The following is a 72,089-nucleotide window of genomic DNA, read 5'->3' as shown; positions in this document are numbered from 1 at the left end:
TCAGTGAAACCAATTACTCCCCCTCCCCATCCCCCCAGCCTTACCTCCTTCCCCTCCCCACAGCACCTGTATACATGTTTGTACATATTTATTACTCTATTTATTTTACTTGTACATATTTCCCATTCTATTTATTTTATTTTGTTAATATGTTTTGTTTTGTTGTCTGTCTCCCCTTCCTAGACTGTGAGCCCACTGTTGGGTAGGGACCATCTCTATATGTTGCCAACTTGTACTTCCCAAGCACTTAGTACAGTGCTCTGCACACAGTAAGTGCTCAATAAATATGATTGAATGAATGAATGAATTACTGAGAAACAGCATGGCTCAGTGGAAAGCACGGGCTTTAGAGTCAGAGGTCATGGGTTCAAATCCCAGCTCCACCAATTGCCAGCTGTGTGACTTTGGGCAAGTCATTTAACTTCTCTGTGCCTCAGTTACCTCATCTGTAAAATGGGGATTAAGACTGTGAGCCCCTGTGGGACAACCTGATCACCTTGTAACCTCCCCGGCACTTAGAACAGTGCTTTGCACATAGTAAGCACTTAATAAAAGCCATTATTATTATTATTAATTACTATGGAGAGTAAAAGTTTTTTGTTGTTGATCAAACATACACACACACACACAAAGTTCATTTTTTTTTTAATGTTACTAATGGCAAGATCTTATCTATGTGGACAGGTGTAATTGAAAAGAAACAATGAGTGATTCACACCATGCTTTGTCCTTTCCACTCAAAGATAGATCCTTGTTTTGCTAGTGGGTGTATCCTGTAAAGGATTGTCTCTGTTTCTTACCATCTTGATCTCTGCAAGGCCTTTGCTCAAGTAGAACAAAGGGAAGCAAGATCGCATAGTGGAAAGACCTGGGTTCTAATCTCAGGATCCACCACTCGTCTGCTTTTCATTCATTCAATCGTATTTATTGAGTGCTTACTGTGTACAGAGCACTGTACTAAGCGCTTGGGAAGTACAAGTTGGCAACATATAGAGACGGTCCCTACCCAACAGCGGGCTCACAGTGCACTGTTCTAAGCCCTGGGACAAACACAAATTGAGCGGGTTGGATACAGTCCCTGTCTCACTTGGGGCTCACGGTCTTAAGCAGGAAGAAATAAGATCTAATCCCCAGTTTATGGTCGAGACGGGCCCAGAGAAGTTAAGTGACTTGCCCAAGGTCACACAACAGACAAGTGGCAGAGCCAGGACCCTGGGCAAGTCAGTTAACTTCTCTGTGCTTCAGTTGCCTCCTCTGCAAAATGAGGACTCAATACCTTAATCAGCCCTACTTAGATTGTGAGGTCCAAGTGGGATCTCGTTATTATCTCCAGCTTAGTATGGTGCTTGGTACATAGTAAGTGCTTAAAAATGTAATAATTATTAATAAATATTAAAGAGAGAAAGCTCTTTAACGACTGCTGCACACCAAGGATGTCTGCTACAGTTATTTCTCAACAGCTCACTTCCATTTCCAATAGTTGAGACTGTGCTTCAGTAGGATTTTATGTAGTTTATTCTGCTCTCCTGGTTTAAATGTAGTCCTTTTAGTTCACCATACAGCACTCGCTTGAGAACCTGCTGTCATCCAATCTTTTCATAGGTCCCATTCAGGGATCATGTCTATAAACTGTTCAATTGTACACTCCCGGGTGCTTAGTATAGTGCTCTGCACACACTAAGTGCTCAATAAACAACAATCAATCAATTGTTTTTATTGATGGCTTACTCCATGCAGAGCAATGTACTAAGTGCTTGGATGAGTACAATATAACAGAGTTGGTAGCCACTTTCCCTGCCAACACTGAGCTACCCAGAAGCAGTGTGGCTCAGTGGAAAGAGCCCAGGCTTAGGAGACAGAGGTCATGGGTTCTAATCTCAGCTCTGCCACATCTGCTGTGTGACCTTGTGCAAGTCACTTAACTTCTCTGAGCCTCAGTTACCTCATCTGTAAAATGGGGATGAAGACTGTGAGCCCCACATGGGACAACCTGATCACCTTGCATCCCCCCAGCATTTAGAACAGTGTTTTGCACATTGTAAGCATGTAAGAAATGCCATTATTATCATTATTATTATTAATGGATTACTCTGCTGCCGTGGGAAATTTTTCAATGCTAGTTAACTGAAGGTTTTTGGGACCTCATTACTGGCAATCTTGTCTTGTGACTTGAGGCAAGTATAGGCTTTCAAGTTCATAGGTGGTGCCAGTGAAACTGTTCAATACTTTGTACAAGCGCTTAGTACAGTGCTCTGCACACAGTAAGCGCTCAATAATAATAACTATTATTATTGTATTGTAATAACAATGATAATAATGGTATTTGTTAAGCACTTACTATGTGCCAAGCACTGTAAATAGTAATAATAATGTTGGTATTTGTTAAGCACTTGCTATGTGTCAAGCACTGTTCTAAGAGCTGGGGTAGATACAAGGTAATCAGGTTGTCCCACGTGGGGCTCACGGTCTTCATCCCCATTTTACAGATGAGGGAACTGAGGCACAGAGAAGTTAAGTGATTTACCCAAAGTCACACAGCAGACAAGTGGCGGAGCCGGGATTAGAACCCATGACTTCTGACTCCCTACCCCTGGCTCTTTCCACCGAGCCATGCTGCTTCTCTACTAATTGACTGGCCGACTGATTAAGGGAGGCTGGCACCAGAGCCCCTTGTAACAGGAGGAATTAAAGAAGCAGCGTGGCTCAGTGGAAAGAGCATGGGTTTTGGAGTCAGAGGTCATGGGTTCAAATCCCAGCTCCTCCAATTGTCAGCTGTGTGACTTTGGGCAAGTCACTTAACTTCTCTGTGCCTCAGTTACCTCATCTGTCAAATGGGGATGAAGACTGTGAGCCCCCTGTGGGACAACCTGATCACCTTGTAACCTCCCCAGCGCTTAGAACAGTGCTTTGCACATAGTAAGCGCTTAATAAATGCCATTATTATTATTATTATTATTATTAATTGACCTCCCGTGGCTAACAGAACTGTGCCTGGCTGTGGGCCGGGCCCTCTCGTCCCTTCCCCACCCTGGTCACATGGGGCTTAGCAGGCAGAGCCCGTTGGTGGGGCTGGGCTTGAGTCGGCGATGAAGGGGCGAGGGAAGAAGGAAGGGAAGAGGGGTGGGGAGGGTTTACCTTCTGCCACCCTGCCAGACCCCCACTGGAGAATAAGCTTTTGACATCCCTCACCCCCAGCCCAAGCTCTCCCCTCCTTCATCCCCTGGGGAGGAGGCTCAGACCTCCCCCCCATGACCTTCCCCCCATAACCTTCCCATCCAGGAGCCCGGGTCAAAACCAGGAGCGGACCCTCAGCCCCACCCTCTGCCCCAGCCACCCACCTGCCCCTGCCCAACTTGACCGTCTATGGTGAGGCCCCCAATCAATCAATCAATCAATCAATCGTATTTATTGAGCGCTTACTATGTGCAGAGCACTGTACTAAGCGCTTGGGAAGTACAAATTGGCATCACATAGAGACAGTCCCTACCCAACAGTGGGCTCACAGTCTAAAAGGGGGAGACAGAGAACAGAACCAAACATACCAACAAAATAAAATAAGTAGGATAGAAATGTACAAGTAAAATAAATAAATAAATAAATAAATAGAGTAATAAATATGTACAACCATATATACATATATACAGGTGCTGTGGGGAAGGGAAGGAGGTAAGACGGGGGGATGGAGAGGGGGACGAGGGGAGAGGAAAGAAGGGGCTCAGTCTGGGAAGGCCTCCTGGAGGAGGTGAGCTCTCAGCAGGGCCTTGAAGGGAGTAAGAGAGCTAGCTTGGCGGATGGGAAGCCCATCCCTGCCCAGGCCTCCTCTGCCCTCCCCACAGGCCTGCCCTGGCCCAGCTCTCCCGGATCCTCAGACCAGGGCGGCTCCTACCCTCGGAGAGCAACACGTCCCCAAATGAGGTCTGCCCTCTTCCTGCCCCCCACAGTCCCAAGACCCTCTCCCACCACCCTCAAAATGGTCACAGCTTCCACTGGTCAGCCGTGCATCATCCACCCACGCTGCAGCCCCCCTCCCCAACTCCGCTTCCTCTCTGCAGCCTCTTAGGCCTTCCCTCCTTCCCAGATCATCCCCAACTACTTTCCCGCTCCAGCACACAGCTCAATAAATACGATTGAACAAATGAATGTTCTGAAACTGAATGTGCATTCTGTGGTAAATCCAGGTTACATACTCAGCCCCACTGCACTAATGTAAATGTCCATATACTTCATTTCCCTTATCTGTAATAATAATGATAATAGCATTTATTAAGCACTTACTATGTGTTCTAAGCGCTGGAGAGGTTACAAGGTGATCAGGTTGTCCCACGGGAGGCTCACAGTCTTCATCCCCATTTTACAGATGAGGGAACTGAGGCACAGAGAAGTTAAGTGACTTGCCCAAAGTCACACAGCTGACAATTGGCAGAGCCAGGATTTGAACCCATGAACTCTGACTCCAAAGCCCTTGCTCTTTTCACTGAGCCACGCTGCTTCTCTAATTTATTTTATTTTATCTCTGTAATTTGTTTTAATGCTGTCTCCCCTCATAGACTGTAAGCTCTTTGTGATCAAGGATGCAAACCCACCAACCTTATTTTATTATACTTCCCCAAATGCTTAGAACATCACTCTGCATAAAGAAAGCATTCAATAACCAGGATTTTTGATTGTTTGATGTCCATATAAGGCATTGAACACCACAATAATCCTTTAGAATTGCATCTAATAATAATAATAATGATGCCATTTATTAAGCACTTACTATGTGCAAAGCACTGTTCTAAGCGCTGGAGAGGTTACAAGGTGATCAGGTTGTCCCACGGGAGGCTCACAGTCTTCATCCCCATTTTACAGATGAGGGAACTGAGGTCCAGAGAAGTTAAGTGACTTGCCCAAAGTCACACAGCTGACAATTGGTGGAGCTGGGATTTGAACTCATAACCTCTGACTCCAAAACCCGTGCTCTTTTCCAATGAGCCACGCTGAGAGGTTTAGTAGAGTGCTCTGTTTAGCACAGAGGAAGCATTTAATAAATACTATTGACTGATTGATGGAGTGTGATGCCCTGTTGTTGCAACACTCTGTTATACATCTGCTGTAAATGATCCTGGCCTTCTTTATTTAGTTTTATATCTCTTTTTTATTAACCTGGCCATCATAGTGTACAGCTTAGGCAGTATAATTCAGTGACATCTCTGTTTTCTAATAATAATAATCATTGTATTTGTTGAGTGCTTATTATGTACCAAGCATGTTCTAAGCATTGGGGTGGTTACAAGGTAATCAGGTTGGACACAGTCCCTGTCCCACTTGGGGCTCACACTCTTAACCCCCATTTTACCGATGAGGAAACTGAGGACTAGAGAAGTGAAGTGAGTTGCCCAAGGTCACATAGCAGACATGTGGTGGAGTCAGGATTAGAACCCACATCCTCTGACTCCCAAGCCCGTGCTCTTGTCACCAGGCATGCTGCTTCCCACCCAGGTTCTTTTGACTCCCAAACCTGTGCTCCACCCAGTAAGCCAAACTGGTTTTCTGTGTTGCCATTGAAAGCCTCTGTTTGTGCTTAAGGCTTCTTGGTTGTGTATTGGCCCACAACTTCCATTTCCTTCAGTTGTATTGTCCTTCCACTGCGTGGTGTTAAATCTACAGTGTGATTCAGAATCATTGTCATGATTTCTTGAGCGTGTCCCCCTAGAGCAGAGTTGTCCGTAGTTTCTGAACCATGGCCTTGGAAATGCTCATGACCTCTTAAACTGAAAGAATTTCCCGGGGAAATAGAGCGTATCTTCTTTCCAGCTACATGATGTTAGTGAGGTCTAGTGTAGAGGAAAGTGAAATGTCAAAAGCAAATACCTCCAATGAGAGTCATTCTCTGGTGAATAGATCCCATTGAAACCAGAAACTCCTCCCAATTCAGAGTTCCTGGGGATTGGTAGCGGTTTCAAAGGATTCATTCTCAGCAACGTTTGGACAAGTTTATTCCTAAAGCTTTGGATTTAGCTAGTACCTCAAGTGTGTTCAAATTTCACCTCATGTGGACAAAGGTACAACCAATAATAACAGTAAAATAATAATGATGGTATTTGTTAAGTGCTTACTATGTGCCGAGCACTGTTCTAAGCACTGGGGTAGATACAAGGTAATCAGGTTGTCCCACGTGGGGCTCACAGTCTTAATCCCCATTTTACAGATGAGCTAACTGAGGCACAGAGAAGTGAAGTGACTGGCCCACAGTCACACACCTGACAAGTGACGGAGCCAGGAATAGAAACCACAACCTCTGACTCCCAAACCTGTTTTCTTTCCACTAAGCCATGCTGCTTCTCAGCTTGAACCTACCCCAGTGCTTAGAACAGTGTTTGACACATTTTGAAATACCATGCAAAAAAGAAGTACAAATACTAGCTGTTCCCTTGTTTATATTTTTGATATTTCAATACTTTTCAGCAATGCTATTTTCATAGTCATTATTATTATTATTGTTATTATTTTCTGAGTGGCCAGGAGTTTCCACTTCCAATCCTTGTTGATGCCCCTTTTCCTTACTGGATCTCCGCTCCCTTTTAATTCCTTGGAGCCTCAGCTCTTCTCAACTTCAAAGCTTTACAGAAAATCAAGGAAGCATTCACCAATTAGGCCTCACCTTCCTAAGTTATGTCCACCCAACAGCTGTCAATAGAACATAGGTGCATACAATTACCATTACCACTTATGCCTAGTCTCGATTTATATTCACTCTCATTTATTGATCGATGTGTTGATAATTCCCCACTACTATCATCAGCTGCCCTGGTGTTTCATCTCCTTCATCTATCAAATAATAATTGTGGTATGTATAAAGCAGTTACTATGTGCTAAGCATTGTACTAAACGTTGGGGTAGATAAGAGGAGCAGTGTTGCTCAGTGGAAAGAGCCTGGGCTTGGGAGTCAGAGGTCATGGGTTCTAATCCCGGCTCCGCCACGTGTCTGTTGTGTGACCTTGGGCAAGTCACTTAACTTCTCCTAGCCTCAGTTCCCTTATCTGTAAAATGGGGATGAAGACTGTGAGCCCCACAGGGGACAACCTGATCACGTTGTATCCCCCCAGTGCTCAGAAGAGTGCTTGGCGCATAGTAAGTGCTTAACAAATGCCATCATTATTATTATTATTACACAAGATCCTCAGGCCCAACACAATCCCTGTCGCACTGGGGGCTCATAGTCTAAAGGGGAGAGAGGTGAGGTACTTAATCCCCATTTTGTATGAAGTTAAATGATTGCCCAAAGTCACACAGTGGCAAATGGCAAAGGCAGGATTAGAACGCAGGTCCCCCGACTTCCAGGCCTGTACTTTTTCTACTTTGGTCATGCTGCGTCATTCAATCATATTTATTTATTGAGCGCTTACTGTGTGCAGAGCACTGTACTAAGTGCTTCACCAATCTCTTATCCAGTTTGCACTCTCCCAAGCACTTGTTTCAGTACTCTGCCCGAAGCAGTTACTTCATATTAATGATGGTAGCTGTTAAGCGCTTACTGTGTGCAGAGCACTGTTCTAAGCAATGGGGTAGATACAAGGTTAACAAGTTGTCCCACGTGGGGCTCAGAGTCTTAATCCCCATTTTACAGATGAGGGAACTGAGGCCCAGAGAAGTTAAGTGACTTGCCCAAAGTCACACTGCTGACAAGTGGCGGAGCGGGGATTCGAACCCATGACCTCTGACTCCCAAGCCCGTGCTCTTGCCACTAGGCCATGCTGCAGGATTGGTGGTGACAATGAAGTTCATCCTGCCAGTCCCTAAGCTTGTTCATGAAATGAATGAGAAGCAGCATGACCTAGTGGAAAGAGCACCAGGTGGGGATTCACAGGACCTGGGTTCTAATCCCGGCTCTGCCAATTGCTTGTTGTGGGACCTTGGGCAAGTCACTTAACTTCTCTGTGCTTCAGTTACTCCATCTGTAATATGGAGTCCCACAGTCTCACTCAAATTTTACAGATGAGGTAACTGAGGCACACTCCTGCTCAGCCCATCCACCTTACCTGACCCAGATCAGTTCCTCCTGCTCATTTGGTTCTTCCCAGTTTGGGTGCCATAGTTGCTGAGGTGCCAGGTCAGCTGGGATCAGAAACTCCTTACCATAGGCTTCAAAGGAATAAATCATCTCGCTCCTTTCTACCTAACCTCCCTGATTTCCTACACAATTCAGCCCACAAACTTCCTTTCTCCAATGCCAGTCTGCTCCCTGTACCTCAGTCTCTTCTATTTGCCTAACAACTCCTCACCCCCAACATGCCTCTGGCCTGGAACTCCCTTCCCCTTCATATCTAACAGATGATCACTCTCCCCACTTTTAAATCAATTAATCAATCAATCGTATTTATTGAGCACTTACTGTGTGCAAAGCACTGTACTAAGCGCTTGGGAAGTACAAGTTGGCAACATATAGAGACAGTCCCTACCCAACAGTGGGCTCACAGTCTAGAAGGTCTTATTGACCTTCAATAAAGTCTTATTGAAGGCACATCTCCTCCAAAAGGCCTTCCCCGACTATGCTGTAATTCCCTTTTCTCTCATTCCCTCTTGCTCTGCCCTTGCACTTTGATTTGTGCACCCTTTATTCACCTCTTCCATAGACCTAGAGCACTTATGTACATTCTGTAATTTATTTATATTTATTAATGTCTGTTTATCCCTCTAGGCAGTTAGCTCACTGTGGGGAGGGAACGGGTCTACCTACTCTGTTATATTGTACCCTCCCAAGTGCTTAGTACAGTGCTCTGCACACAGTAAGCACTTAATGAATATAATAATGATCGCATTTATTAAGCGCTTACTGTGTGCAGAGCACCGTTCTAAGCACTGGGGAGGTTACAAGGTGATCAGGTTGTCCCACGGGGGGCTCACAGTCCTAATCCCCATTTTACAGATGAGGTAACTGAGGCAAAGAGAAGTGAAGTGATTTGCCCAAAGTCACACAGCTGACAATTGGAGGAGCTAGGATTTGAACTCATGACTCTGACTCCAAAGCCCATGCTCTTTTCCACTAAGCCACACTGCCTCTCTAAATATGACCTATTGATTGATTATCATGACATAGTTGTAGGGGAGGTCTCTTTCGTAGGCTCCTCCTGCTAGAATGTTAGCTCCTAAAAGGTAACAGCAGTGTTTACCTACTCTACTGTACTCTTCCAAGTGGTTATAATTATCGGTCAGTGGTCAGGGTTAAGCTCTTACTAGCTCTGTACTAATCACTGGGGAAGATAGACAATAATCAGGTCATATAAGATAATCAGTAAGTGCTAATTAATGTCAATAATGGATTGAATGATCGATTGAGGGGGCACCTCTTCCCCTCTACTAATTTCTCCCTCTTTCTCCCCTCCTCCTTTTCCTTTCTCCCTTCTCTTTTTGTCTCCCTCCTTCCTCCCCCTTCCCCCTTCATACTTTATCCCTGTCCTCCTCTTCCTCTCTTCCCCTCAAGGAATACACAATTTTTCTAAGCCTCAATCAAGACTTATGTTTGAGAGCTTGTAACTTACAGCAGGCCCCTTCAGATGGATTCTCAGACACAAACCACAGATCTGGTTCTGAGGTTAACAACTTCTTCTCAGATGACAGAAGGCCAACCGTATTGTAGCTTCTGAGCCAAATAAACCAAAGGGAGAAGCTTCCTTTCCACACATTCTTACCACTCACGGCTTTTCAGAGGCAGAAAAGCAGCAGTTTGGGGTTTTGGGATTACTATTCATCAGTGATTTCTCCCCCAAAATGGCAATCAACTTGAGCTTGTTTGGGGTCACTTGAATCAGAACCAAAATGGCTATCCCAACTTGTACTTCCCAAGCGCTTAGTACAGTGCTCTGCACACAGTAAGTGCTCAACAAATACGATTGAATGAATGAGTGAGTGAATCTCCATTCCAGGAGGCTGATGCTTATTGTGGTACTCTAAGAATGCACAGGGAGCTAAAGGGGTCAGTTCCAATTATTCAGCATTTATATACCAGGGATGATGCTTCATTCAAATTAGTTATTCCTTCCAAAAGTCTAGGAAAGAAAGTGTAGCCAACCCTCTGGTCTTACACTGGACAATCAAGCTTCCAATCAGTATGCCCCTTGTCCAGTACTGATTCAATCCCAGGGCATCCATCTTTATGTCCAGGATTTTCATTTTAAATGCCCAGATTCCCTCCACCCTGGCTTCTGCCACCAGGTTTCATAGCTCAGACAGAGGGCCCTTTTTCATATCAACTTCAGCAGAGATGAAAATTGCTTGCGAAACAAGTGGGAAGGTCAGGGCTGCCTGGAAAGGTGCTGTGGAGTTTGGGCGAGCTCACCACACTTCCATAAAATGGCGCATATGATACCTTCACATCACACTTAAGGCCTACCGGACTGCCTTTGGTGTCATGTGTGTCTAAATGTTCAGTATTCCCAAAGGCCATCAGTGACCAACTAAGGAAAAATACAGAAATGGCTAACAGCTCCATTTTACAACTGAGGCAACACGGTCATCCAGTATGTAAACGGTATTGAAATTTGTGCCAAGTGAAATTCGGTGGAACACCCTCCAAGATTTTGGGCAGTTGTTGTCAATCAGGAAGAACCCAATCAATTACTCAGTGGCTAATCAGGAGTAACTGCCATCTGAGAATGAAATCTTACTCCAGATAGTGCTCTCAAGCTTTCCCCAAACAATCATTCATATTTATTGAGTGTTTCCTGTGTGTAGAGCACTGTACTAAGCCCTTGGGAGAGTACAATCCAACAGTATTATAGACATATTCCCTGCCCACAATGAGCTTCCCTGATGCATTGTAACAAAAAAAAAAATAGTAAAGAATCAATCTAACAATCTGGATAATGAGACATATTCCCTGGGGCTATTAAGAATCTTGTATAACCTGAAAAAATCTTTCCAACTCAAGTTAGTTTGCATGGGGAAGCCATTCTCCCTCAAAATTTCTCAAATATGTCATTCAAACAATGGTATTTTAGAGACTGACATTTGTTTGATTTTTTCAGACAGCACATGATCTTTAAATCATTCACTGGACCATTACATTTTTTATAGGTCTTTCTACATTTGAGCACTTTATGGTACACAATTAATGATCCCGTCACAGTTTCCTAAACCTTAGAGAAGGCTCATCCTGGATATTTTAAAGGTTTCAAATGAAAGGAAGTCAAAAGAAGTCAAAATGAAGAGGAAACTTGTACTTTCTTCAGTCTTCAATGACAATGAAGGTATAGGCCCAATCTTTAATCCTCATGTTTTCCCAGCTTCCCAAAGGGTAAACAGGGCAGCCTTCTCAACTCCTTTATTGTCAATATTGCCCTCAGCCTCCCTCTCTCCTGCACCCCTTCCTTCCCCCTTTTCTGCTCCACGTTATGTTCCTGGTCACATGGTCACTGATGAATACAGCTACAGACAGTAGATTGTCAACAAAATTGAAGAAGTGTTGCTTTCTGGTACCACCCTCCTCCTCCCCACACCTCCCCTCTTTTCCCTGTGCTTTATGTGTGAAAGAGAAAATCCTGGCCTATCATGCCACTGACAATTTGCCAAGATTTCCTGGTGTAGCTTGGTGTCAGATGTTCACTCCCTGATTGGGTTCGAATTCCTCATCAGCCCAGGGTTCAGGCAAATATCTCATTTTAACCAGCACATGCTCTTATTAAAAATGATTCCTTTGAAAACACAAGCTTGTGGTCTGAAAAACTTTCAGATGGGCTATAAGTGTGAAAATAGATACAATCTGGTAGCCTGTCATGAAAGCAAAAGCAAAAAAAACTGCTCAGTCAAGAGCACAGCTGTTTGTGGAGGACATTACATGTTTTACACTCTTTCCCATAGGCCAATATGCTTTACTGCCCTGATTTATAATTTAATAATGACAGACTTCACTGGCACGGACTTCTCCAGTCCTTAGAAATGAGATAAAATCATAATCTAGACCAAGGATAAGAAAATAGAAGGAATTAGCATTTCACGGGATTAATTAGCTTATTTCCAATCAAATGGAAGCCATGATTGGACATAGACTCAGGGCTCTGTGGACCTTCAGTTGGGCAGTGGGACCCTGATGTTCCTAATGTATGTAAATTCTGGGACTCGGCCTTGATTTTGGTGGGCTGAGGAGAGAATGGTTGTTTGTTTTTGGTCCCTGGGCTGAAAGATGAAGAAAGGAAATGTGTGGGTTACGAATATCCCATGGACAAAAAGCAGTGTGGAATTCAGGCCCTACACTTTGCAAATTGTTACACAAATTGCTTCCCAGTCAGGAGGAAGACTCCTTTCTGACTCAGATGAGGCTAGGTTTCATGTCTCTGTGATGGTCCAAGGTAGGGTTCAATTCTGCCGCAGGACAGGCTTGTCTTTTTTTCTAACAGCTAATTGGGGTCCCTAAACACACAAGTTCAATATGACTTTTCCTGTCTCTGTCTCCAATGGCTTTTCTCTCTTTCTCTATTGTTTCCTCTGTCCCGAGAGGAGAATTTCCTTTCCGAAGTCTCCCTCCGTATCCCGAGTTTCCCAGTCTCTTTTCCACATGGATGCTTGGGCTGCCGAGGGTGGCTCCTTACAGATGTGTTCCTTCCCTTGACAAACAATTACGCCTGTTCCCCTCAGCAGGGGGCCATTAGGACACCATCACGGGTTCTGCTAAGTCATCTCACAATCACAGTTTTGTGCAATCACCTCTCATCTGAGACAATCTAGGCATATGCCACACAGGGAAACTCGCAGTCACAAACAGCAGCACCTCCGGGCATATTATTATTTGTTATCTTGGTCCAGGAGGGTGACAGATAATGGCTAATTCGCTAATGTCTACGGGCCTCATTGGATGCTCCGACTGGCAACGCAGGCGGAAAATTTGGGGAAGACAGAACAAGCGATTGTGTAGCTATTTAAAACCTGGCTTTTACATTTCCACAGCAATTACATACCGTTGCTAAAAACATGACTCCAATAGTGATTTTGGAAAGTTATTCTACTGTGCAGACCTTCGGAGTCAACAGTTTTTGAGCAGTAAATTACACAATATCAGTCATTTTCCGGGAAATGGTTTCTCTGTTCATTTTCACTTTAATCTTGTGATCTCGGGGTTATGGGAATGTGTACACAGGAATACATTACAGACATATGGGAAATAGATTAAATAAAGCAAATCCAGCAACCCCCTAAACATTCCAAGCACAACCTCTCGGATTTTCTTTTTCTCTCTGGATATGACATTCCTTGATGTCACAGGGAGCTTCCTGTGTGGAGGCCAATCAATTTGAGTACAGAATGTAGCAGAAACATATATAATAAGAGCCTTCAGCATCTATCCATGGGCACACTGCACGTATGTGGACTGATGATGAAAGCATGTGAAAATCTAGGAAGATAATGGAATGATGAGAGAATGCCAACTGAGAAGCAAGGAAAGGACAGAAAGCAGGTTGAGGGGAGAGAGAATGGGAAGCAGGCTGAGAGAAATGGAGGACAGAAATAATAAGGGTGGTCTTTGTTAAGCACTTATGTGCCAACCACTGCTGTAGATACAAGGTAATCAGGTTGCCCCACATGGGGCTCACAGTTTTAATTTTCATTTTACAGAGGAGGTAACTGAGGCACAGAGAAACTAAGCGACTTGCCAAGGCCAGACAGCAGACAAGTGGTGGAGCCGGGATTAGAATCCATGTCCTCTGATTCCCAAGCCCAGGCTCTTGCCACTAGGATCTGAAACTTAATGGAGAAAGGAGGTTCAGAGAGAGCCTTTCCCCTCTAACTCCCATCTCCAACTCCGAGAATACCCGATCCCCTCACTCCTCATATCATTGTCATCTAGAAGCAGTGTGAGTTAATAGAAAGAGCACGGGCTTGGGAGTCAGAGGATGTGGGTTCTAATCCTGGCTCCTCCACCTGTCTGCTGTGTGACCTTGGGCAAGCCACTTAACTTCTCTGTGCCTCAGTTACTTCATCTGTAAAATGGGGACTAAAACTGTGAGCCCCACGTGGGACAACCTGATTACCTTGTATCTACCCCAGTGCTTAGAGCAGTGCTTGGCACATAGTAAGCACTAGAAGCAGCATGGCTCAGTGGAAAGGGCACGGGCTTTGGAGTCAGAGGTCATGGGTTCAAATCCCAGCTCTGCCAATTGTCAGCTGTGTGATTTTAGGCAAGTCACTTAACTTCTCTGTGCCTCAGTTACCTCATCTGTAAAATGGGGATTAAGCCTGTGAGCCCCATGTGGGACAACCTGATCACCTTGTAACCTCCCCAGCGCTTAGAACAGTGCTTTGCACATAGTAAGTGCTTAATAAATGCCATCATCATCATCAACAAATGCCATCATTATTATTATCATTATTGTCTTCCTCTGAACTGCTATGGAAGCAGAAGGGAGAACTGAGGGACTACAACCTCGGTGAGTGCACAGGGAAAATCCCCTTTAATGGGTCCAGAGGAGAGGAGGGGTCCAAGTGAACCCCAGTTGTTTGGCCTAGCCCCTGTACCTAACCTAGGCCCCCCAGGATAGCATGGCCACTTCTTCTCCAGGATCCCTCAGTGGCTGCCCACTGCAGTGGTAACATTCATTCATTCATTCATTCAATAGTATTTATTGAGCGCTTACTGTGTGCAGAGCACTGTACTAAGCACTTGGGAAGTACAAGTTGGCAACATATAGAGACGGTCCCTACCCAACAATGGGCTCACAGTCTAGAAGGGGGAGACAGACAACAAAACAAAACATATTAACAAAATAAAATAAATAGAATAGCAAATATGTACAAGTAAAATAGAGTAATAAATAGTACAAACATATATACAGGTGCTGTGGGGAGGGGAAAGAGGTAAGGTTAGGGGGTGCGGAGGGGGAGGAGTGGGAGAGGAAGGAGTGGGCTCAGTCTGGGAAGGCCTTCTGGAGGAGGTGAGCTCCCATTAGGGCTTTGAAGGGAGGAAGAGAGCTAGCTTGGCAGATGTGCAGAGGGAGGGCATTCCAGGCCAGGGGGAGGACGTGGGCCGGGGGTCGACAGTGGGACAGGCGAGAATGAGGCACAATGAGGAGGTTAGTGGCAGAGGATCAGAGGACGCTGGCTGGGCTGTAAAAGGAAAGAAGGGGGGTGAGGTAGGAGGGGGCGAGGTGATGGAGAGCCTTGAAGCTGAGAGTGAGGAGTTTTTGCCTGATGCATAGGTTGATTGGTAGCCACTGGAGATTTTTGAGGAGGGAAGTAACATGCCCAGAGTGTTTCTGCACAAAGATGATCCAGGCAGCAGCGTGAAGTATAGATTGAAGTGGGGAGAGACAGGAGGATGAGAGATCAGAGAGGAGGCTGATGCAGTAATCCAGTCGGGATAGGATGAGAGATTGAACCAGCAGGGTAGCAGTTTGGATGGAGAGGAAAGGGTCGATCTTGGCTATATTGTGGAGGTGAGACTGGCAGGTTTTGGTGACGGATTGGATGTGAGGGGTGAATGAGAGAGCAGAATCGAGGATGACACCAAGGTTGCGGGCTTGTGAGACGGGAAGGATGGAAGTGCCATCAACAGTGATGGGAAAGTCAGGGAGAAGGCAGGGTTTGGGAGGGAAGATAAGGAGTTCAGTCTTGGATATATTGAGTTTTAGATGGCGGGCAGACATCCTGATGGAGATGTCTTGAAGGCAGGAGGAGACACGAGCCTGAAGGGAGGGAAAGAGAGCAGGGGCAGAGTTGTAGATTTGGGTGTCATCAGCGTAGAGATGATAGTTGAAGCCATGGGAGCGAATGAGTTCACCAAGGGAGTGAGTGTAGATATAGAACAGAAGGGGACCAAGAACTGACCCTTGAGGAACCCCTACAGTAATGGGATGTGAGGGGGAGGAGGAGCCCACAAAAGAGACCGAGAATGAATGGCCAGAGAGATGAGGAGAACCAGGAGAGGACAGAGTCTGTGAAGCCGAGGTTGGATAGTGTGTTGAGGAGAAGGGGGTGGTCCACAGTGTCGAAGGCAGCTGAGAGGTCGTGGAGGACTAGGATAGAGTAGGAGCCATTGGATTTGGCAAGCAGGAAGTCATTGGCAAGCAGGAGGTCAACATCCCTGACAAAGAGAAGGGACTGGAAGCTCTAGACTCTGGAAGTGGGCCATAGGCCTTCAAGTGCTCTCCATTCATTCAATTGTATTTATTGAGTGCTTACTGTGTGCAGAGCACTGTACTAAGTGCTTGGGAAGTACAAGTTGGCAACATATAGAGATGGTCCCTACCCAACAGTGGGCTCACAGTCTAGAAGAACGTCTCTCTGACTCAGTTACCTCATCTGTAAAATGGGGATTTAAAGTGTGAGCCCCTTGTGGGACAACCTGATTACCCTCTCTCTATCTACCCCAGTGCTTAGAACACTGTTTGGCACATAGGAAGTGCTGAACAAATACCATTATTATTATTATTTTTTATTTTTTTCTTTTTTCCACTAGGTCATGCTGTTAATCCAAGCTCTCAGTACGGTGCTCTGAACACATTAAGTGCTCAATAAATACCACCATCAGCCTCTCTAAAAAAAATAAATGATAGTATTTGTTAAGTGCTTACTATGTGCCAATCACTGTTCTAAGCCCTGGGGTCGATACAAGGTAATCAGGTTGTCCCACGTGGGGCTCACAGTCTTAATCCCCATTTTACAGATTAGGTGACTGAAGCACAGAGAAGTTAAGTGACTTGCCCAAAGTTACACAGCTCATAAGAGGCAGAGCCGGGATTAGAACCCATGTCCTCTGACTCCCAAGCTCGTGCTCTTTCCACTAAGCTACTTACCATTATGGCAGTATCAGGGAGAGAGTGAAACTATGGCCTCTCCGTGACCTAGAGCCACAGAGATCAGTTATCACTCCCCAGATCCACCCTCTTTGGAGTCTGTCCCGCCCCCTGACAGGACGAAGGACTCATTTGGTAGGGAGCTCAGTTGTGGTGTAACTGATATTGCCACTAAAGAACAAGAAGAGAAGTGTTCTTCCTTCTCTGTTCAGTGGCAGGATAAGAGGTCAGGCATGACTAAAAAACTCAAAGTCAACTCCTACCCAGGTTGCCATTCAGGGCCTGCCATCAGTTCTCCATGCTGCCACTCATTCAATTGCATTGTTTGAGAGCTTACTATGTGCAAAGCATGTATTAAACACGTTTAAGAGTATGATACAACAGGCACGTTCCTGCCCACAATCAGCTCACAGTCTAGAGGGGGAGACAGACATCAATATAAATGAATAAATAAATACATAAGTAAATAAATAATTTAATAAATAAATTACAGATATATACATATGTGCTGTGGGGGTGGGAGGTAGGATGATTGATGGAGCAAGTGAGAAACGGCGCAGAAGGGAATGGGAGAAGAGGAGAGGAGGGCTTAGTCAGGGAAGGCTTCTTGAAGGAGATGTGCCTTTAATAAGGTTTTGAAATAGGGGAGAGGAATTAGTTGCCTGACATGAGGAGGGAGGGCATTCCAGGCCAGAAATAGGGGTGAGAGGTCGGCAGCAATATAGGCAAGATCGAGGTAGAGTGAGAAGGTTAGCATAAGAGGAACAAACTGCGGGCTGGGTTGTAGTAGGACAGTAGCGACTAGCCACTGCCTCTTGACCCCTACTGTGCCCTTCTAGCAGCACCTGAAAGGCGGTGGCAGTGAATTGTCTTAATGGCAAGGGGTGTGCGCATGTGTGGGTGTGTGTGGTTGTGTGTAGGTTGTGGGTACCTGGGTCTGTATGCGCCTGAGGATGTGTCTCTAGGTACATATAATTAAAGACATTCTATACTCCTATTCTTAGTAATAATAAAAATTATGGTGTTTATTAAGTGCTTACTATGTGCCAAGCACTGTACTAAGCACTAGAGTGGATACAGGCAAATCAGGTTGGACTCAGTTCCTGTCCCACATGGGGCTCACAATTTCAATCCCCATTTTATAGATGAGGTAACTGAAGCCCCGAGAAGTGAACTGACTTGCCCAAGGTCACACAGCAGTTAAGTGGTGGAGCCAGGATTGGAACACATGACCTTCTCATTCCCAGGCCCGTGCTCTATCTGCTGTGTCATGCTGCTTCTCTATGCTCTCATGGTTTCTCTGAAGAGTGAAGTCTGCTTCGGTCCCATCCCAGACAAGGAGGGAGTTGTTAAAAGATGGTAAGAACACTTGGTCTCAACCCACCTTCTCTTATTATAGATAAGACTCTGCAAAGCATGCAAATCCTTCAATCCTTCAACATCACACAGCAGTGAAAAATGGAAAGTACCTGAGTCCGATGGTATACCCCTGAGATCTGTAAGCATAGAGAAGACAACCTATATGTCTTCAACATATGGACAACTGAGGAAATGCCAAAGAATCTCAAAGAAGCAAATATCATCATCACCATCTTCAAGAAGAAAGACGAAGACCAGATTGTGGCAATGATTAAGACACCTTACCGTCCTCCTGGCTATAGTATTCATTAATTAATTCATTCAATCATATTTATTAAGCACTTACTGTGTACAGAGCACTGTACTAAGCACTTGGGAAAGAATGATACAACAATAAACAGTGAAAATCCCTGTCTACAATGAGCTCACAGTCTAGAGGTGGGGAGACAGACATCAATACAAATAAATAAAGTTATTGAAATATGCAAAAGAGCTGTGTGGCTGGGAGGTGGGGGAAAAGCAAAGAGAGTAAGTTAGGATGACACAGAAGGGAGTGGGAGATGAGGGAAAGTGGGGCTTACTCTGGGAAGGTCTCTTGGAGGAGATGTGCCTTCAATAAGACATTGAAGGTGGAGGAGAGTAATTGTCTGTGGATTGGCTACTAAAGATTATCATTGATGAAATGCACCCAGAAACACAAAGCAGGGCTGGATGCGTAATAGATCTGGTCTTGTTGAATTTATTCTAAACAGGAAAACTGGAGGATACAAAAAGAGACCTAGATTGCTGGTGTTAAGATAGGCTTCCCCATGTCTGGGGAATTCTTCCAACTTAAAGGACTTTAAGAAACCCTAGAAATAGTCATCAAGTCTGACTGTATGCAGAAAACTTTCGTTTGGAGGCATACAGACCTGAAAGCATGCAAATAATGGTAAACTGCTTTACTAGATTAGCCTGAAGAGAACCAAGGTGATGTGTCAGCTGGCATCAGGGAAGCCTTGTGCACAGCCTAAAATTTATATTGGTAATACAGAGCTAAACACTGTCACAAAATTCTGCTCTCTAAGCAGCACACTAACCAAGGATGCAATGATAGATAAAAAAGAAAATCAAATCAAGAAGGCCAGCATATCTTTTGGGAGACTATCAAAGTGAGTGTGGACATACCATGATATTCATTCACTCAATCGTATGTGTAGTAGAGCACTGTACTAAGTGCTTGGGAAGTACAAGTCAGCAACATATAGAGACGGTCCCTACCCAACAATGGACTCACAGTTTTGAAGGGGGAAACAGACAACAAAACAAAACAGATAGACTCCAGAACAAACTAAAGGTCTACAGAACTGTTGTTTTGTGTCTGTCTCTATCAATGGTATTTATTGAACACTTACCATGCACAGAGCACTATACTAAGCACTTGGGAGAGTACAATACAACAGAATTAGCAGGCATGTTCCTTGCCTATAATGATTTTATGGTCAATGAGTCAATAGATCTCTTTCTTATCTGCCTGTTGTCTACATTCCCTTCTGTGGGTCCTTTTTCTCTGCTCATGTCTCTCCTTCTGCCAACACACATAACCCTACAACATTTCCAGAATTCACTCCTTCTTCTCCATCCGAACAACCACCACGCAGGAACTTTCTCCCTCTTCAACACTCCCCATTTTGAAACTCCTTATACAATCACATGATCTTTCAAGAGGTCTTCCAAGATGAACTTTCAATCTACCCAATTCATCACACCCCTAAAACTGCCTCTTCAGCACCTCCCCACTATCCAAGTATTTTAGTATTCACAACCTCTTGTGGAACCTTTGTATATAATTTCTGTGTTCTCTTACTTCCTCCTAGAAAAAATTCATTTTAGTATTGCCCCACTAGATTGTAAATTATTTTGAGGGCAGGAAACAGGTCTAAATAATGCTACCATACTCTCCCAAGATCTTAATATGGTGCTCTGCACCCAGCTCAGTAACTTTTGATTAATTACAACTCTCGCAGCTTCATTTCCTTTCCCTCCCAGCAAAGCCATGAATGGGGCGAGGTCAGATAGAGAAAGAGGACAGGTATCTGAGTGGGGAGAGGCTCGGGAGATAAAAACACTGGCATCCTGGGCACAAAATGGAGTTTCCAACACTTGAAACCAGAGCAGAAGACACAAGAGGATTAGCAGAAGCTAAGGGAAAGAAAAGAGAATGAGGAGGGAGCAGGAGTCACAGGAGAGGGGAATAGGGGGCCAGAGAGAAGAGATTGAGCATGAAAGATGGAGAGAAACAGGAGGCCAGAGGGAGTTGAGAGAGGCCACATAACCTGCCAAATCCGTGTGACCTAGTGGAGAGAACACAGGCCAGGGAGTTAGAGAACCTAGGTTTTGATTCCCGTTCTGCTACTTGCCTACAATGTGACCTTGGGCAAGTCATTTCATCTACCAATGCTTCAGCTTCCTTATTTATGGAACGGGGATTCAATATCTGTTCTCCCATCCACTTAAACTCCTGGTCATGGGTTCAAATCCTGACTCCACTACTTGTCAGCTGTGTGACTTTGGGCAAGTCACTTAACTCTCTGTGCCTCAGTTACCTCATCTGTAAAATGGGGATTAAGATTGTGAGCCCCACATGGGACAACCTGATCATCTTGTATCCTCCCCAGCGCTCAGAACAGTGCTTTGCACATAGTAAGTGCTTAACAAATAACAAAATTATTATTAAACTGTGAGCCCCTTGTGGGACAAGGACTCTGTCTGCCCTGGTGATCTTGTGTCTATCCCAGAGCTTAGTACAGTGCTTGGCACATAGTAAGCACTTAAAAAAATGCCACAATAATAATAATAATAATGATATATTTGTAAAGTGCTTACTATATGTCAAGCATAATGGATATTATTATTATCATTATGTATTCATTCATTCAACCCTATTTATTGAGTGCTTACTGTATGCAGAGCACTGTACTAAGCACTTAGATAGGATAATACAACAATAAATGGACACATTCCCTGTCCACAATGAGCTTACAGTTTGGGGACTGGTGGGGGGAGGGCTGGGGGGAAACAGACATTAATATAAATAAATAAATTACAGATATTTGCATAACTGCTGTGGGAATGGGAGGGGATAAAAACAAAGGGAGCAATTCGGAGTGACTCAGAAGGGAGTGGAGGAAGAGGCAAGGGAGTGGGGGAAGAGGCAAAGGGGCTTTAGTCAGGGAAGTCCTCTTGGAGGAGATGTGCCTTCAATAAGACTTTGAAGAGGAAGATTAGTTGCGTGTTGGATTTGAGGAGGGAGGGCATTCCAGGCCAGAGGCAGGAGGTGGGCGAGATGTTGGTGGCTATATAGATGAGATTGAGACACAGTGAGAAGATTAACATTAGAGGAGTAAAGTACACAGGCTGGTTGTAGTAGAAGAGTAGCAAAATGAGGTAGGAGGAGGCAAGGGGATTGAGTGCTTTGAAGCCAGTGGTGAGGAGTTTTTCTCTGATGTAGAGGTGGATGGGCAACCACTGGAATTTCGTGAGGAGTGGGGAAAGATGTCCTAAATGTTTCTGAAGAAAAATAATCTGGGCAGCAGAGTGCTACTAACTCCATCATGGACAGAGGAAGAGTAAAGAATGAGGTGGTCCCAAGATGGCAGGGGTTAGAGGAGCAGTGTGGCTCAGTGGAAAGAGCCCGGGCTTTGGAGTCAGAGATCATGTGTTCGAATCCCGGCTCCGCTACATGTTTGCTGTGTGACCTTGGGCAAGTCACTTAACTTCTCTGAGCCTCAGTTACCTCATCTGTAAAATGGGGATTAAGACTGTGAGCCCCACGTGGGACAACTTGATCACACTCTATCCCCCCCGAGCGCTTAGAACAGTGCTTTGCACATAGTAAGCGCTTAACAAATGCCGTTGTTATTATTATTATTATTATTATTATTAGAGAAGCCAGGAAGGAGTAAAAGGTCCTGAGATTGGCAGGTGAGATTGGGCCAAACCAGCTCCGAGGTGTCAGAATGTGGTATTTTCCCAAGTTAATGATAATATTGATAATGATGATGGTATTTGTTAAGAGCTTATTTTGAGCCAGACAGTGAACTAAGCCCTGGGGTGGATACAAGCAAATCAAGTTGGACACAGTACCTGTCCCATGTGGGCCTTGCAGACTCAATCCCCATTTTACAGATGATTTAACTGAGGCACAGAAAAGTTCAGTGACTTGCCCACGGTCACACAGCATACAAGTGGAAAAGCCACATTAGAACCCATGACCTTCTGCTCACAGGCCCTTTTTCTATCCACTATGCCATGCTGCTTCAAGTTCCAAGATGACTCCAAAATAGGTGGAGAAAGGAGGAGGATCATGAACAGGGAAAGGAAGGAACACAGGACAGAGAGCAACATGGCCTAGTAGAAAGAGGACAAGTGTTGCAATTAGGAGACTTGAGTTCCGATCCTTACTCTACCTCATGTGACTTTGCTCAAGTGATTTAGCTTCTCAGATTCCCCACCCCTCACACAGTCAACTCCATGTGGGAAAGGGAGTGAGTCTGGTCTGATTATATTATATCAACTCCAGTGTGTGGCATTTATAAAGTGCATAAAAACACTACAATTATTTGTCATCATCATTATTATTACTATTTGAGAGAAAAGGAAAGATCATACAACCTGGGATTTGGGGGAAGAAAATGAAGAGGGAAAGAGACCAGGAGAGATTCAAAACCACCAAAATCCTGTGAATATTTCATAGGACTCACAGCTAGAATGAAATAATTGGCTTTGGCATTGAATCATGTTAGTTCTGTGAATGCTTTCTTATTGGACAGAGAAGCTCATTTCTCATGCATGTAGTGTATTAGTGAGTGAATTCATGCCATGGCCAAACAAACTGGGTGCATTTCCTGCCGAGGTCACAGAATTGCTTATTTCTTTCCCCAAGTAGATGAGAACAACAGAAAAAAATGACAAAAAATAGCTTATTTCCTTCCCCATGTAGATGAAAATAACAGAAAAAATGCCTCTAAAAGGATTTTCTGCAAGAATATTATTCATGCATATATAGATAGTTCCGTTGTCCTGATTTATGTGCCAACACATCCTATATGTTCATAGGGAGAAGAATTAAATGCATGAATCAATCAATCAATCATATTTATTGAGCGCTTACTGTGTGCAGAGCAATGTACTAAGCACTTGGGAAGTACAAGTTGGCAACATGTAGAGACAGTCCCTACCCAACAATGGGCTCACAGTCTAGAAGGGGGAAACAGAGAACAAAACCAAACATATTAACAAAATAAAATAAATAGAATAGATATGTACAAGTAAAATAAATAAATAAATAAATGGAGTAATAAATATGTACAAACATATATACATATATACAGGTGCTGTGGGGAAGGGAAGGAGGTAAGATGGAGGGGATGGAGAGGGGGACGAGGTGGAGAGGAAGGAGGGGGCTCAGTCTGGGAAGGCCTCCTGGAGGAGGCCTATTTGTATTTACAATTTCGACAGCCCTTCCCCTCAAACAGGACAATATACCTCATAAATCACATAAATCGTAAGATAAACTACACAAAAAAGAAAAAAAGAAGCATTCCATCACAAAAGGCGAAGAGAAACAGATGAGGGTCTACGAGAGTCTGCAAAAAGTCCAGCCCATCTCGTCATATTTTAGGCCAGAGACTCTCGATCTTTTCTAGGAATGGAACCTCTGCCACCTTGAGGATTATCCTTTAGTAGTCTTTCCTTCAGCAGCCAGGGACACAGCTGCTTTATGCTTCCAAGCCTCGGGAGACAGAGCAAGGCACTCTTCAGCTCCAGCTCCCTGATACTTGATGGACTCTCCGAATTCCTAAACAAAGTCGTATTCATTGTTATTATTTCAAAGGAGCAGTGTTTTGGTTAAAATGTGGTCTTGTTGTCCCACATCACTTTAAAAGACTGCCAGGAATTCACAAACACATGCATCTCGTGTATTCTTAGCCCATCCACGTCAGATAGGAGGATCCAGGAATAGGCTGCTTCAGTGGGGAAGCAGGGTCCATGTCCAACCCACAGGGAAAAATGCAGACAAACAGGCTTAGGAGCCACAACTTCTGACATGGTCAGCCTGCTTTTCCCTAGACACTCTGTTGGTGGGGTTTGGGTCTTCCAAGCTCAATGACTCCTGATAGTATCGTGCATTGTATCTGTAAACAAGCTTGGTGGTATTAAAAGAGAGTTGAAGGGTCGAGGAAATACAGGGACTTGAACATTCCTCAGCCCAATGGCAATCCTCATTGCTCAGCAGGATGGATTCCTTCAGCTCTGTAGCTGACAGACTCAGTCGATGATACTTATTTAGCACCTAGTGTTATGAACAACTTTTTACAGTATCTGTTAAGCACTTACTATGTGTCAGGCACTGTAGTAAGCGCCAGGGTGGAAACAAGTTGATCAAATTGGTCACAGCCCATGTCCCTCATGAGGCTCACGCTATTAATCCCCATTTTACAGAGGTAACTGAGTTCCAAAGAACTGAAGTGACTTGCCCAAGGTCACACAGCATTCAAGTGGCAAAGTGGATTAAAACCCAGGTCCTTCTGACTCCCAGGACTATGCTCTATCCACTAGGCCATGCTGCTTCTTAACAATTGGGAAAAAACCATATAATAGATATGATCCCTCCCCTCCAGGAGCTTGCAATCTAGCAAAAAAGAAAACTATTAGATAAATTACAGATAGGACAAAGTAATGAGTGTATAGGATATGTAGGGATAGTGCCTATTAATTTTAATAAGCTCTGGAGTGGATACAAGCAAATCGGATTGGACACAGTCCCTGTCCCACGTGGGGCTCACAGTCTCAATCAATCAATCAATCAATCAATCGTATTTATTGAGCACTTACTGTGTGCAGAGCACTGTACTAAGCGCTTGGGAAGTACAAGTTGGCAACATATAGAGACAGTCCCTACCCTACAGTGGGCTCACAGTCTAAAATCCCCATTTTACACATGAGGTAACCGGCACAGAGATGTAAATTGACTTGCCCAAGGTCACAAAGCAGACAAGTGGTGGAGCTGGGATTATATTTTACTATGCTTTTTCAAGTGATTAGTATAGTGCTCTTCCACCAGTAAGTACTCAATAAATTCCATTGATTGATTGATTGATACAAAAGTGCTACAGGCAGTTATGAGTATTTAAGTGCTTAGGTGGCACAAAAATACTAAAAAGGGAGTTGGAATATTTAAGGTGGGGAGATTCTCCTTCCCTGCAGTCTCCCATTCCCTCCTGCCTTTGCGTTGGATTTCCCACTGACACATCAAATAAATTTGATGACAAAACATGTCCAAAACCAAACTCCTCGTCTTCCTCCCCAAATCTTGTCTGCCACATGACTCTCCTGTCACTGAAGACAGCGCCACCAAACTCCCTGTCTCACAAGCCCATAACCATGGGGTTATCCTCAACTCATATCTCTCAGTCAACCCACATTGTCAATCTGTCACAAAATGCTGTCAGTTTAATCTTCACAATATTGCCAAAATCCATCATTCCCTCTGCATCCAAACTGCTACTACATAATTCCAAGTACTTATCCTATATCACCTTGATTACTGCATCAGCCTCCTCACTGACTTTCCTGCTGCCTTCTCTCCCTGCTCCACTCCTGCCAACTTTCACACTGTGCCCTGATCTCACTTGCCTCACCTCCAGACCCTTTCCCATGTCCTCCCTCTGGCCTGGAAGTCCCTCGTCCTCCGCATAAGCCAGACCACCACTCTCCCCACCTTAAAAGTCTTATAAAGATTACATCTCCTCCAAGAGCCCTTCTCCAATTATGCCCACTTTTCTCTGACTCTTTCTCCATTTCACATCAACTAAGCACTTGGGTCTGTGTCTTTTGAGCATTTAGTATTCACACCAACTCTCAGTCCCACAGTACTTATGTCTTTTATTATGCCATCAAGTCGTTTCCGACCCGTAGCGACACCATGGACACATCTCTCCCAGAACGCCCTGCTCTTCATCTGCGATCATTCTGGTAGTGGATCCATAGAGTTTTCTTGGTAAAAACACGGAGGTGGTTTACCATTGCCGCCTTCTGTGCAGTAAACTCGAGTCTCCACCCTCGACTCTCTCCCATACCACTGCTGCTTAGCATGGGTGAGTTTATACATCTTCGCAGTTTATTTTTTTACATTAATGTCTGCCTCCCCTTGAGATCCTAAGCTATTGTGTGCAAGGAACATGTCCATCAACTCTGTTGTATTGTACACTCCCAAATGCTTAGTCAGTTCTCTGCACATAGTAGAGCGCTTAATAAGTACCACTGAGTGATTGATTGATTACTAGATTGGGATTATTTGTGTTTTGGTAGATTTTTAATGTATTCACTCCACCAGGTGAGTCTTCACTCTCTTCTGATGAATCCAGTTTGGACTTGGGGGAGGTGGGAAGCCATTTGGACATATTTTCTGTCACCCATTTCACTTGAGGTAGATGGGGTCTCCCGGACACCCCAGGTGTTACTGAATAGTGCTGATGCCTCTTCAGCATCCAAGGGACCAATGCCCTGACCCACCTACTTTCAAAAGACTTAGATTAGGTTGCCTTCCCATCAGTGAAACGTGCAGGTGAACCATTTTTACAATAATTGTGTAGGGCTACACTGAGCATCCATTCACTTTTCCAAGTCCTCCCAAAGATTAGAGGCATGAAACCTGAGATAGCAATGCATGGTTAAGAGTACAGAGTATGGCAGAGAAGCAGAATATTTTGTGTATCCTCTCAGCAGTACTGTGCCATCTGCTTTTTATGTTGTGATTGAGTGTGGTCCTCACTTCCCCTGAAGCAAAAAATGTTTTGGTGTTTGCACATTATGTAGTTCAATATTACTGACATAAAACAGGGGCAGAATATCAAAAGAAAGCTGTGATGATGTGAAGTTGAAGGAAGTGGAGATTGCAAATAAGAAAATCCAGAGTTCACTTGTTCCTTCAAGGGGGAAGAAGGCCCTCTTTTTCTCATCCTAACAACCCAGCTCCATCTCAGTGTTGCCTAAAAGTCTTCTTCCTCCTCGATCTTCCTAGAAAAACCTCTTTACTGGGTTCCACATGCTCGATCAACCCAGTCCAGTTTAAGCCCTGCCTGGTGATTGGCTAGGTAAGGGCAGCTTGAACTTTGCAAGAACATCTTCAGGCTGGCATGATCTGCACCAAAACTCCTATTCTACTCCCGGGAGACACTTCACCTGAACTGGGGATACAGGGAGAATCAGCTCATACAGTCCAGCGGTGAATCAATCAATCAATCAATTAATGGCATTAATTGAATGCTTACTATTCTAAGCACTTGGGAGAATACGCTATAACAAAGTTGGCAGACTCCATCCCCTCCCTACCACAAATTTACAGCTTAGAAGGGGAGATAGATTTTAATAGAAAGAAATAAATTATGGATAATAATAATAATAATAATGGTATTTGTTAAGCACTTAGTATGTGCCAAGCACTGTTCTAAGTGCTGGGGGAATACAAGGAGATCAGGTTGTCCCATGTGGGGCTCACAATCTTAATCCCCATTTTACAGATGAGGTAACTGAGGCACAGAGAAGTGAAGTGACGTGCCCAAAGTCACAGCTGACAAGTGGTGGAGCCAGGATTTGGACCCATGACCTCTGACTCCAAATCCCAGGCTCCTTCCACTGAGCCATGCTGCGGGGCTAAGATGGGGAGCAAATACTAAGTGCCAAGGGTACAGATACAAGTGCCTAGACAGCACAGATTGGAGAGGGAGTCTGGGGAAAGAGGGCTTCATTGAAAAAGGCTTTTAGGAGGAGATGTGACTTTAATAAGACTTTGAAGGTGAGGAGAGTGGTGGTCTGGCATTTATGGAAGAAGAGGGAGTTCCAGGACAGAAGGAAGGTGGACAAGCCAATAAAGCACAGGTCTGGGAATCCACCACTTTGCTGTTTGACCTTGGACAAGTTACTTAACTTTTCTGTAAAATAAGGAATTCAATACCTGATCTCCCTCCTACTTAGACTGTGAGTCCCATGTGGGACAGGGACTATGTCCAACCTGATTAACTTGCATCTACCCCACCACTTCCCCTCTCAGGGTCACACCTGGAGAGTTTGCAGTACTCTACCAGTCTCGGCTACAGGAGGGAGAGTCAAGCAGAGGCCTGTACATTCAATTCCTAGCTTGGGCAGTGACTAGAAAATGGAAGGCAATCTGCTACAAGTCAAAGCTCACCCATGCTGGGCAACAGCGGCATGGGAGAGTTGAGGGTGGAGACTCGAGTTTACTGCTCGGAAGGCAGCAATGGTAAACCACTTCCAGATTTTTATCAAGGAAACTCTACGGATACACTACCAGAACTATTGCAGATGGAGGTGGAACATTCTGGGAGAGATGTGTCCATGGTGTCACTATAGGTCGGAAATGACTCGATGGCATAAGACAAAACAAGACCCCACCACTTAGTACAGTGCTTGGTATATAGTAAGTGTTTAACAAATACCATAAAAAAAAGATGTGAGAAAGGAATTGGTGGTGAGATAGACAGAACTGGGCATAGTGAACAAGCTGGCACAGAGGAGTGAAATGTGTGGGCTGGACTGTAGTAGGAGATCAATGAGGTAAGGTATATGGGGGCAAACTGACTGAGTGCCTTAAAGCTGATGGTAAGGAATTTCTGTTTGATAATGAACCTTTGTGATCCAAGAGCTCTTGATGAAGATGAACATAATTCTTCATGAGAATGGCACTCGTGCCGGGAAACTAGCCAGGTTCAAAGACAACATTGCACATTTTCTGAAACAAGACTTCCTGATTAAGGAGAGTTCAAACAAATAGGTGTCAGGTGGCAGTTTTCATCCCCTGGAAATGGCAGCTTTTCTGGATAAGTCTTTCCTTTGGAGAATGAAGGCTTGAAAGCATAAGTTTCACAGTCAGAGCAAGAGAAGCAGCATAGCTTAGAGGCGAGAGCCCAGTCCTGGGAGTCAGAGGGTCAGGGGTTCTAATCCCAGCTCCGCCATATGTCTGCTGTGCGACCTTGGGCAAGTCACTTCACTTCTCTGGGCCTCAGTGACCTCATCTGTAAAATGGAGATGAAGACTGTGAGCTACATGTGGGACAACCTGATTACCTTTTATCTACCAAAGCACTTAGAATGGTGAAGCACTTAACAAATACCATCATTATTATTACAGGGAGCCTCAAGCCTTCTTCATTCTCCCATAGGCATTAGTGAGCATCCAATGACCTATGCCTTCTTTAAAACACAGGTCCCTTGTCAAAATCATCAGTGCATATCTATTCATCGTGACTGGCACAATCTGAATCAGGGTAGATTAATCACAGCAGCATCAGTATCCAATAACCTGGTTCTCATGGCACTTTTCAATGCAGCTTTGGGAAGAACTAATGAAAGATAGGGAAAAAAAATCATTTAACAACCCATGATTGTAAGTTATCAGTAATACCTTACCCTTACTCAGAAAATGTACTAAACATCACTCATAATTGCCAATGTAATGTTCTACTTATGGAATAAGGGAAACACAATCTGGATGCACTCCACACTTGAATAATGGCACCATATCAGCTCTATCTAGCAGGTTGACTGTCAAAGCAGGTTGACAGTCAAACACGAAAGATGTTAGAGAAGCCAAGTGGCCTACTGGAAGATCATGGGCCTGGGAAGCAGAGGAGCTAGGTTCTAATCCTAGCTCTTCCATTTGCTTGTTATGTGACCTTGGGCAAGTCACTTCTGGCCCTGAGTTTTCTCATTCAAACATTAGGAATTCAATACCTGTTCTCCCACCTACTTAGGCTGTGAGTGCCATGTGGGACATGGACTGTGTCTGAACCGATAATAGCATACCTATCCCAGAGCTTAGTTCAGTGCTTGGCATAAGGTAAGTATGAAAAATAATACTATTATTATTATTATTATTATTATTATTATTATTATATTCCTGTTTTCCTGCCTGGCACCAAGGGCTAGGCTGATCATTTTCTGACTCATTCCAAGCTTTCCCTAACAAGAAAAGAAACAAATCTCAAACTGGCATCCAACTCGCCAAGACAGATGAATGTTAAGTTTCTAGAGAAAAGGGATCCACAAGCAACATGGCAATCATATCTAAGTAACCCTGCTCTGGCATAATAATAATAATTATAATAATGATGGTATTTGTTAAGCTCTTGCTATGTGCAAAGCACTGTTCTAAGCACTGGGGAGGTTACAAGGTGATCAGGTTGTCCCACAGGGGGCTCACAGTTTTAATTACCTTTTTACAGATGAGGTAACTGAGGCACAGAGAAGTGAAGTGACTTGCCCAAAGTCACACAGCTGACAGTTGGCAGAGTTGGGATTTGAACCCGTGAACCTCTGACTCAAAAGCCCATGCTCTTTCCACTGAGCTACGCTGCTTCTCCAATGGCATCTGCCTCTACCAATTTGACCTATAATTGGGTGAATCTTTGGGCCATTCTATAACAAGCACCTTGTTGATCTTCATTGGCCTGGCTGAAGGTGTGCCTATCACAGCTTGTATCCCAAAATATAGAAAAAGTGTGAGAATTTATGAAATGTCAAAAATGAAGAGATTCCAGGTTTTATAGACTGAAACCAAATGAAAGTTTTCTAAGCATCACTGAAGAATCTACAGGGACTCACACCCCATGAGAGCTTAGTACAGTGCTTTAGTATGGTGCCTGGTACATAGAGCTTAAGGAATGTCATAAAAACGGAAACACCACAGAGCCACTGAAGAGGCGAGTACAGTGCTCTGCACACACTAAGTGCTCAAAAATATGAATGATTGATTGACTGATGGTTCCACCTTCATCTCATGCAAGGAAGAAGTTTTCGACTCTTTGATGAAGTTTGCAACACACTTTCCAACATGCGGATGATTCTCTCTGAAGAGTGGTTTTCTTGCCAACAGACCACAACATTTGATGAAGTCTCTACTGTAGTCTTGTCTTGTTTTATGCTGTCGAGTCGCCTCCAGCCCATAGTGACTCCATGAACACATGTCTCCCAGAACACCCCACCTTCATCTGCAACTGCTCTGGCAGTGTATCCATAGTTTTCTTGGCAAAAATACAGAACTGGTTTACTATTGTCTTCCGTGCAGTAAACTCAAGCCTCCACCCTTGACTCCCTCCCAAGCTGCTGTTGCCCAGAACAGGGGAGTTTTGACTTGTAGCAGATTGCCTTCCACTTGCTAGCCACTGGCCAAGCTAGGAATTGAATGTACAGGCCTCGGCCTGACTCTCCCTCCTGTAGCCAAGACTGGTAGAGTACTGGAAACTCTCTAAGTGTGATCCTGAGAGGGGCTCTACTGTAGACAGAGTCATACAAATGACAAAGACCCCAGAACTGATGGTACAACAGTAAAAAGTGTGACCTAGTGGATAGAGCACATGCCTGGGAGTCAGCAGGGCCTGGGTCTAATCCTGACTCCATCACTTGTCTGCTGTGTGACCTTGGGCAAGTCACTTAACTTCTCTGTGCCTCAGTTACCTCATCTGCAAAATGGGGATTCAGACTGTGTGCCCCATGTGGGACAGGGACTCTGCCCAACCCAATTTACTTGTATCCACCCCAGCACTTAGAACAGTGCCTGGTACACAGTAAGTGCTCAATAAATACCAGTTATTATTCATTCATTCATTCAATCGTATTTATTGAGCGCTTACTGTGTGTAGAGCAGTGTACTAAGCACTTGGGAAGTACAAGTTGGCAACCCAACAGTGGGTTCACAGTATGTACTTCTTTGTTCATGCCCAAGATCTTTGTCGAGGAAATGTCTCAGGTTTTCTAAAAAGTCTCCATTACTCCCAGTTTTAAGAAGAACCTATTATGGGTTCTGGAAACTCTCCATTGCTGGAGTAATTCTAGCCAGAGCCTTAATGGATTGAAAACTGAAGAACATTATTAACTTTGCCCTTCCAGAAGCACAGTATGGCTTCAAGCTGTAATAGGGAACAGTACGCAATGTTGGGAGAAGCACTGTGGCCTAGTGGAAAGCGCACAGATCTGGGAGACATAGAACCCAATTTACATGCTGTGTAACCTTGGGCAAATCACTCAATTTCTTTAGGCCTCAGAATCCTCATCTGTAAAAGGGGAATTAAATACTTATTCTCAAGACTACTTAGCCTGTGAGCCCCATGTGGGACAGGGACTGTGTCCACCCTAATAATCTGTATCTACCTCAGTTCATAGTACAGGGAGCATTGTAAGTGCCTAACAAATACCACATTCAATATTATGATACAGTAGAAAAGTAGCATGGCTTAGACCATGAGCATGGCTCAGAGGACCTAGGTTTTTAATTGCTTTGTGCTGTTCAATCAATCAATCAATTAATTGAATTTACTGAACACTTACTGTGTGTAGAGCACTGTTCTAAGTGTTTGGGAGAGTAGAACACAAAAACAATAAAACGGACACATTCCCTGCCCACAGTGAGCTTACAGTCTAAAGGGGGAGACATACATTAATGTAAATAAATTAATTACAGATATGTACATAAGTGCTGTGGAGCTCGGAGTGATGGTGATGAATAAAGGGAGCAAGTCATGGTGATGCCAACTTATGTTGCCAACTTGTACTTCCCAAGCACTTAGTACAGTGCTCTGCACACAGTAAGCGCTCAAGAAATATGATTGATTGATTGATGCCGGAGTGGGAAGAGAAGAAATGAGGACTTAGTCAGGGAAGGCCTCTTAGAGGAGAAGTGACTTGAATAAGGCTTTGAAGGTGAGGAGAGTAATTATCAGTTGGTTATGAAAAGGGAGGGAATTCCAGGCCAGAGGCAGGATGTGGGTGAGGGGTCAGTGGCAAGATATGCGAGAGGAAGGTACAGTGAGTAGGTTGGCATTTGGCTGGTATTAGTTTGGCATTGCTGTTAACTTCTCCATGCCTCAGTTTCTTTAGCTGTAAACATGGGGCTAAGATACCTGTTCTACCTATCTATAAAACCATGAGGTCCATAGTGTGAGTTTATATTTAATCAACCCCAGTACAATGTACAGAGTTTGGCATGAATTAAGCAATTAACAGATAGCACAATTACTTTCATTATCATTATTCTCAGAGTTTTTCAAACATTACCTTCTGAAAACAATATTCAACATCAAGTGGCAAGACAGGATCACAAACAATGCAAGAAGATCAAATGCACTGAAATAATGCTCATCAGGTCACATCTTTCTTGGACAAAATGTGTTAGGAGAATGGATTCATTCATTCATTCAGTCGTATTTATTTAGCACTTACTGTGTGCAGAGCACTGTACTAAGTGCTTGGAAGTACAAGTTGGCAACATATAGAGACGGTCCCTACCCAACAAAGGGCTCACAGTCTAGAGGGGGGAGACAGACAACAAAACAAAACATGTAGACAGGTGTCAAAGTTGTCAGAACAAATAGAATTAAAGCTATATGCACATCATTAACAAAATAAATAGAATAGTAAATACGTACAAGTAAAATGAATAGAGTAGTAAATCTGTACAAATAAATATACAAGTGCTGTGGGGAGGCGAAGGAGGTAGGGCGGGGGGATGGGGAGGAGGGGACGAAAAAGGGGGCTCAGTCTGGGAAGGCCTCTTGGAGGAGGTGAGCTCTCAGTAGGGCTTTGAAGAGAGGAAGAGAATTAGCTTGGCAGATGTGTGGAGGGAGCACATTCAAGGCCAGGGGAAGGACGTGGGCTGGGGGTCGATGGCAGGATAGGAGAGAACGAGGTACAGTGAAGAGAACGAGGTACAGTGATGACCATAAGGTACCCAAACAACTGCTCTGTGGAGAACTGAAATGGGGAAACTGTAGAAAAGATGTGCAGAAGAAAGTCTTTAAATGAAGTAAATAAACAATTATCTGGCATTCCAGTGGACAGATGGAGGGTGGGCCCAGAAGCCAGGCCAGCTGGGGTATAATCATAAGCAGGCCATAATCATAAATAGAAATGGTTTGGCTGTCTTAGAGCAGAAGCCAGTCATGTGCTGAGGACCTCGGTCTTGTCAGTCAGCCCCACCCATCTATAAAATCTCACCTTCGTTCATTCATTTATTCAGTTGTATTTACTGAGCACTCACTGTGTGTCAAAGCACTGTAGTAAGCGCTACCTTGAGTAGTATCATCCTCGGATGCAAAGGAGAGTTGCAAATATATACCTAGAGGGAAGGTTAGGGTTGTAGAAGGAAAAGTTTGGATTGTTACAAGGATAGATGAGAAGTCTCCTGGCCTAGTGGATAGGCCACTCCACTGGGAAGCAGAAGGACCTGGGTTCTAATCCTGGCTCTGCCGCTAGTGTGTTGTGTGACTTTGGACAAGTCACTTAACTTCTCTGTGCCTCTGTTGCCTCATTAATAAAATGGGAATTAGGACTGTGAGGCCCATGTGGGACATGGACTGTTTCCAACCTGACCCTCTGTGTCTACCCCAGGGCTTAGTACAGTGCTTGGCACATAATAAGGGTTTAACCATTTTTTTTAAAAAAGGACTGCAGTCATCACACAATTCCACGAAGTAAATTGTTCTCGCTGTAATAGAATACAGGTCTGGGTATAGAATACAGAACACATTGGACCTATCTATCCAAAGTCTTTCCTATTAGCTTCTTTGAGTGTTTAAAGGAATAATGAAATAAACATTTGAGGCAGTTTATAGTAAAAAAAAAAATGCATAAATCAGAACAAGTATTCAAAATGCTATTAATAGACATTTGCCATCACTTTCCCTGAAGACCCATCCTTAAATTGTCAGATAGCAATATAGCACTACAGAGCAGCCTTCTCCACCTCTCCAGTAGATAATTCACACACCTTTAATTCGTGTTAAAAAAAGTTAATTAAGTTGCATGGTTTATTGGCTGGAGCTAGATACTGAGAAAACCACCCTGGAAAAAGTACATTCTTGGAAAGATACAGCCAGCTGTCTCATAGAGAAACCTTAGTCTGAATACATTTTTTACAAATAACAGAATGGCTAACAGGCTCTTTGTCAAAGCTACACGTGTTAATAGCCTTCCAATTGTGCATGGAAAAACATGCACTGTTCTTCTGTTAAGACCACAGATTTTGTATTGTGTAATCTGGATGAGCCTTGTTACACTTGGAGAGTGCAGCGGACATATGTACAAAATTCCAAACATAATTCAAGTTTCTTTCTGAATCTCATTGTCAAATATATTTAACTCTACCCATTCAATCTTTCCCTGGATTGCCTCTTTCCCATGAGAGCTTCTCAGAGCAGACCCTTAATTTGGGTCTCTACCATTCCTTTGGTTTATAGTTTTATTAAACTCAAGAGAATTCACACTCATTGTAATCCATCCTGGAAAAAAAAAATCTGAACTACATAATGTAAGATTATTTGACTGCTCGCACGCAAACGGTTAGATACCATAATCATTCCCGAGCCTCAATCCGCATTTGTGCAAATACTTTGCTCTGGATGCCCTGTCTTGTGGTAGAGAATGAGAAAAAAGAAGGAAAACAGCAGTGATAATACTAATACTAGCAAAAGGATACATTCCTACAACCTCTTAACTGTGTGACTCTGTTAAATGCCTTCAAAGGGAAGCCTAGGATTCTTGAAATAAAATTTAAGAAAAGACTCATCAGGATCTCCTCTCTAATTTAGGTCTAAGCTTGTAAAAAAGTCAGCTTTTTCTTGTTCCTGACACTATTAGATCAAAACAGTATCCAGGCATTAGACAGTATTTATTAGCTTGTAAGGCCAGAGATAATGATCCTATTCAATCAGAAATCATGAATAATTCAGGAGTCCCAACTTCACATCATTCCTGGCTTTACTTTCAAAACCAGTAAAGAACCATTTGTATCATTTATTTATTTTGGGGTGAGACTAGGCAAAGGACAAAAAAGAATTTGGTTTGCAGCCTTGCTCAGGAACACAAGGATCTTTGCTCTTTTTGGTTCTGTCAAAGACATTTGCAAGAGCACCAAGATTTGCAAAAATATTAAGCATCATGATAATGAAGGTTTGAATGTGTGGTAATTCTAGCCACGCTTGTTGAGGATGTTGTAATCGATGTAAATGGTTTCACATTGTCGTGTCCACTTATTGCTAGGCAACGAAGAGGCTTTGGTACCATTGTAATGATGTTTTTAGAGACCATTCCTACAATGGGTCATTTGAGGAACATGGTGGATAGTGTCCTCAAGCTGTAAAATGATTCAACCATGCAGCTACCTCTTTCTTTGGACAACTTTCATTTTATAAAAAAAGACTTCACATGACCTTACTACAGTGCTTGGCACATAGTAAGCACTTAACAAATACCATCATCATTATTATTACCTCTGAGAGGTACCGTAAAAACTGTTACTATGTTGAGCCAATCACTTACCTTAACCCACCTTGAATAATGCATCAGCCTGTTTCCTGACCTCTCTGACTCCTGTCTCTCCCCTTCCAGACCATACTTCACTCTGCTGCCTGGTTCTTTTTCTAAAATATACTTCAGTTTTCCCACTCCTCAAGAACCTCCAGTTTTCGCTCATCCACCTCCACAACAAACAAAAACTCCTTATCAATGGCATAAAAGAACTCAGTCACCTTGCTCCCCAACCATCTAACCTCACTGATTTCCTACTACAATCCAGCATGCTTACTTTGGTCTTCTCGATCTCTTGTGTCTCAGTGCTCTTTCCACATTCTGCCTCTGGCCTCAGCTGCCTTCCTCTTCATATCCAGCAGACCATCCCACACTCCCCACCTTCAAGCCTTATTAAAATCATATCTCCTTCAAGAGGCCTCCCTGACTAAGCCCATTATTTCCCCTACTCCCTCACCCTTTTGCATTGCCCTTGTTCTAGGATATGTACCTTTTAATTTGCCCCATTCTTAGCCCCACAGGACTTACTCATCATATTAAGTGTCTTTCTCCCCCTCTAGTCTTTAAGCTCATTGTGAGCAGGTAACATGTCTACCAACTCTGTTGGATTACACTCTCCCAAGCCCTTAGTACAGTGCTCTGCACACAGTTAGCACTCAATAAATACCATCAATTGAATGATTATGTACATATTCATAATTTATTTTAATATCTCCCACTCCAGACTGTAAGCTTGATTTGGGCAGGGAACATACCTACCAACTCCATTGTATTGTACTCTCCTGAGTGCTTAGTACAATTCTCTGCCAGAGTAAACATTAAATAAATGTAACTGATTGATTGACAAGGTAGGAACTATTATATCCATTTTAAACCTTTGGGAATTGATTCGCAGAGAGATTAACTGAAAACCAGGGGCAAAACTGAGACTAGAACTAGGCCTTCTCAGAAAGAGCACTGAGCATTTTCCACACCAAAATGTCTCCCCCTGCATACTTATATAAATGGCAAAACACAATTAATGAAGATAACTTCCATCTCTCAACATCACTAGTCTGTCAGATGTTGAAGTCTAAATTATAAATATACTTTTCAAAAATGATTGTTGAGGAAAACACCTTGACAGCAGTCTTTTTTCCTCGTATTTTATCCTCCCATTGCTAATTAACTCAGATATTCATAGTTTGCATTCCTGAACTATTTTTCTTATATTCATTTTTCTCATCTTGCCAGTTTAAATGAATCAGTCTGGAGAAGCAGACAAATTAGACACCAGAAAGTTTTTACTTACACTTTAATATTGTGACAATCAAGAGGGATAGGTGAGGAAATCCTGCTTAGATAGTGAGCTCCATGTGGGACAGAGACAGGCACAAGGATAGGGACTGTGTCCAACCTGATTATCTTGTATCTACATCCGTGCTTAGTACAGTGACTGGTACATAGTAAATACCTAACAAATACCTTTAAAAAAAAAAGAAATCCAGAGCAGCCAGCTGGAAGCTTTTGTCATCTTCACCAATGGAATTTATTGAGCACTTACTATGTGGAGGGCCCTGCTCTAAGCACTTAGGAGAGAACAGTACAACAGAGCTGGCAGAAGGGAAATAGACATTAATATGAGTAAATAATTTATAAAGTACAGTTTTTCGGTACGTACACAAGTGCTGTGGTGCTGAGAGTAGGTGGGATATCAAATGCCCCCAAATCACAGATCCTAGGGCACAGACAGTGGAGGTCCATGAAGGACAGTGGAGGACAGTGGAGAGGGAGCCAGGGAAAAGAGAGTTTAATAAGGGAAGCTTAAGAGAAGTGGGTTTAGAAACTTTATTTACATTGGTAGGGTTGGCGTTTTAAAGTGTTAAACCAACACATGTAATGGAAAGGAGACTGAGAGGTCCCCTTTTAGACAACAATCCAATGATGAGCTATTTTTTGAACAGCATTTTGCACAAGGTTTGGTAAATAGGAAAAGTCACTGTCTTTATTTCTAGGCCACCACATCCTCTTTGGAACAAGAAAGAGGGGAATGAACCTGGTCATAAGACCTGAGTGACTCTGAGCGATTGGATGTTGCTAAGTGACCAATGGGTGCTCCACCTCCACCATGATGTCGCCCATCATCCAGGCCCAGAGCAGAGGAAGATGTAGCCGCCCCTGTGGAGACAAAGGGCTGTGAGTGTGGGCATTCATATTAGCCAGTTATGAAGGGCCACTCGGGGGACTTTAACTCTTCAACTGGATTAGTGAAACTGATCAAAAGGACCAATTGAAGTTGGCAAATTGGGTTTTAGAGATTGGAAAGAGACTTTGAAAAGGACTTCCCAAATCAGATATCATTGATTTCTGCATCAGAGCCTGACAACACAAGCTGCTGGGAAGAGGATTTGAGAGGAATCATCAATTGAGAATTTACCCTGTCACTATAGTTGCTGTGTTGTTGTTTGTGCGATCAACGATTAGTGCTAAAATTCCAGAAGCAAAACTCCACAACACTGTTGGTTTGGGGGCTTCAGGCTGGCTGCTTTGTAGCAGCAACAGCAGCAGCATTTACAATGGCTTTACTTTGGAAAAACCTCGGAGAGTGCTTTTAGAGTCTCAGAGGTATCTGTGGAATGGACTGCCTAAGACAACTGAGACAACAGCATTCTTGAATGGACAATGTTGTTTCTTCAAATGGGTCCCAGAAAATGTGGCAGCCATCTGGGGGTGGTGGTGAGGAATGAGGAAAGAACAATGTCCTTGGCCTAGCCAATCTACAGTGGTTTCTTTTCTGCTGAGCCAACATTTCAGTCTATTCCCACATTTCAACCTCAGGCTTTTTGCTTTAAGACCCTCTGCCCATGAGGCCTAATGTTTGGGAGATTGGGCAAGCTTTGTCTTTAGGTGGAGGGTTCCAAGATATCAAGATGGGGAGGAGGGCAGGGGGAGAAAGATGACAGGACAAACTGGGGGAAAGAAGAAGGAAAAATGAAAACAATACTACTACTATTACAAGGAAAGCAGCATGGCTTAGTGGAAAGAGCACAGGCTTAAGAGTCAGAGGTTGTGGGTGCTAAACCCGGCTCTGCCACTTGTCAGCTGTGTGACTTTGGGCGACTCACTTCACTTCTCTGTGCTTCAGTTACCTCATCTGTAAAATGGGGATTAAGACTGCGAGTCCCCTGTGGGACAACCTGATCACCTCGTAACCTCCTCAGCACTTAGAACAGTGCTTTGCAGTAAGTGCTTAACAAATACCATTAAAAAAACCCAAATACCATTATTATTATTATTATTACTACTACTACAACCACTACTACTAACTACTACTACTACAACTAATAATAGTAATATTGATAATAATTGTGGTATTTATTAGGCACTTAGATGCAAAGCACTGTGCTAAGCTTATCTAATCACTCACAATCCCTGTCCCACACAGGTCTCCCATTCAAAGGGGGAAGCATATTTATTCATTCATTCAATCATCTTTATTGAGCCCTGTACTAAGCTCTTGGGAGAGTACAATACAAAAATAAATGGACACATTCCCTGTCAGCATCGAGGTTAAAATATGGATATCAGATATCATCTCCATTTACGGGTGAGGAAACTGGGGCTAGTGAATTTCAAGATTGCATATAGGGCCAGTGGCAGAACTAGGAGGAAAATCTAGGCTCCCCAGAGAAAGAGAAAAGGGGAGAAAGGATCAATCATATTTCCTGATTGCCACAGTGACATCTCTATTGTCTTCCATTGCTGATCTCGCTTCTTGTTGGCAGGGAAGGTGTCTACCAACTCTGTTATATTTTCCTCTCCCCAAGGGCTTAGTACATTGCTCTGTACACAGTAATTGCTTGGTAAATACCACTGACTGTTTGTTCGACTATTCGAGTTGCAAGGTTTTTTATGGTACTTGTTAGACACTTACTCTGTGCTGGAGTAGATACAGTAATAATAATCGTATGGTATTTGTTAAGTGCTTACTATGTGCCAAGCACTGTTGTAAGCATGGTTGAAGAAATTCTCTGTCCCACATGTGCCTCACTAAGTAGGACAGAGAACAGATATTGAATCTCTGCTTCATTGATGAGGATACTGAGGTCCAGAGAACTTAAAAGACTTACCCAAGGTCACCCAACAGGCAAGCGGTGAAGCCAGAATTAGAACCCAGGTCCTCTTATTCCCAGGCCGGCGATCTTTCCACTAGACCCCCCTGCTTCTCTACCTGCTTCCACTTTGCCTCCATACCTGGCCCATGATTCTTTTCTTTCTTTCTTACAATCATATTTATTGAGTGCTTACTGTGTGCAGAGCACTGTACTAAGCACTTGGGAAGTACAAGTTGGCAACACATAGAGACGGTCCCTAACCAACACAGGGCTCACAGTCTAGAAGGGGGAGACAGACAACAAAACAAAACATGTGGACAGGTGTCAAGTCAAGTAAATATGCACAAGTAAAATGAATAGAGTAATAAATCTGTACAAACATATATACAGGTGCTGTGAGGAGGGGAAGGAGGTAGGGCGGGGGGATGGGGAGGAGGGGAGGAAAAAGGGGGCTCAGTCTGGGAAGGCCTCTTGGAGGAAGTCAGCTCTCAGTAGGGCTTTGAAGGGAGGAAGAGGGCTAGGGCCCACGTGTCTCCATTGGGATCTCCAGCTCTGCATGTGGGTGCCATGGCTCAGTGGAAAGAGCCCAGGCTTAGGAGTCAGAGGTCATGGGTTCTAATCCCGGCTCCACATCTCTGCTGTGCATCCTTGGGCAAGTCACTTAACTTCTCTGAACCTCAGTTACCTCATCTGTAAAATGGGGATTAAGACTGTGAGCCCCACATGGGACAACCTGATCACCTTGTATCCCCCCAGCGCTTAGAACATATTCAATCTATCACTACATCCTGTTGGTCCCACCTTCACAGCATCACTAAACTCTGCCCTTTCCCCTCCACCCAAATTGCTACCATGTTAAAACACTCACTCATCCTATCCCTCCTGGACTACTGCATCAGCCTCCTTGCTGAACTCCCAGCCTCCTGTTTCTTCCCACTCCAGTCCACACTTCATTCTGTTGACTGGGTCATTTTTCTACAAAAATGGTTAGGCCTTGTTTCCCCGGTCCTCAAAAAACTCCAATGATTGCTTATCCACCTCCCCATCAAACAGAAACTCCTCACCAATGGCTTTGAAGCACTCCTTGCCCCCTCCTACCTCACCTTGCTTCTCTCCTTCTTCAATTCAGCCCACACCCTACTCTTCTCTAGTGCTAACCTTCTCATTCAATTCAATTTAATCATACTATGGCTTGGTCTCACCTGTCCCACCCCTGAACCCCAGCCCACATCTTGCCTCTTGCCTCGAATGCCCTTCCTCCTCATATCCGACAGATGATTACTCTCCCCTTCTTCAAAGCCTTATTGAGAACACATTTCCTCCAAGAGGCTTCCCAGACTAACCCTCTGACTTTTCTTTCCTCCCACTCCCTTCTGCATCACCCTGACTTGCTCCATCTGTTCTTCCCCATCCCAGCCCCACAGCCTTTAAGTACTTATATGTAACTTAATTATTTGCATTGATACCTGTCTCCCCACTCTAGACTGTAACCTCATTGTGGGCAGGAAATGTGTCTGCTTATTATTGTATTGTACTTTCCTAAGTGCTTAGTACAATGCTATACACACAGTAAGCGCTCAATAAATATGATTGAAAGAAAGATTAGCTGATGTGTGCAGCAGGAAAATGACAAGGGCTAGTGGATTTCCTGCTGGGCACACACTTCATGCTCTTTATGGTACTCGTTAAGTGCTTACTGTGAGTCAAACACTGTTCTAAGTGCTGGAGTAGATATAGGTTAATCAGGTTGGACACATTTCCTGTCCCACATGGGGCTCACACTCTTAATCCCCATTTATAGATGAGGTAACTGAGGCCCAGAGAAGTTAAAGTGACTTGCCCAAGGTCACACAGCAGACATGTGGAAGAGCTGGGATTATAACCCAATTCCTTCTGACTTTGAGACCCATGCCATATCCCCTAAGCCACGTTGCTGCTCTTTAGGACTGCCACTCAGTCCCACTAAAACAAATTAAAACTTGCCTCTTCCAAAGAGGTCTTCAGGGATGAAGCAGCATGGCTCAGTGGAAAGAGCAGGGGCTTTGGAGTCAAAGGTCATGGGTTCAAATCCCGGCTCTGCCAACTGTTAGCTGTGTGACTTCGAGCAAGTCATTTCCTCTCCCCTTCCTCCCCCTGCCCATCCCCCTGCCTTACCTCCTTCCCCTCCCCACAGCACCTGCATATATGTATATATGTTTGTTTATTACTCTATTTATTTTACTTGTACATATTTATTCTATTCATGTTTTGTTTTGTTTTGTTTTGTTTTCTTTGTTTTGTTTTGTTATCTGTCTCCCCCTTCTAGACTGTGAACCTGCTGTTGGGTAGGGACCATTTCTATATGTTGCCAACTTGTATTTTCCAAGTGCTTATTACAGTGCTCTGCACACAGTAAGCACTCAATAAATACGATTGAATGAATGAATGAATGAATGAATGAATGAATGAATGAACTTCTCTGGGCCTCAATTACCTCATTTGTAAAATGGGGATTAAACCCGTGAGCCCCCCGTGGGACAACCTGATCACACTGTAACCTCCCCAGTGCTTAGAACAGTGCTTTGCACATAGTAAGCGCTTAAAACATACCATTGTTATTATTATTATTATATGATAAATCTGCCTCAGTGCTGTGTGACCTTGAGCAAGTCACTTAACTTCTGTATCTCTCAGTTACCCATCTGAAAAACAGGAATTAAGAGTGTGAGCCCCATGTGGGACATGGATGTTGTTCAACATGATTATATTTTATCTACCCCGGTGCTTAGTACAGCACCTGGCACATAGTAAGCACCTGGCAAACACCATATTAAGAAAATGAAACAACCCCAGTCCTTATTCACTACCTGGCCAGACTCAAGTTGAACCCCAAGGATTGGTGCAGCTTTGGTCCTAGCATTTGCCATTTCTGGAGAAGTTGCCACAGTCATGTTTGTCCTGTTTGTCCTGTTGACTGCAGGCTCTTATCCCTGATCCAGAGGAGGAAGGGAGCCTAGCGACATCTCCGATCAGCCCACATCTGATCCAGTCTTCCTTCAGTCTAGCCCAGTGTAGCCCATATTGTTGTTAATGGTATTTGTCAAACACTTATATACTAGGCACTGTTCTAAGTACTGGGGTATAAACAAGATAATCTGGTTGGACACAGTCCCTGTCCCACATGGGTCTCATAGTCTTGATCCCCATTTTACAGACGAGGTAACTGAGGCACATAGAAGTGAAGTGACTTGCCCAAGGTCAAACAGTAGACAACTGGCAGAGCCAGGATTAGAACCCAGGTAGTTCTGATGCCCAGGTCTGTGTTCTTTCCACTAAGCCATGCTACTTCTCTAGTCTGTGGGTTGGAACCTGAAATAGGCTCTTCCTCCAAGGGTGAAGAGCTGTTGCTCAGTGGGCCCTGATTTGGAGAAGGTTTGTCCAAAGAAGTGACCCTTTGGACATATTTGGGACAGGGACTGTATGCAACCTGATTATCTTGTCTCTACCCCAGCACTTAGTACAGCGCTCGGCACAGAGTAAGCACTAAAATAGTACCTCTTAAAAGAAAACACTGAGGTTTTCAAGAGGTGACTTTGTACTATTAAGAATGGAAAGGATTTCTTGTGGAGGTAACAAGGTAATTTTATTAACAGCAAAAGATAATTAGTAATGTGAAAAGTCAGATTTAACTCTAATTCAGTCAGCAATTTGAACCATGATAATAAAGACTATCCAAAGTTAGTGATCTTTTAGAGAAAATATTAGGCCTGTTGTTTCGGGTAGCAAGATTCAATCTTTTTCAAAATAAAAGCAATCCTAATTTCAGGTACATCTTCATAAGTAAGCAGAGATGTGAACTCATTTTAAAGGTCCTTCCTATTCTTACATGTAGTCTTTCTTTAACTGAACAGTGTTAAATGTGTAAACAGATATCAGTTCAGGCAGGGCACAGGGGTTTAACAGCATTAGACACTGAGGTGGTGAAAACAGAATGTGGAAAGCTATGAGGTGTGTTACTGTATGAACTTGAGTGTATTAGCTGATTCATTATAGTGCAATCGTCATTAGGAAAGTAATTCATCACACTAGAAGAGTTGCATTGTCCATTATAAATTACTATGATAATATGCTGCACCCGATAGTTATTAATTTTAACTATCTGATTTAGAGTATCTGAGATTTAACTCAGACAACTATTTGAGTAAAATCTGATTTATCATAGCATTAAACCATTTCATATTTGAAGAGAGACAAATAGAAGTTCATTTTCTTGGTGTTCTGAGAAATGGGAAGCATAACATCCTTAAGAATAATAATTAGATACTGGTTACTGCTGGACTTTCCAAACCCAAATATGTGATTTCCTGGAAACTATATGGAAAAGAGTGAGCTGTATTTCAAAACTGTCTAGATAGCAGCATAGGGGGAAAAGGTGGGGTTGGAAGTCAGAAAATCCAGGATCTATTTCCAATTCTACCACTGGTCTGCTCTTTCACTTTAGACAATAAGTAACTTAAACTCTTTGCTTCCATTTTCTCTTCTGTAAAATGGGCATGAGATGCCTGATCTCCTTACTCCTTTTACCTGCTTTACTTAAGATTTTGAGCCTCATGTGGCCAAAGGATGGAGTTTTATTTGGTAATCTTGTATCTACTCCAGTGGTTAACATTGTGTCTTTTTTTCAATGGTATTTGTTAAGCGCTTTCTATGTACTAAGCACTGTATTAAGCACTGGGGTAGATACAAGATAACCAGGTTGGACACAGTCCATGTCCCACATGGGGTTCACACTCTTGATTTCCATTTTACAGATGAGGTAATTAAGACACAGAGTAGTTAAGTGACTCTACCAAGGTCACACATCAGACAAGTGGCAGAGCCAGGAATAGTGTGGGTTTGGAATAAGCTTAATAGATACAATTAAGCTTAGCGAAGTGAGGATGGTCAAGGAACATCTCCCAGAATATATTTTTTCCTGTATTTTCTTCATCATTTATAGTAATTAAGGATGGTTTTCATCAGTAGTTTAGTTGATTATTTTCAGTGAAGAGATAGCTCAAATATATGTCATCTGGATGGTTTGTCTGCCATTAGACCACACTTTAATCATTAAAAAAATCTTTAATTCTAGGCATAGTCATCATCATCATCATCGATGATATCGATTGAGCTTTTATTGTGTTCATAGCACTATATTAAGCACTGATGAGAGTACAAAAATGATAGAAGAACATGATATTCAAGGAACTTTCAGTCTATCAAGGGAAACAGATGCTTAAATAAATTGCAGATAGGGAAACTAATGGAGTACATAAGACTTGTACACTAGTGCTAAGGGGGCTGTTTTATCCTAAGTACTTAGGTGGCATGGAAGGGCAAAGGTGATACCTTGGGAGTACAAGGTGAGAAAATTAGAAATTAATCAGGGAAGACCACCTGGAAGAGATGTGATCTCAGAAGGGCTTTGAAGAGAGGGAGAGATGTGGTCTGTCAGGTGTGAAGGGTCAGGGAGCATGTGAGCAAGAGGTCAGACACAGGAATGACAAGAATGAGGCAATGTGAGCAAATTATCTTGAGAGAAATGATGATGGCAAACTGTAATGTGTAATGGGCAAAGAGAAAGGATACATAAGAGGAAGAGAGCTGATTGAGTGCTCTAAAGCCAGAAGACAGGAATATTGGCTTGATGTGAAGAAGAAAGTACAACCATCACAGGATTTTAAGGAATAGGGAGACATCAGCAGTAGGATGTTTTTAGAAAAATGGCCCAGGCAGCAGAATCAAGGATGGACTGGAGAGGGGAGAAGAAAAGGCGGGAACTCTATGGAGAAGTCTATTTGGCTCCAGTAGAAGCACCCACTGGTGATGCTACTGACTATGAATTTGCTGTTGCTGATGTCAGCACAACCCTCTTTGAGCAGGATGAAGCTATGTGGCTGCTTTAGTGAGAGACTGTGTGTTATTTTTCAATATTACCTATACTGATTCCAGTCAGGATTGTAGTTAGTTAGGCCCTTTTATATACGTAGAAGTCACCATTTATTAGGACAGGAGGTGAACAGTGCTGAAAGTCATAGTTTGCCACAATTAGAAAAAGGGAAGACAGGATTTGTCACACAGTACTCTATTACACAGGCACTGAGGCCAAGTAATTCCTGGTACCCGGTTTCCTGGGTGATGAGTGCCTATAGAAGAGTCCTGAATGCTGACATTGAACCTTAGAAGCTTGAAGTGAGCTCTAAGGCCTTCCCTTATTAATCTCCAATCTCCCCAGGCACCATTCCCCAACTGCCACTTCAGCATGTCAGTTCCAATTAAACCCTGGAGCACAAACCCCTTTAGCACTTGAGTTTTAAATCTTACATGACTTATTACTACAGCATTAACTCATATCCCCTTCTCCTTCTTCCTCCCATTAATAAATTATGTTCATTCATGTTTCCACCACTAGATTTTAAATTCCCTGAAGGCAGGGATCATATCTATTTACTTTATTGTAAGCTCCTTGAAGGCACACTTAGTTCAGAGCTTTGCAAACAGTAAGCGCTCAATAAATACCATCAATTGCCTGATTATGATTGTGTTCTCCTCAGTGTTTAAATCAGTGTTCTGTACACAGTAGTTGCTCAAAACATAGTACTGATTGATTTTAATTGCGCTGGACATTTGTCAAAGTGTAGATTCCTATTCCCTAGGTGAAGCAATTAACTCGTTGTGGACAGGGAATGTGTGTGTTTATTGTTATATTGTACTCTCCCAAGCGCTTAGTGCAGTGCTCTGCACACAGTAAGTGCTCAATAAATGCAATTGAATGAATGAATAATGAGTATACCTACTGAACAATCTTGGTTTCCTCTTTGCAATTGGGACAATCAGCTCCTGTCCAAAGTTCAGTGATTGGCTCATGCTATTCCTGAGTGTCCAAGATGAGCTTAAAACTACCTAAACCAAAATAAATCAAATTTCAAACTTGTAATAAAGAGTGCAAAGTTGAGCCAGATGTTAACATTTTTTTACATATAGTAATTATAATTTTGGTATTTGGTAAGCACTTGCTATATGCCAGGAATTGTTCTAAGCACTGGGGTATAAACAAGATAATCAGGCTGGAAACAGTTCCTGTCCCACAAAGGGCTCATAGTCTTAAACCCCATTTTACAGATGAGGTAAGGGAGGCACAGAGAAGTGAAGTGACTTGCCCAAGGTCACACAGCAGACAAGTTGCAGAATCAGGATTAGAACCCAGGTCCTCTGAGTCCCAGGCCATGCTCTTTCCACTAAACAACACTGCTTATACGAAGGTGCTAGTAAATTAGGGTCAGCTTTCCCCTGCATATAATAAATAATAATAATGATGATGGTATTTGTTAAGCACTTACTATGTGCAAAGCACTGTTCTAAGCGCTGGGGAGGTTACAAGGTGATCAGGTTGTCCCACGAGGGGACTCGCACAATTTTAATCCCCATTTTACAGATGAGGTAACTGAGGCCCAGAGAAGTTACGTGACTTACCCAAAGTCACACAGCTGACAGTTGGTGGAGCCAGGATTTGAACCCATGATCTCTGACTCCAAAGCCCGGGCTCTTTCCACTGAGCCATGCTGCTTCTCTGTGCATATATGTATGCACACTCTACTATTGCCCTGGATATTGCAATTTTAGTTTGGGACATTAATTAAAAAACAACCCACTTCACATGGTTTTGAAATATAAAAATACCATATAAGCAGCCATATTCTAACAAAACCTTAGGGCAGTGAATACAAAAACAAAATGTTCTAGATGTAGTTTTATAAAGTAGAATCAAAGTGTTATTCCAAACTTTTCCACCCAAGTGTAACTACAAATCCAATTGTCCATTTGACATCTTGCTCTTTAGACATTCGTTGATTTCCTTAGATCACTGTGTATAACATGTAATCAATCAATCAATCAATCAATCAATCGTATTTATTGAGCGCTTACTATGTGCAGAGCACTGTACTAAGCGCTTGGGAAGCACAAATTGGCAACACATAGAGACAGTCCCTACCCAAGTGGGCTCACAGTCCAAAGGGGGGAGACAGAGAACAGAACCAAACATACCAACAAAATAAAATAACTAGGATAGAAATGTACAAGTAAGATAAATAAATAAATAAATAAATAGAGTAATAAATATGTACAACCATATATGCATATATACAGGTGCTGTGGGGAAGGGAAGGAGGTAAGATGGGGGGATGGAGGGGGGACGAGGGGGAGAGGAAGGAAGAGGCTCAGTCTGGGAAGGCCTCCTGGAGGAGGTGAGCTCTCAGCAGGGCCTTGAAGGGAGGAAGAGAGCTAGCTTGGCGGATGGGCAGAGGGAGGGCATTCCAGGCCCGGGGGATGACGTGGGCAGGGGGTCGATGGCAGGACAGGTGAGAACGAGGCATAGTGAGGAGATTAGCAGCAGAGGAGTGGAGGGTGCGGACTGGGCTGGAGAAGGAGAGAAGGGAGGTGAGGTAGGAGGGGGCGAGGTGATGGACAGCCTTGAAGCCCAGGGTGAGGAGTTTCTGCCTAATGCGCAGATTGATTGGTAGCCATTGGAGGTTTTTGAGGAGGGGAGTAATATGCCCAGAGCGTTTCTGGACAAAGATAATCCGGGCAGCAGCATGAAGTATGGATTGAAGTGGAGAGAGACACGAGGATGGGAGATCAGAGAGAAGGCTGGTGCAGTAGTCCAGACGGGATAGGATGAGAGCTTGAATGAGCAGGATAGCAGTTTGGATGGAGAGGAAAGGGCGGATCTTGGCAATGTTGCGGAGCTGAGACCGGCAGGTTTTGGTGACGGCTTGGATGTGAGGGGTGAATGAGAGAGAGGAGTCGAGGATGACACCAAGGTTGCGGGCTTGTGAGACGGGAAGGATGGTAGTGCCGTCAACAGAGATGGGAAAGTCAGGGAGAGGACAAGGTTTGGGAGGGAAGACAAGGATGATTTTCAGATTTTTTCTTACTTATTTTTAATTCTTATGAAACATGGTAATTAAAACTTTATGTAATGACTATAACTTGGTTCATATAAATATTTTTTGCTGCATAGAAAATGGGTTTAATTTGTAGAACAAATTATTCTCAAATATAGTGAATTACCATTAAAGACATAATGGAATTGGGCAGGGATTAAATTTCAGACAACAGGAGGTTAGCATATAAATAAATTCAGAGAAAACAAGGCAAAGTTTAAAAAAAATCTAAAGGGTATTCATCTGGGGTACACAAACATTTGACAATGTGTAAATAGTTTGAATTCTTGCCACAGAGTAAAATAAAAATTTCCTTCATAGATTAAAAAAACACACCAAGAAATTTGGCAGGAAAGTCAGGACAATGCAGAAATGAAAAACAAACCCTAAACTGGCTCCATCCCCAGAAAGGCAAGGGATTGAAGGAAAACAATAATGGAAATAGCTTTGTACTCAATGTTATAATTTCCTTTCTCTATTTAGTGTCCAAATCATTACTCTGGCATTCTGTACATGGCTGTCATCATTGATCATCTCATATTCATTCATTCAATCGTATTTATTGAGCACTTACTGTGTGCAGAGCAACCCTAGTCCTTAGTGTAGTGCTTGGCATACAGTAAGTGCTTAACAAATATGATGATGATGATGATGATGATTAATATTATACTAAAGCCATCCTGTTCCTGAGTAGTCTTCTGGAGCACTTGTTTGCAACTGGAACTTTATTACCTCTTAAAGATGTACTTTTCTACCCAAATAGTAAAAATGTAGAGCAATAAAGGAGGTAGGATTTAATGTTTCCATCCATAACTTGCAGAGAAATATGAGGCCCTTTTCTCAAATCTTCTCAGTCTAAGTAAATACATTTTCACAGTTTTTAAAAAGTAAGTCTGTGAGCCCGTTTCTAGACTGTGAGCCTGTTGTCGGGTAGGGACCTCTCTATCATGTTGCTGATTTGTACTTCCCAAGCTCTTAGTACAATGATCTGCACACAGTAAGTGCTCAATAAATACGACTGAATAAGTCACCAAGTGTAAGTTAATATAACAGGTGTCATAATGGCAATAACCTCAGTCAGCTGAACAGAACCCCACTGTGGCAAATATTGTGAAGTTATTTTTGGGATTTGAATGATGACACCTGTCTACTTGTTTTGTTTTGTTGTCTATCTCCCCCTTCCAGACTGTGAGCCCGTTGTTGGGTAGGGACTGTCTCTATATGTTGTCGATTTGTACTTCCCAAGTGCTTAGTGCAGTGCTCTGCACACAGGGAGCACTCAACAGATATGACTGAATGAATGAATGAATGGAGAAAAACATCAATCAACAATCAATTACATTTACTTTTATTGAGCACTCACTGTGTGCAGAGCAGTATAATAATAATAATAATAGTAATAATAATAATGACATTTGTTAGGTGTTTACTATGTGCAAAGCACTGTTCTAAGTGCTGGGGAGGATACAAGGAGATCAGGTTGTCCCACGTGGGGCTCACAGTCTTCATCCCCATTTTATAGATGAGAGAACAGAGATCCAGAGATGTGAAGTGACTTGCCCAAAGTCACACAGCTGACAATTGGCAGAGCCAGGATTTGAACCCATGACCTCTGACTCCCAAGCCCGGGCTCTTTCCATGGAGCCACGCTACTTCTCTAGTGCATGGGAGAGGACAATATAACAAAGTTGGTAGACAGGTTCCCTGCCCACAGTGAGTCTATATCTGCTCTTGGTTTTATCTGTCTTCCTCATATCTGAAGAAAATGCCACTGATAATAATTGATAATAGTAATTGCGGTATTTGCTATGCCCTTACCATATGCCAAGAACTGAACTACGCACTGGGGTAGATACAAGATGTTCAATTCCCACATGAGTCTCACATTCTAAGTAGGAGGGAGAACAGGCACTAAATCCTCACTGAGTAGACAAGTGGCGGGCCGGGTTTAAAAACCAAGTTGTCTGACTCTCAGCCCCCATCCTCTTTTCACTAGACGACACTGCTTCGCGTGATGGAGAAATGTACCTATGTGTGTAAGTTTGTGTGTGTGTGTGTGTGTGTGTGTGTGTGTGTGTGTGTGTGTGTGTGTGTGTGACTGCAGAGGCCAGTACTGGACCCTTAGTCATTGCCACCCTAATTCAGGACCAACTGAACCAAAATCACTTGATCATCAGCACTCATTTGCATATCCTTTTCCCAGGTCTGTAATTAATTTTAATATTTACACCTCCTAACAATCAATTGATCCATCATGTTTACTGAGCACTTACTTGGTACAGAGCACTGTACTAATGGTTTGGGACAGTAGAACATCACAAAATTTGCAGACGTATTCCCTGCCTGCAGTGAGCTTAAAGTCCACTCTAAACTATAAGCTCATCCTGGGCAGGGATCCTGTCTTCCAAATCTATTTTACTATCCCAAGCCCTTAGTACAGTGCTTGACAAACAGTTATTATTATTATTAATTATGAAGTGCCATCAAGTCATTTTCAATTCATGGTGACTCCATGGATATACTTTTTCCAGAACATCCTGTCCTCTGAAACCTTTCTAATGGTTCTTCCATTATCGTTGTTATGGTCTCTGTCCATCTAGCTGCTGGTTTGCCTCTCCCTGGACTTTTCCTAGCATTAGTGCTTTATCCAGAGAATTAGTTCTCCTGATTTTGTGTTCAAAATGTGCTAATCTAAGTAAGTCATTTGACCTTCCAAAGACCACATTGGTTTAATTTGCTCTAAAGTCCATTTGTTTGTCTTTCAGGCAGTCCATGGTACTCACAAAAGCCTTCTCCAACATCACATTTCAAAAGAAACGATGTTTTTTTCTTTTGAATAGTCAATTTAGTTAAAAAAAACTGTAAATGAGTAAAAACTATTAAAGACAATGAAGAGAGTCATGGAAATTACAAGGTCCATCACATTCAGCATTCCATGTCTGGAGGAAGATGGACTTTGGAAATAATGTTTTTCCTAAATCCACTGTATTTGTGTTTTAATAAAGTGTTTGAATACAATGTTATCACAGCATTGGGCTAGATGTCTATTAAATTGGAACATCAAAGGAATTGGTCCCTTTTTCTTCCAAGTCCCCCTCTCTCCCCACAGATGTTTATCTAGATCGATAACAAGCACTAAGCCCTCTGCCAGTCTCACCAAGTTACTGCCTTTCCCCAAAAGTTCCAACACACCTATTTCCTGCACAAATGTTCCATATTTTAGAGTTCATTGGAAGTGCACAAAGAAAAGTGGTTTTTTACCAATGGAGTGAACTATAGCTGCTTGAAGTTTTTCTTCTATAAAGTATTTGAAATAGAAAAGAAAACTTCCTTCTGTTTGACTCAAACTAAGTTTCCAGATGTCGGGGTCAAAGGTTGGAGATAAAAGTATCACGTTTTGGCCTGCTCTGACTAGACTCCAGGCCCAAATGTGTGAGATCTTCCCCAGAGGGGTCCCTTTTGTACTGCCTAGCTTTCTTTTCCTTTTACCTCTCCTGGTAGAGTTCCCATCCCACACTGCTGAATTATGATACTTTAGCTTCAACTTCTCAGACCCTAAGAGTGTATATTTATTGGGGAACCCCTGGCTGGGTGTCAAACCTTTTAAATATCTGTTTTTGAAAACATAAATTCAGAAAGCTGTTAATTCCATTCTTCCTGAGGTTGGGAGGACCCTGGGGTGAGGGTCTCTTTCCTAGTCCAAAATGATCTTGTGAAGTACATCAACTCAGGCAAAGTATGCAAAAGCAGAGGCCATTTCAGACATTAAAAAAAAATGTGGTATATTGTTAACCCTCCTCTCCATTCTATACCTGAATGAATTTTCCTCCCTAACTGGGAAAAACTACTGTCTCTCCCTCCTCCGGACACACAGATTAATTTAGAACTTGGAGGGCAGCCCCCAGAGAATTGTGTTTAATTCCATTCAATAACCAATTTTAAAATCTCTTAAATAGGGTTGAAAATACTTCTTGTAATACACGAGTGAGAAAAAAATTCATTTCAGAACAGGACTTAGGTGGTTTATTCTTTTCAGTGTATTGTACATTGTGGCCCCTTAATAAAAATGATGGGAACATATTACAGCACATACCACAGGTAACAAAGATGGGCTCTATATATCATAAAGAATGAAATATAGACCCTATATTCCATCTGAAAGAAAATCTATCTAATGCACCATAATAAGGCCTTGTAATTTACCCCTTCGGCATAATCTAAATGTAACAAACAGCCCTGGATGAATGATGGATGCATGTCTGAAACAGGTTCTGAGGACCTGCTACTCCAGCCTCCAAAATTCACAGAAACATGATGGTATGTGGAAAGAATTGCCAAGCCCAGCCAACACTTCACTAGAAAACAGCAGAAGGAGAAAAATCACATTTAATTGGCCAACTGCTGTCAGATAGATTTCAAAATAAAAGGATAATGAGGCCAAGTGTTATTCTGTGGTATTTGTGGTATTTGTTAAGCACTTACTCTATGCCAGGCACTGTTCTACGTGTTGGAGTAGATACAAGTTAATCAGTATGGACACGGTCTTTGTCCCACATAGGGCTCACAGTTTCATTCCTCATTTTACAGATGAGGTAAAGGAGGCAAGAAGTGAAGTGACTTGCTGAAGGTCACACAGCAGACAAGTGGCAGAGCCAAGATTTCACTGAAGGATCAGCCCTGCGGAAGCAAGTCACTCTGGCCTTCAAATTGCTTTGCCTGATTATTGTTTTGCTGTTACTTTGGCTACTTCCTTCCTTCCTTTCCCATCCTTGTTTGGTCCTCTACTTTCGTGGCTTCTATTCATTAAATGTTAGATGTTATGACTTTATTGACCTCTATTCAGTCTCCTGAGCCTCAGGAGAATAAGACATTTCCTAAGTCCAACAAATAAATCCATAATTATCTAGTCATAAATATAAAAAAAACTGAAAAAATGGGGTCCAACTGTATATTCCATGGCTGGTATTAGGGCAGACATTTTCCACCTTGACTATTCTCCAGGATTTTTCCTTTTTGAAATATGAAAGTGGTAAGATTTTCACCATCCTCCTCAGGAGAAACATTTTCCAAGCCTAATGGGGCTCACTACCAGGTCAACATTTCTGACTGTGCTTAAAATTTTCCTTTGCTCAGTTTAGCTCCTGCCTTCTCATTATACCTTAGTGGCACTTGGAACAGTCCTTCGTGGCAAAGGGCAATCTCTCCATGCCCTCAAAGAGAAGACACGTGTCAAGGGTCCACTGGCCTCCTCAGTACCAGCCACCCGCATGGCATGGCCACCAACACTCCATGAAGTCACCAATGTTCTGCAAAACAAACTAAAATTGGGAGAGCCTATAAAGCAGTAAAAATATTTTGATATTGGTAAATATGGATGATCACAACCACAGGTGTAGCAGCAGCAGGAGGAATCCCAGGGGGCAATATTGCCATCATGGCTGCTGCTATTGCACATTGTGGACAGGGAATGTGTCTCATTTTTGTAGTATACTCTCCAGAGTGTTTAGTATAGTGCTCTGTACACAGTAAGTGCTCAATGACTGAATGAATGAATTAATTCCTGCTTCGCTTCCTTATTCAAAGTACCAGGTCCCTTGCTGTAGATTTTGTCTTGGGACTCCCAGCTGATCCAATCTGAACAGAAACCATTCCCTGCATCATAGCCCCCTCCCCCTCCTCATCCCCCTCACCTCTGGGGTAGCTCTCTACTTCTTCTGATCTATCAGTAAAAAAAAATTAAAAGCATTAATTTTGAGTCATATTCATAAACAAATCAGCAGTTGGCAACCCTGATGCATGAAGATGATTTCACTTTCAATAAGCATCACTTTTAGCAAGGAATGTAAACACCCCTTGCATATCTTATGCTAAACTGTAAGCACCTTGAAAGCAGGGATTGGAACAATTTTACTTTCCGTACTGCTTAATATAATGCAACGCACACAGTACAGTGCACAAAGTAAGTGTTCAGTCAATACCACTGATTGGTTGATTCAGGAGGGAAGTTTTTCTGCCAATAGATTGAGCCACTATAAGCTCATTATGGGCAGGGAACATATCTACCAACTCTGTTGTGTTCTATTCTCCCAAGCGCTTAGTACAGTGTACTGCACACAGTAAATTGATTGATTGATTGAGTTAGTGATCAGTAAATGGCTTTAAAGTACAACAGGAGTAGCTTAAGGAAGAATTTTCTGAAACTAGAAATTACTAAGTATTGATCAATGACTCATATTTATTGAGTGCTCATGGTGTGCAGAGCAAAAAAAATGTGATTGATTCATGGATTTTCAAAATGAGTAAGTCATAAGGAGGTGGTTAATCTACCCAAGCTACAAGCACAGTCACAGCCTTCCCAATTGTTCTAAAATTTGAGAAAAAAGTGTGCTTTTCCCCTCCAAGGAATAACTTGGTTGGGCAGGTTTTGCCTGAAGTCTGGGAGATGATCAACTGACCATGTAGAGTTTTCTTCTAGCCTTTAATCTCCTAGTGGTTGCTTTATAAGCTAAGCACTTGGATTTGTATCCTTTGGGCATTTGGTATTCACCCCATCCTCAGCCTCACAGCACGTATGCACATATTCCTAATTTACTTATTCATATTGTCTATCTCCCCCTCTAGACTGTAAGCTCGGTATGGGCAGGGAACATGTTTACCAACTCTTGTTTTGTACTCTCCCCAGCACTTAGTTCAGTGCTCTGCATACAGTAAGACTTCAGTCAATACCACTGATGGATGAAATACTATTGATGGATTGATTATCAACTAATGTTAGAGACATTTCATCTATATGTGTTCATGATTCTTCTTCCAATCTTTTGAAAATACTCTAGTGGTGCATGTGTGTTTCTTGTAATCATGAGATTTCAGTTAAGCAGGGAGAAATGACTTGCCTTAGACATAACTGAACTCATTTACTCTTTCAGTACAATGATTTTCCCATTCCCCTTCCTTTTGCCTCCTTTTCTCACTTCTAATTCCATCAGTCAATCAATCAATGTCACTTATTGAGTGTTTACTATGTGCTGAACACTGTACTAAGTGCTCTGGAGAGTAAAATACAATATAATTGGCAGCCACATTCTCTGACCACAACAAGCTTACAGTCTAGAGGGAGAGTTGGATATTAATATAAATAAATAATGTATAACTTAAAGATATGTACATACAAGCTGTGGGCTTGAAAGTGGGACAAATATCAAATACATTGAAGTCACAGATCCAAGTACATAGATGACTCAGAAGGGAGAAGGAGCCAGGAAAAAAGAAGGCTTAATTGGGAAAGGTCTTGTGAAGGAGATGTGATCTTAATAATGATTTCAAGGGGGGGGAGAGTGGTGGTCTGGTGAACATAGAGGGGAAGGGAGTTCCAGGCTAGAGGAAGAAAGTGGGAAAAGGTTTGGAGGTGAGACAGGTGAGATCGGGGCACAGGGCGCTAGAGGAGAGAAGTGTGTGGGCTGGGCTGTAGTAGATTAATGAGGTAAGGTGGGGTGGATGAGCTGCTTGAATGCTTTAAAGCCAATGGTAAAGACTTCCTGTTTGATGTGGAGGTGACTTGGGCAAACATTGGATGTTCTTGAGTAGGGAGACATGGACTGAAGACTTTTTTAGAAAATGATCCATGCAGTAGAGAGAAGTATGGACTGAAGTGGGGAGAGACAGGAGACAAGGAGTAAGGAAGCAGATACACTAATCAAGGTGGGACAGGATAAGTGCTTGGTTCAGCACTGCAGCAGTTTGGATGGAGAGGAAAGGTCAGATTTTAGCACTGTTGTGAATAAAGAACTGATGGGATTTGGTGACAGACTGAATATGTGGGTTGAATGAGCGGAATGACCTGAGGATAACACCAAGGTTATGGGCTTGTGAGACAGGGAGGATATTGTTATTGTCTATAGCGATGGGAAAGACATGGGGAGGACAGGGTTTGGGTAGGAAAATAAGGAGCTCAGTCTGGGTTCAGTTAAATTTGAGGTGTGAGTGGGACATCCATGAGATTGTCCTGAAGGCAGAAGGAAATGTGAAATCACAGAGAAGGAGAGAGGTCAGAGCTGGAAATGTATATTTGGGAATCATCTGTGTAGAGATGGTAGTTGAAGCCATGACAGCGAGCAACTCTCCCAGGGAGGGGGTGTAGATGAAAAATAGAAAGGAACCTAGAACTGAGCCTTGAGGAACTTACACAGTCAGAGGTTGGGAGTCAGAGGAGGAGTCTGCAAAAGAAACTGAGAAGGAGCAGTTAGAGACATACGAGGAGTAAAAAGAGAGAACAGGTCAGTGAAAACATATCTGGGGAAGTTTCAAGGAGATGGAGGTGCTCTACATTGACGAAAGCAGCTGACAGGTCTAGGAGGATTAGGCTAGAATAGAGGCTGTCAGATTTGGTGAGAAGAAAGTCATTGGTTACTTTAGAGAGGGTTGTTTCCATGGAATGAAGAGGGAGGAAGCCAAATTAGAGGGGATCAGGAAAAGAACTGGAAGAGAGGAAGTGCAGACGGTGGGTGTAGCCAGATTTCTCAACAGGTTTGGAGAGAAACGGTAGGATGGAAATGGGCGATAACTGGAGGGTGCTTTGGGGTCAAGGGAGGCATTTTTTAGGAGAGGCGATATATAAGGATGCTTGAAAGCAGTGGGGAAGAAGCCATTGAAAAGTGAAGGGTTGAAAATGGCAGTCAAGGAGGGAAGAAGAGAGGAGGCAAATGTTTTAAAAAGATATGAAGGGAAGAGGTTTAACTGTGAGCACTTCACTTTAGTGTTAACATTTATGGACTTAAGGTTTTGCTTCTCTCTCACTGGGGCTAATTTTTCCCCAGGCTGATGGAGAGTAAAGTTGAAATCTAGGTAGGATTCCCCTCATAATAATGGTACTCTCCCAAGTGCTTAAAAACAGTGCTTTGCTCACAGGATAGAGTCAATAAATACCAGTTATTGATTGTTTGATTGTCTAGACTATAGCTCCCTCCAGACTTATTGTGGGCAGGGAATGTCTCTCATATGGTTGTATTGTAGTACTCTCCCAAGCAGTTAGTACAGTGCTCTGCACAAAGTAATCACTCAATAAATACAATTGAATGACTGACTGACTGACAAACTGCAAAGGGGAAGAGTCAGGATGGAGTTCATTTGGATTCTGAGTCAAGAATGGACAAGAGACCCCAGGTGGGACAAGGGATAAGCATTTACTGATCAGAAATACTATTCTAAGTAGAAAACCAATCAGACAAGCACCTCAAATGAGTTCCCTGTAGTTCACATTTAGTCAGACAAAGCCACAAGCTCCTCTATCCATTAGAGTAGATAAACACTTGCATCTCTGACAGTTACCGACCTCCTGATTTCCCCATCCTAACTTGGGCAGGTCATGGTGTTGGGCATCTGGTAGATGCACTAGAACCAGACCAGCTGGTATCCCTTGAGCAGCAGTCACAACATAAAGAAGAGCAATCTTTCTGAGGTCACAGTGTGGAATAGAGTGGCAGATGTGGATAGGGCTCTTTCATTCACATATATGCTTCAATCAATCAATCATAGTTATTGAGTGGTTACTGTGTGTAGAGCACTCTACTCAGCACTTGGGAGAGTACAACACAACAATAAACAGATACATCCCCTGCCAACAAGGAGCTTACAGTCTTGGAGGAGGTGCCCAAGAGGCCTTCCCAGACTAAGCCCTACTGTTCCTCAGGTCCCCCTCCCTTCCGCATCAGCATAACTCACTCCCTCTGCTCTTGCCCCTTCTCCCTGCCCCACAGCACTTATGTATGTATGTATACTTCTATAATTAGAACAGTGCTCAGTGCTTAGAACAGTGCTTGGCACATAGTAAGCACTTAACAAAAACTATCATTATTATTTACTTGTATTGATGTCTGTCTCCCCCTTCTAGACTGTGAGCCCATTGTGGGCAGGGATTGTCTCTCTTTATTGCTGCATTGTACTTTCCAAGTGCTTAGTATAGTGCTCTGTACACAGTAAGTACTCAATAAATATGATTGAATGAATTAATTAATGAATGAGTCTGCTCAATTATTTACTTTGTCCATTCTAGTTTGTATCTTCCCTGTTAGAGGGCAAGCTTGCTGTGTTCTGGGAATGTGTCATTTCATTATTCTGTACTTCCCAAATAGCTATTACAATGTCTTGCACCATTTAGGCGCTCAATGAATACTATCACCAGTATTACTATTGCTTATGCACCAGAAATCAATTCCATTCTGTATTGTCCTTTCTCTCCACATATCCCCACTCTGACTTGATCTTTTGGGGTATTTTTAATGGTATTTTGTAAGCATTTATGTGCCAAGCACTGTGCTAATTGCTGGGGCAGATACAAGCTAATCAGGCTGGACACAGTCCATGTCCCACATGGGGCTCACGATCCCAATCTCCATTTTACAGATTAGGTAACTGAGGCACAGAGAAGCCGAGTGACTTGCCCAAGGTCACATGGCAAATAAAGGAGGAGATGGGTCTAGAACCCAGGACCTTCTGACTCCCAGGCCTGGGCTCTATCCACTAGGTCATGCTGCTTCTCAGCTTGATCTGGCTGACTAAGAAAAATAAATAATGATAACAATAATAATATCAGTTAAATGTTGACTGTGGGCCAAGTACTGTACTAATGCTGGGGATGAGGAGCAGTGTGGGCTAATGAGCTTGGGAGCCAAAAGACCTGGGTTCTAATCCCAGCTCTGCCAGTTGCCTGTTGTGTGACCTTGTCTCTCTGTGCCTCTGTTTCCTCATTTCAAAAATGGGGATTCAGTGCCTGTTTTCTCTCCTGCTTAGACTGTGAGCCCCATGTGGGACAGGGACTGTGTCCAATCTTATAAACTTGTATCTAACCCAGCACGTAGATCAGATCTTGACACAGAGTAAGCGTTCATAATAATAATACTAGCCATAATAATAACAATGCAAGATAAATCAGTCAGACACAGTCCCTGTCCCTCACAGGTCTCATAATCTAAGAAGGAGGGAGAATGGGTATGCCATCCCCATTTTTCAGATGAGGAAACTGAGGGATAGAGGTTAGATGACCTCCCCAAAGGTCATAAAGCAGGCAAGTGACAGATCTGGGATTAGACCTCTGCCCGGTCTCTTGTCTTCTAAGCCTGTACTTTTCCCACTAGGCTATGTGGCTTTTGGTGGGAGAGGACACCTTCAGACTGGTTTGTACTGGGCCCCATACCACCATCATGGGTAACACCAGAAAGGCAAGACCTCTTCTGATTCAACAGTTTAGTCTGGTTGGAAATGCTCAGTTCAGGTTAGTTTGGCCCCAGTTTCTTAGCAGTAATATAATAATTAATATAAGGAAGGAAAGGAAAAATTTACAGTGTAAAGTCAAATTATTGACACATAGTTATATGTTATGGAAAAGAGTTGTCTATTGAAGTGAAGAGAAGAATCATAGTTCTATTGAAAATCTGCTTGAATCTGGAAGAAATATGTGCAGTAATTTTCATAAATGGAAACTTAAATAGGGCAAAAAGAATAGGGGAGAATATTGTTGTTGCTTTATTATTTGATTTGAAAAGAAATGTTGACTAAAGAAATGAGATGAATTCATTTCTCACAATAACATGACCATATAGTTGGTTTCAAGGCTCTCCACCACGTCTTCCCATCTTTCATATCTGCACTCTTCACCAGAAGCACCCCAGTTTGCATTCTTCACTCCCTGAAAGTTCCCCTTACACCTGACTCTCCCACCTCACACTGCTCTCCTTATGTGGAACTTCTTCCCCTCCCTCAATCCAACATACTATAGGTTCCCACTTTCAGTGTCCCCCTGAAAGCTTTCCTCAACTCCAGGTGTGTAGACTAACTTCAATCATGTTCCCTTTTAGTCTGTGTCTCTCAAAGTCACCAGTGATCTCCTTTTATCCAAATCCAATGACCTCTACCCCAAGTTAATCCTCCTCAACAACTCAGCCACCTTTGACACTGTAGACTGCCCCTTCTCCTGGAAGCATTATCCAACTTTGGTTTCACTGACACTGTCCTCTTCTGGTTCCCTCCTATCTCTTCACCAGAGAATTTTCTCTGTTCCTTTGGTGGACTTCTCCTCTGCCTCCCACCCTCTAATTGTAGGAGTCCCTCAAGGCTTAGTTCTGGGTCCCCCTCTATTCTCCATCCCTTGGAGAATGCATTCACTTTCATAGCTTCATCTACCATCTCTATGTGGATGATTCTTCTGCAGCCTTCTATTTCTTGTCTTCTTATCTTCCCACTCAAGCCCTGTTTTCCCCATGACTTTCCCATTGCTGTAGATAGCACCACCATCCTTCCTGTCTCACAGGCCCATACTCTTGGCATTATCCTTGACTTCTCTCTCTCATTCATCCCACATACTCAATCCGTCACTAACTTCTGTTGATTCCACCTTCACATCACTAAAATCCACTCTTTCCTCTCCTTCCAAACTGCTACCACATTAATCCAATCACTTATCCTACCCCACCTTGATTACTGTATCAGCCTCCTTGCTGACCTACCTCTCCTGTTTCTCCCTACTCCAGTCCATACTTCACTCTGCTGCCTGGATCATTTTTCTACAAAAACGTTTAGGCCTGTTTCCCCACTCCTCAATAAACTCCAATGGTTGCCCATCCACCTCCACATCAAACAAAAACTCCTTACAATTGTCTTTAAAGCACCCAATCATCTTGTCCCCTCCTACCTCACCTCACTACTCTCCTATTACAACCCAGGTTGCACACTTCAGTTCTCTAATGCTAACCTCACTGTACCTTATTCTCATCTCTTTCACCACCAACCTCTCACCCACATCCTACCTCTGGTCTGGAACACTCTCTCTCCTCAAATCTGACAGACAATTGCTCTCTCTCCCTTCAAAGCCTTATTTAAGGCACATCTCCAAGAGGTCTTCCCTGACTAAGCCCTTCTTTCCTCTTCGCCTCTCTCTTCTTCCTCACCCTGACTTGCTCCCTTCACTCATCCCCCTGACCCCCAGCCCTACCGAACTTATGTACATATCTGTAATTTATTTATGTATATTAATATCTGTCTCCTCCACTAGACTGTAAGCTCGTTGTGGGCAGATAATTTGTCTGTTTATTGTTATAGTGTAGTCTCCCAAGTGCTTTGTACAGTGCTCTGCACCCAATCACATTCAATAAATGTGATTGAAAGAACGAATATTTCCTCCTGCCTTCAGAACATATCTACTTAGATCACTGACATCTCAAACTAAACATGCATGAAACACAGCTCCTCATCTTCCCACCCAGACCTTGTCCTTCCCCGACTTTCCCATCACTGTAGACATCACCACCGTTCTCCCTGTCTCACAAGCCCACAAGCTTGGCGCTATGACTCATCTCTTTCATTCAACCCACAAATTCATCAACAAATCCTGTCAGTTCTACCCTCATACCACCAAAATATGCCCTTTCTTTTCCATCCAAACTGCTACTATGCTGATCAAACTCTTATCCTTTCCCATTCATGATTACCACATCAGATTCCTTGTTGACCTCCTTGCCTCCTGCCTCTCTCTATTCCAGTCTATACTTCACTCTGCTGCCTGGATAATTTTTTCTGGAAAACCATTCTGTCCATGCTTCCCCACATCTCTGGCTTCTCCAGTGATTTCCTATCCAACTCCAAATCAAGCAGAATCTTCTTGCCATTGACTGTACAGCACTCAATCACCTTGCTCCTTCTTATCATACCTTCATGATTTCCTGCTACCACCCAGTATGCTTACTTCACTAAAACAGCCCCAACTTTCTCACTGTACCTCAATTTTGTCTGTCTCACCACTGAACCCTTCTTGCCCTTGTCCTTCTTCTGGCCTGGAACTCCCTTCCCATTTTTATCTGACAGACCATCACTCTCTCCATGTTCAAAGCCTTATTAAAATCCTATCTCCTTCTAGAGGCCTTCCCTGACTAAACTCTCATTTCCCCTACTCCCTCTAATTCATTGATTCATTAGTTCATTCAAACATATTTATTGAGTGCTTACTGTGTGCAGAATACTGTACTAATTTGGGAGAGTACACTAAAACAATAAACAGACACATTTCTTTCCCACAACAAGCTTGTAGTCTAGAGGGAAAGACAGCCATTAATATAAATACATAAATTGCATATATGCACATAGGTGCTGTGGACCTGGGAGGGGTGATGAATAAAGGGAGCAAGTCAGGGCAACAGAGAAAGGAGTGGGAGAAGAGGAAGGGTGGGCTTAGTTAGGAAAGGTCTCTTTGGAGGAGATGTGCTTTCAATAAGGCTTTGAAGGTCGGGGGAGTAATTTTCTGTCAGATTTAAGGAGGGAGGGTTTTCCAGACCAGAGGCAGGACTTGGGTGAGGGGTCGGCAGCAAGATTGGAGAGATCAAGGTACAGTGAGAAGGTTAGCATTAGTTGGATTTGTACCATTTAAGCACTTGATAATATTATTATTATTGTTATTATTATTGTATTTAAGCAGTACTATGTGCCAAGCATTGGACTTAACACTGGAGTAGATCCATGATAATAAGGTCCCACCTGGGGCTCACAGTCTCTTCTCCTATTTCTCTGTCCACTCATTCTCAGTATCTTTCACAGGCTCTTCCCTGTGTCTTTCACAGGCTCCTCCTCTGCCTCCCACTGACTAACAGTGGGAGACTCTCGAGGTTTAGTTCTGGGTCCCCTTCTATTCTCCAGCTACACCCATTCCCTTGGAGAACTCATTCATTCCTATAGCTTCAACTACCATCTCTAGGCAGATGATTCCCAAATCTACATCTCCAGCCCTGATCTCTCTCCTCCTCTGCAGTCTTGCATTTCCTTCTGCCTTCGGGATATCTCTACTTGGATGCCCCACTGGCAGGTCAAATTCAACATGTACAAAACAGAACTCCTCATCTTCCCACCCAGACCTTGCCCTCCCTCTGACTTTCCTGCCACTGTAGAGAGCACCACCAAGCTTCCCGTCTCACAAGCCCTTAATCTTGGCGTTATCCTCAACTCATCTCTCTCATTCAACCATTCATTTAATCATATTTATTGAGTGCTTACTGTGTGCAGAGCACTGTACTAAGCACTTGGTAAGTACAAGTCGGCAACATATAGAGATGGTCCCTACCCAACAACGGGCTCATTGTCTAGAAGGCGAAAATAATGATTATGACATTTGTTAAGCACATTCTATGTGCAAAGCACTGTTCTAAGCACTGGAAAGCACTGTTCTAAGCACTGGGGAGGATACAAGGTGATCAGGGTGTCCCCATGTGGGGCTCACAGTCTTAAGCTGCATTTTACATATGAGGTAACTGAGGCCCAGAGAAGTTAAGTGACTTGCCCAAAGTCACACAACTGACAATTGGTAGGGCTGGGATTTGAACCCATGACCTCTAACTCCCAAGCCCATGCTCTTTCCACTGAGCCACGCTATTCAATCTGTCACCAAATCTTATCAGTTCAACAATGCTTTCCTCTCCATCCAAACTGCTACCATGTTAATCTAAGTGTTTATTTTTATCTCACCTGGATTGTGGTATAAGCCTCCTTGCTGACCTCCCTGTCTCCCGTCTCTCCCGATGCAGTGCATAATACACTCTGCTGCTCATATCATTTTTCTATAAAAATGTTCAGTCCATGTTTCCCCACTCCTTAAGAACCTGTAATGGTTGCCCATCCACCTCCATGGAACGTTTTTCCATAGGCTATAAAGCACTCAATCACGCCCTCCTACCTTACCTTTCTGTTTCCTTACTACAGCCTTAACCTTCACACTTTACTCTTCTAGTGCCAGCCTGATCACTTTGCCTCAATTTCTCCTTCACCTTTTATTCATCCTTCCATCATCCCCCCAACACTTATGTACATACCTGCAACTTATTTATTTACATTAATACCTCCTCCCCCCTCTAGACTCTAAACTTGTTGTGGGCAGGGAATGTGTTTACTATTGTGTTCTCCAGGCGCTTAGTACAGTAATCTGCATGCAGCATGTGTTCAATAAATACAATTGATTGATTGATTGATGTATACATAGGAGGGAGAACAGATATTGAATCCTCCTTTTGCAGATTGAAGAACTGATGTATGGAGAAGTTAAATGAATTGATCCAGGTCACACAGCAGGTAAATGGGAGAGCCTAGATTAGAACCCAGGTCCTCTTACTCCTAGGCTCATGCTCTATCTATCCACTAGGCCATCCTTGATATCCACTCTACCCTCAGCCTCACAGCACATATGTACACACCCATAATGTATTTTAATGTCTATCTGCCTCTCTAGACTGTAAGCCCTTTGTGGTCGGAGAACACATCTACCCTTGTCTTGTACTGTCCCAGGTGCTTAGTACATACAGTGCTTTGCACACAGTAAGCACTCGTTAAATATGGTTGATTGATCAATTGTGTTTTTCCAGGTAAAAGAGCTTTAACCTTTTTATCCCACTTATCTATTTTGAAAAAAAAAAACCATGAAATCCTCAAGGATGAATACTTTGATAATAGTGAGATTAGTTTATCAGATTGATAATAATTTAATGTCTTGTAGGTTTAATTTATGTGAACAAGTTTGTACAGGTTTGACCCTTTAGTTTCACCTGTAATACATTCTGGGAGTTTTGAAGTAAACCATTATATTACTCCATTTTAAACCATTTTGATGGTTTTATTCAACTTGAGTCTCCTAACAATAGCAACATCCAGTTCTACCAAGAACATTAATGGAATAAAAATAAAATTGAATGCAACCCAAGCAACACGCTACTATAAATTAGTCACTGTGGATCAAAAATATCAGAAAGCAATTTTTGTGGCAACTAAAATTACCTTCTTTTCTATACTCAATAGTTGAGCTATAAATAATAAAAAAAAAGAGTTGATGGCTTCTGACAACACTGTGAACCACCAATGTTGAACTAAACTAATAATCCATTGACTGAGAACTTCAATGGATTTTTAAACTCTTTTTAAGGAGTTGCCACAGGTTTTTCTCTTATTCATTATACAATTTGCCACCAGCTACTATGGAAAAGACAATAATAGAGTGATTGTAAAAAACAGAGAGTTACAAAAGCTTCTTGCCTCTTAAGAAGGGATTGTAAACACGCAGGTATTTCACTTGTCCTCTCTGCTTCTTCCTATCCTCTTCCCTCAATGCCTGATTACTGCAAACAGTTTGCAAGATCAATAACCAACAAAAGACTCTTTAAACGAAAATGTATTTTAAGAAGCAAAATGGCAAACATCAATATGATTCATTTTTATAAAAGCAATCATAACCAGGTTAGTTGCTAACGTCACCTGAAAGATTATGGAAGTAATGGTTTCATGATGGTGGTGAAAAAGTTTCCCAAAAACCGTCAATTCTCCCAAAAGCATGTAGGTAGTGTTTGGGCAGAAGACCAAGATAAGGAAAACTCTTATCCTGATACTCTTTTATTCCACCACGGCAGCACACTGTGTCAAGACAAATGCACATCTTTGCAAGAATATACTCCAATTTTGCACTCCGTCTTGTCAAAACCCAGACTGAGCATGTTATATAAAAACTGGCTAAGTGGAACAAAACAAGGTGAAGGTGTGAACAAAATCACTGAGTGTATAATGTGTAGACCTAATTGCCTCTAATATTTGAAGAAGGTACCACTGCCGAGTTGCTTGCCCATAAAGTACAGTTTTCTGGCCCAGTGATCAACTAGTAGTCACAACTGCCTTGGGTATAATTTACACTATTACACAGCGGATTCTTATTTAGGCTTGGTGGCAGAGGTCAAGATATGAATGTGAAATGGAAATCCACAATAATCCCCAACCCTAATCTTTAGTTCACTTGTCACCTCCTCTTCGATCAAAACCTTTCCTGAAAGTGCTAGGGGAGAGATATATCACCGTTTGACAGGTTAAAGGAAAAAAGTGGATAAACTGATAATTAGTTTCTGAATGAATCTCTATTTAGTTTTATCCTTATCCTTCTCTTTCTTTCATGTCTTTCTCACGTCTTAAACCAGAATAACATCTCGAATAATAACCTACTGCACTTTTATTGTTTGAAAGCACTTTCTCATCTCATTCACGTTCTTTCTCATCCATTAACCCTTTTCTCCACACAACATTCCAGGGAGATGGAGCGAGGTGGATATTAGTATCCTTACTGAGCAGATGAGGAAGCTCATCTGAGATCATTCAATCAATCAATCCTATTTATTGAAGGCTTACTATGTGCCGAGCACAGTCCCGAATGCTTGGAAGAGTAAAGCACAACAGAATTAGCAGTCACGTTCCCTGCCCATAAAGAGCTCACAGCTTAGTTGGGGAGACAGACAGAAGAAGGATGAAGTGACTTGTCCAAGATCACTGGTAAATTACGATGGGATCTCCTGTTAGAAATGATGGATGAGTCCCAGACAGGAGACTTCAGCAACAAGAACCTGTTCAGAGGCGTTGATTATAGTGATAGTGGCTTGACCCCCCGCCCCCTCACACTTTCTCACCCCTACCAGTCATGGGTCCATTATGGGACACATACTGCCTGACGTTCAGGGGTGGAGGACAGACATATGAAAAGCTTTATCCATGCAGGACCTATTTATCTGCTAAGCCTGATCTATATTGCTAGGAGCCAGTAGTCAGAGGCCACAGTCACTGCTAAGATCTTCACTGTACATATTAGTCAGAAATTTTTCAGGATACTCCTGCTGGATCTATCCACCTCACAGAGTATCCTAGATGGCCCTTCAGTAAAAAAATCTTAATTTAGAACATTCAGTCACCTTGCCCCCTCCTACCTCACCTTGCTGCTCTCTTACTACATATCAGCCCACACATTTTGCTCCTTTATTGCCAATCTACTCATTGTGCCTTGATCTCATCTATCAGGAAAGGCCTGGAACATCATCCGATATCTCACTTTCAAAGCCTTATTGAAGGCACAGCTCCTCCAAGAAGCCTTTCCTGACTAAGCCTTTATTTCTTTTTCTCCTACTCCCTTCTATGTTGCCCTGACTTGTTCCCTTAATTCACCCCTTCCCTCTCCAGCCCCACAGCACTTGTGCACATATCCATACTTTATTTATATTAATGTCTGTGCAGGGAAAGAGTCTTCCAACCCCATTATATTGCTATACTGTATTCTCCCAAGTGCTTGGTACAGTGCTCCACACATGATAAGTTCTCAATAAATATGAATGATTATTGTTCAAGATAATGATAACAATGATAACAATAATAATGGTGGTATTTGTTTAGCATTTCTTAGGTGTCAAGCACCACACTGAGAACTGGGGTGGAGACCAGAGAATCTTGTTGGACTCAATTCCAGAATCATTTGGTAGTAGTTCTGGGGCTGTCAAACTGGTCATCATTGATTGGGATAAAAATATATTGTTTTATTAATAATAAAAATAATAAATATTGTGGATTTTGTTAAGTACTCTATGTCAAACACTGTACTAAGCATTGGGGTAGATACTAGATTAGGTCCCATATAGGACTCACAGTCTAAGAAGGAGGGAGTCCAAGTATTGAACCCCTATTTTCCAGATGAGGGAACTGAGGCACAGAGAAGTTAAGTGACATGTCCATGGTCACACAGCAGGTAAGTGGCAGAGCCAGGATTAGAATACAGGTCCTTTCACTCCTGGCCTCATGCTCTTTCCAGTAGGCCACACTGCTTCCATATATATATAATTTATGGAAGTAAAATTTTAAGGGTTCATTTTGCATCACAATTACATGAATTATTGACCTATGGAAAGCATTTTACAAGCTTTAGTTGGTGTTTGCTTTCCAATTCATTGAGAGGAAACTGAAGGCCTTGATGGGAAGCCTTCTGAAAGGGAGCCATAGTGCTGGCATTACATTATATTCTGCCTCTCTCAGCATCCTAACTCCAGAGCCAGGCTGGTCTATGGGGCATCAGGAAAATCCCTGCTCCGAGTGGTTCACGGGAGTTCATTTATTCCCCCTGCTCTGCTCCCCTGGTTTCAAGTGGCTCCTTACCTGCCAGAGGCAAACAAGGAGCCACTGGAGGTTGCCTGGAGGTTTGATAGGACAGGTGGAACACAAGAACCTCTGTTCTTCAGACCTGCTTCACCCTTAAGTGTTTGCACTACAGCTTCCTAGGTAGATTTTGCAGCTATCATACCCTTGAAGAATTCAGTCCAAACTTACAGTGGTGGTATCTAATCAAATAATCAATGACATTTATTGAGGCCTTACTTTGTGTATTACACTAAGTCTTTGGGAGACTACTCTTAATTAGGTAGATATGATCCCTTTCATGTTTACTTATATTGTACTTTCCCGTTACATTTAATTCATTTATTCATTCACTTATTGGGCACTTACTGTGTGCAGAGCAATGTACTAAGGGCTTGGAAAGTACAATTAGGCAACAGAGAGAGACAATCCCTACCCAGCAACGGGCTCACAGTCTCTAATGAAGCCGGGTATTGTACTTTCCTGTTATATTGTGCTCTCCCAAGTGCTTAGTACAGTGCTTTGCACACAGTGAGTGCTCAATAAATATAACTGAATGAATGAATGAATATGTGCCAAGCTCGGTGCCAAGCGCTGATAAAGGATAATCAGAACACATACAGTCCCTGTTCTGCATAGGCCTCACAGTATAGGAGGCAGGGGGAGCAATTATTTTATCCTCATGAGGAAACTGAGATCCAGAGACATTAATTCAGTTACCCAAGATCACACATCAGGGAAAGTGGCAGAGGTGGGACTAATAATAATAATAACTGTGGTCATTGTTAAGTACTTACTATGTGCCAAGCCCTGTACTAAGCAAAGGGGAAGAGTCAGCGTCCTGGATTAGTTAGACTTTGGGTCTGCCCCAGTAATGGTAGTAGCATTCAAAGGCTCATATTCTTAAAGCCATTACAGAAGGAGTTGGAGGCCACATACAGTGTTGGGAAAATCAGCGTCCTAAAATTGAAACTGGGTTGAAAATCAGGCTCATCATCAGGGAGGCTAGAGGTCCCGGCCAGAACTTTTCAAACTGTTTATAGGTAGCAGCAAAGGAAAAGCTTTCTAAATGAACATGGATTGCAGCCAGAGGGGTGAGGGCAGAAAAGGGAGGGAGAAGGGAGCAGGAAGCATGGCTATGGCCAAAGTGTCTGCTTTAACCCGAGATTGAATGGTCAAAATTGTTTGAAGACCTTTGAAGACCTTATCCTGGGATGTTTCTGCCACTAAGTCAGATTACTTACTCTTAGGTACTTTCTCCCGATTAAAAAGGATGAATCTAAGCTCAATTATTTGGTATATTTTGCAAATTAGTTTCTACTGCCCTACACACCTAAAATGCTGGAAGCCCATTTGACAGTAGGCAAACCTCAGGGCCCTGTTGCCCACAACACTACTATTGCACCAGGAAGAAAATATGGAATATATGTAGAAAAAAGATATACTCTTGAAAAATGTGACCTCCTCTCAGCCTTTTCTCCTCTCTCCCCTAAAATCTTAACTGTTACAGTTCAGTGTAGAGGGACTGAAAAGCTATAGATGATGCAGAATTTTATGTTCCTGTAAAATTATATCATTAGCATAAAAATTTGTGTGGCCAATGATCTGGTCTTAGAAATAACAGTTGAAATTCAGCTGGACTCTCCTCTGTCCATTTTGGTTATATCAGCTGTCTTTATGAGTGGTATTTTAATTTGGAATTCCCAGACTGCATCTGCCTTGGCTCGTGCCTCTGACATCTGTGGCCCAGGGTACACGCAGATCTAATAATAATAATAATAATGTTGGTATTTGTTAAGCACTTACTATGTGCAAAGCACTGTTCTAAGCGCCGGGGTAGATACAAGGTAATCAGGTTGTCCCACGTGGGGCTCACAGTCTTCATCCCCATTTTACAGATGAGGGAACTGAGGCCCAGAGAAGTTAAGTGACTTGCCCAAAGTCACACAGCTAAGTGGCGGAGCAGGGACTTGAACCCACGACCTCTTGACTCCAAAGCCCGGCTCTTTCCACTGAGTCCCACTGCTTCTCAAGATCTAGAAGGGAACACTTCATTTCTGGAACAAGTGATAGTGGGGAATCAGGGAGTTCTCCCTAAAAGGAGCACTTGCGGCTCAGAGGAACTCTGCGCATTTTCACATAATGACTTTTTGAAGTCATCACAATTCAGACATGTGAAATACAAGTGATGTCTTATGCTTCTCAATCGATCAATTAATCAATGGTGTTTATTGAGTGCTTACCATGTGCAGAGGACTGTACTAAGCACTTGGGAGACTAGAATGCAACAGAATTAGCACACACATTCCCTGCCCATAACAGGTTTACAGTCTAGAGACGTTCAGAATTCTCAAGTGCCACTGGTGGCTACCCTAATAAGAGTTCACCTGATTGGCAGCTTTTTCCTGGGAGAGATGATCAATGGTACTCTTTGAGCACTTATTGTGTGCAGAGCACTGTAGCGAACAATTGGGAGAGTGCAATGTGGCATAATAGAAAGAACACAGGCCTGGGATTCAGAGGGCCCGGCACTTAATCCTAGCTCCGCCACTTGCCTGTTAGATGACGTTGGGCAAGTCACATAATTTATCTGGGCCTCAGTTC

At 42.9% G+C, this 72,089-nt stretch overlaps 1 non-coding gene across 1 annotated transcript; it reads left to right on the top strand.

The window, feature by feature from the left end:
• Positions 1-28,205: 28,205 nt before the first annotated feature.
• LOC119935486 lies at positions 28,206-28,343 on the top strand. The gene has a single exon (XR_005453363.1). It is a non-coding gene; the product is annotated as a small nucleolar RNA SNORA7 (small nucleolar RNA).
• The last annotated feature ends 43,746 nt before the right edge of the window (positions 28,344-72,089 follow it).

The sequence above is a fragment of the Tachyglossus aculeatus genome, chromosome 1 (genome assembly GCF_015852505.1).
Source record: "Tachyglossus aculeatus isolate mTacAcu1 chromosome 1, mTacAcu1.pri, whole genome shotgun sequence".
NCBI classification, from domain to species: Eukaryota; Metazoa; Chordata; class Mammalia; order Monotremata; family Tachyglossidae; genus Tachyglossus; species Tachyglossus aculeatus.
Note: the sequence above shows the minus strand (reverse complement) of the source record. Positions and strands in the feature narration are given on the sequence as shown.